The sequence below is a fragment of the Pempheris klunzingeri genome, chromosome 24 (assembly GCF_042242105.1).
Source record: "Pempheris klunzingeri isolate RE-2024b chromosome 24, fPemKlu1.hap1, whole genome shotgun sequence".
Classification (NCBI taxonomy): Eukaryota; Metazoa; Chordata; class Actinopteri; order Acropomatiformes; family Pempheridae; genus Pempheris; species Pempheris klunzingeri.
Window position 1 is genome coordinate 11326457 of NC_092035.1, and position 72089 is coordinate 11398545.

Consider the following 72089-nt stretch of genomic DNA (forward strand, 5'->3'; position numbering starts at 1 on the left):
GTGTGTGTGTGTGTGTATTTGTGTGTGTAAGATCAAGCTTGTGGTCTGAAGATGGAGGGGGAAGAGGGTTTGAGGATGAGGAAGAGTCGGATTAGTAGGGGGAGTACTGCGTGGTCTTTGGGGAGATTAAAGTCATCAGGTCACCAAATGCTTAAACTCAGATTATATTTATGAAAGAACAAATAATAATTCATGGCATGTGTTGGTCTTCACCTTTTTGAAATTTGGTCTTTGGAAGTCATGTTTGTCTGTCTGACTCTAAAATCAGTTCCCAGAGAATTCACCACAACATCGTGCTGTTGCTCAGGTTTGCACAACACATCACTGAATGTTAAGTCACACGTGTGTGTGGACTTTATTTTATATCATTATATATATGAGACAATGGCTGGTAACCAAATGCATCATGGGAAACTTTTAGAATATCTTCCTAATGCGCCACCTGTGGAAGTCAAAATCAGCGGCCCTTGTTCTGTGTGAAAATGAGTTAACTCCAATCTTGAATATCTTAGCGTATGAAATCCCCGCTTTGTGTTCCAATTCTCTTAATTTCAGAGGACACCTATTTAATTTGAGTTATGCAGACAGTCTGAGAGGGTTCAGAGGTTCGCGGCAAGTAGCACAGGTTTGACAGTTTATTGTGTTCAGACAGATTTATCGTTGTGTTCAGTGTTGTGTTAGTGTACATTGTGATAGAGGGCTTTTTTAGTTGTTTATTAATTTAATTTAACTGACAACAATTTGATCCAACATTTAATTTCACTCTCCTTTCCTTTGTTGTTCTGCAGTAATCTGCAGTGATCCTTAAAGCCGTACCAATGTACTCTTTCAAACATTTTCATAACATTTCATTATCGTCATATGTTTGCCTCTATTATCCTTATTCAGAGGCTTAGATTCTGCCTTTTGTCTGCTGCTCGCTCTCACTTTTGCTCTCAATCTCATATGGACTTGTGCAAGAAAAGGCAGGGGGCAGTAAAAGAGCATTACACAGTAATATGCAGCACCATGCCCTGCTGTATTATACAGTGTGATGCCCTGGCAATGTAAGAGGCTTTGAATAGAAAAACCCTGGAGCGTATTGTTATGGATAAACAATGTCTAATTGATTAGTGTGTGTTTTCAATTCAGTTGGCAGTGAATATCCTGCGCTTTCCTACTTTTTCTATCTGATTCTCGAACAAACCTGAAGCCAAGTGATAGAAAATAGATCCAGTATGATGGAAAGCACTGAATATTTCTATAATAAAGGGCCAGACTTGTGTGAATATCTTTTATCTTTAAGTGCTGACACCATACAAGCCACCACCACCGTACAACAGGTGTTTCCATCAAACAGTCTATTAGAAAATGAAAGTTATGCTATGAAGCCATTTTTGTCACATTGGATCCAAACCAGAGGCAACTGGTTTTATTGTCGACAGTGAAAAGTTAACTGAATAAATAAAAGATGTTAAATTTCTGTTTGTCAATAAAAGTGTGTGTGTGTGTGTGTGTGTGTGTGTGTGTGTGTGTGTGTGTGTGTGTGTGTGTGTGTGTGTGTGTGTGTGTGTGTGTGTGGCAGGCAGGCGGACATAACTATCATTTTCATTAGTTGATTAATAATTTTTTCTTCCTGGTTTGTCTTGTGATAGGAAATAGAATATTTTTAGGGGTTTGACTGACACACAACAAGATAATCAACACCTGGTGCCTCAGAAATGTTAAAAAAAAAAAAAGACCAAACAACTTCAGCCAATAAATCAAGAAAATATAATGATTTGATTCTGAAAATAACCGCCAGGCGCTGCCCTGTTTTTCACTTGGATATGAATTACTCATTATTGCTTACCTTATTTCCTGCTCTTCCTACAGCCGAAGCCTTCAGTGCACGGAGCTAGAGATGGGGGAAAGTCCTCGGTGTCTCGTAACGTTCGCAGTAACTGTAAAAAGAATTGGTCCTGGAGGATGTTTGTGTATTATAAACGCACGAGATTCCCGGCATGTCTCATACTGATTTACCATGGCACATGCCAATCTGAGAGCTTAACCTTGTTTTAACCCCAATAAAACTCTTTGCTGTTCTCCTTCAGCCCCATTGTTTCACCTCAGACCTGCTTAGCTGCCAACTGACAGCTGTCCACAAGTGTCATTGTGTGTGTGTGTGTGTCTGGGTGTGTATGCACGTTTTATTTTCCATGTTCTGTTCACCCGGTCCACCAGCTGACCCGCCAGTGAACCTTGACCGCTCACTGTTCAAAGAAACCGCACAAGCTTATTTGTAGTCTGCTTGTGTGTTGGACAGATGAGCACGGGAGGCCTGAGATTCCTCCCCTCTGCCACTTCTCTTTCATGCCAGTTATCAGGCACTGTTCATATTTCTCTTCATTTCGGTCCCCCTCCTTTTTTCTGTTTGTCTGTCTCAATCCCCCACCTTTCCTCCACACTTACAAACCAGCATGTTTTCCTTTTTCTATGTGCCGCAACTCTACTCTCTCTTTTCTGTCTTCTTGCAAGCATTTCCTCGCCGACACTGCCCAGTGTGTCATTTAGTTATTTATAGTGTGTGTGTGTGTGTTTCTGAAGAGGGCTCTTCTAGGAGCCCTATCCATGTCTTGATAAATGAAATTCCTTGGCCCTCTGCGGGGTCTTAACAATAGGACACACACAATCACTGAGCTTAAGAGACTCGGAACATTTAAACACACACCTGCTCCACATGTTTGGTCTTTGTCTTCAGTCACAGGTGCATTTTATCCACAAGCAGTCTAAAGATTTCTTTTCATCTCCGCTAAAGGTTGCTCACAGTCAAAATGACAACATGCAGAGATTTAGAACGGAGAACAGGAGTTTTCAGCCCCTGTGCTGTTAAAGATATGTTATAGAAATACTGAGAAAACAACAGTTCATCCTTTGAGTCCTGACTAGAATTATATTATCTAAAGGCTGATTTATTTAGTATTTACTGCTGGTTATTTGGTCCATGTTGTACCTGTTGTGTGTGTGTGTGTGTGTGCTACCTGGCAGCTAACATCGCTATCCCGCTCTGCTTGTTTGGTGACTTACTTTGTCAAATTTGGCATCGAAGTGATTCGACTCAAACTACTGACATTAAAATAACTTTTGCTAAATGGGAGCTATTTTACAACAAAGCTTTGCCTTTGATTGGATTTTTTGTCCATTATAATATTGTTTTATCATCCCCCCCCCATCACATTAATTTCTTCCGATGTGACGCTCTCTCAGGTCCACCGTTGAATAGTTGCACTGAACAGGATTTAGTGACTTGCTCAAGGACACTTTAGTGGGCTGGATATTAATTTTTAGTCATTTTATACAAGGCCAGATTTTGCGGTCTTTTTGACGGGATCAGACATTTAAGAAAACTAATAAAACTGCCTCTCATTGAGATGGTTGTGTGTCTCTTTAAGTGCTCAAGCACTCTGAAAGTTTAGCCAGTACTCAGACCTTTGTGTACTATTGTTTTTCAACATGTATGGCAGAATGAATACGTGCCAAATCAGACTCATGAACAAAGATCATCACTGGAAGTTACCTTTAACTTACCTTTATCTTTCTTGGATAACAAAACGAGGGAGAGGGGTGAGGAAAATGTATCAAAGATGAGAGACAGAGAAAGGAGGAAACATAAAAACGTGTGAGTCGGGGGATGTCAGGAGAGGTGGGTGATGTGGATTAAAATGGAACGGCCCCAGGCTTCACTCCATTTTTGTCTGGTTAAAGGACAAAGTGAGAGGGGGAAGTTAGTCCTTGTGTGTGTGTGTGTGTGTGTGTGTGTGTGTGCACAGATGAGAGTGTATTATCTGTCCTCATGTGTGTCTGCGTGTCAGTTGATGGAACCCCTGGTATTCTTGAAAGGCTCTTATCGACAGACTCAATGCCCTTATTGGACAGGAGGCACGTGGCTGACACACTCCCTCAAGTGTGTGTGTCCAAAGCAAATGCTGAGAGTGTGTGTATCTATAAGCATGCATTAGTGTGTGTGTGTCTGTGTGTGTGAGCCCCCTGTATCTGCCCTATGTGAGCCTGTATTGATTTCTCCTCTCTCCGCTGGTTGAATTTTACCATCGCAGGGTGTCCAGCCACTGCCCTCAGGATGTCTGATAGCGCAACAGAGAAGAAAAACATCCTCTGATGAATAAAACTTTAAAAGCTTTGATTTTAGCGGTTAATGCATGGGTTACCAAACTTTTGTGATGCCAAATAATTTTCTAAAATCTACATCAGTGCCTTTGATTGCATCTTTGTAGTGGTCTCCCGCTAAAAGATCTTTAACTGGCAAGTCATTTAGCAGCTACTCTCACTGCTTTGGTGTTGTCTTTGACAATATGACATTGTTTTAATGACTTTACACACCCACGGAGCAAAGCTTATCAGGTAGCATTAATTGAAAAGCGCCAACTGCAACAAAAGATGCAGGTGTCCTCGAATTTTCAATAAATTAATTCCTGTTAGCAAAGAGAATCGGGAGGCTTTGAATAAATCTACTTCTCATCTTTTTTTTTTTTCCAACTGGCTTGAACTATTGTGAATGAAGTTAAATCATTAAGAGAAAAGGAGGCGTGTAAATATGACTTCAAAACTGTGGCGATTTTTCTTTTCGCCCAAACTGAATCTCTCTCATACTTCAAACACACTGTCCGACAAAACTGAGGCTTTCTGTGGAGCCATTCTGACCCTAAAGAAAACCTAACGGATCAAAGTTAAAGGTTCAAAGTTTTAATTTTTATCAATTGGCCCATCTCAGGCAAAAAGCAAACCTCATGTTGGCCAATTAGGATTCATCCTCTGGGGACCTTGAATGCCTGTTACCAAATTTCATCCACTACTTACTGACACTTTTCATTAATAACTAAAAATGTCAGCTAATGTCAGTCCAATAGTTCAGACACTGTTGTGGATATAAACTTGTTTGTTCTGAAATCTCAGGGTTATGTTGTTACATTTAACAGGAGCATCGAGTAAATGAAGAACAAGTCTTTTAATAGATCGGCCTGCAGAGTTACTGTATGTTACTGCAGAAGTCCTTATAATAATAAACTTGATTTATTCAGCCCCCTTCAGAAACAAAGTTACAAAATACTTAACATTACTTTGTATATTTCTTCCTAAGAAATATTAGAATAATACGGGAATAACATTAATGAAAGGCCTAAAAAAAAACTTCTTTTGATTTACTACATGTCACTAAAGGCTTGGGCGATAAATAGAGTTAATTTGATGAATCCATCTTTGCATGGTGACTACGTGGTCCAATAATCTTTTAGTAAATTTAACGGTCACATCAATAACAGGGACGCAGTGAAAAAAAAGACCCACTGATCTGATGCCTCCATTTGTGTTTGGTGACAAGGGATTATCTCTGGTGACAGGGTTTGGATTCTCCTTTGTTCAGACTGTCCCTACTGAACCTGGCAGGTAGCTAATGCTAGCTAGCAGCTGTGTGTAGACATCAGGCTGATATCATAGAGAAAGAAAGAATCGGAGCAGATGAAACTGTGGACTTTTCAGCTCTGTCTGTGCTGAAACTGATCAGTTAGGTCTATGCTCTGCTGAGTTGAGACATGACCTGTATTAAATATACATAACAGGTGGTTCAGGTATTTTTATTATTCTTACTCAACTCTTTTCCACATTTGATCCTAAAAAAATAAGATGTTTCAGTCATGTTTTGGTCTTCTTGCATCCTGCAAGGGAAAACATGGTTTAAATCATTGTGAATCAGCTGCAAGCTTAAAAAAAAAAGTCACCCCTCCCTGTGACACAGATTCTGCAAGCCTCATATTGTCCTGCGTGACCCTTTTTTTTTTTGTCATGCAGGAGGTTCTCATGTGTGACATACATATAGAGAAATCTTTTGCTGCCTCAACATTTAAAAAAGTGAAGGAGATACATTACCATCATTAACAAACTTGTATGCAGGTATGTAAACGCTCCCACAAGGAGGCCTGCTGAGGCGTTATCACTTACCTGAGGCACCTTTATGCTCCACTGCTGCTACATTTACTTATGGGATGTTGAGCCATTTGTCTCTATCACTTACAGTCTCTTTCTGTTCCTCTCTTCCGCCTTTGCCTCTTGACTCCTGTGTCTCGGTCTTTTACCCACACCGGCTTTCTCTCTTCTACTCTATCATTGCCTCCTTTATTCCTTCCTCCCCTCCTCACCCCTTTTCCTTCCCCTTTGTGTGATGAAAAAGTGCAGTCTTGGCGTTTCAGTCTCATATCAAATGCTCATATGCGTTAAGGGAGAGCGAGACAAAGATGCCAGCCAGTGTTACACTGTGTGTGTGTGTGTGTGTGTGTGTGTGTGTGTGTGTGTGTGTGTGTGTGTGTGTGTGTGTGTGTGTGTGCCAGGAGAACATTGCATTGAAGCACCAGTGAACATCTGGCCTATGTGCCAATGATTGGTTGGGGAAGTTCCTCAGGATATAACACTTGAAAATGTCTTGGCATGTTCACGACAACAGCAGTGCAGTTTGTGCAGCGAGTCTGTGTGTGTGTGTGTGTGTGTGTGTGTGTGTGTGTGTGTGTGTGTGTGTGTGTGTGTGTGTGTGTGTGTGACGACTAATTTGTGTGTGACCACGCATTGGTAAGTGATTATATTTGTGATGCGTGTCTGTAAGGGAGGATTGTATTAAATGTGTGAGAAAACTATTGTGTGAGTGCGTTTGAGATGATTGTATCTTATATTTGTGTGTGTGTGTGTGTGTGTGTGTGTGTGTGTGTGTGTGTGTGTGTGTGTGTGTGGTGTTTGTACAGCATTTGTGGGTAAAATTGTATCCTTGTGTGTATGTGTTGGGAGCTTTTACTTCCCACCATTAGCTCTGAACCCTTTTTTTGAGCAGGCGGCTGATTCTTCCCTTGATTACTATTTAGACTTCACTCGTTTACCGAGCGCCATCTCTCCTTTGTTTTATCTCTCCGTTTATACCTTCTGCTTGCTCGTTATTCCTCTTTCTCTGGAATAATTTTATTTACTTTGTCAGTGCTACTTAGGTTCAGAGAGAGGCCAGTAGAATTTTTTTTTTATTTTACTTGTCTTTTCTTGCTTTGTTCCATAACATCTTTTTTATTCTCCTTCACATTTTCATTCTTCTTCACAATCCCTTCTCTCCTTTGTGACTCTCACACCGTGATCACCTAATACTCTCTAATAGGCCACACATGCATGGTTTTGTACGCCGCTGATTGTACATGTGTCTGTCTTGTTCGCGTGTGCCTCTAAAGGAGTTGGTGGCCCTCATCAGTGATGTCCACCCAGTGGTGGCGACGGGCGGCGGGCCGTGGAAGATGCGGCAGGGCTGTTAAAAGTGTTGTTAAGAGAGCGGCTGGCAGCTGTTCCTGACAGGTTGGGGATGGAAGGACAGATGGTGTTTGATTAGCGAACAGACCGATGATGGAAGGAGGGATGGAGGGAGGAATGAGGGAGGTGGAAATGGATATCAGTTAGGAGGGAGGGGAAAAAGAAGATGGAGTGATTCTTTGACTTAAAGATGGATAGAGGGATGAGACCAGTATAAATCAATCGAGGGATGAATGCTTGTTAAAGTACGCATGTATCAAAGAATATATGAAGACAAGCATATGTTTTTGACAAATGAAAGTCTGTTTTTTTTTTACAGATGAGGGATTAATGGAAGGATATCTGGTCAACTGAATGGCTGACATATTACCCAGCAGTCAGAGGAATCAGATCATAAATACAGGGATGTAGGATCTATAAGAGAATGAATTAAGGGGAAAAGCTGATGGAGAGACGAAGGGATGAAGAGCGTGCTGGGAGGAGGAAGTGAAAATGCTGTCGGGGCAGCTGTTCCAAACAACAATTAACTTCATTCACCTGGGTGCCATCTTAAAGAACTGATGCAAATAAACCTGCCGTGCTGGCTGATTAAAGTCTGTTCAATAAGCTAACAGTGATCGTTGCAGCCAGCGATGGTCCGATTCAATCTGTCGTTTATTTGAATGATGTTTTAAAGTTAATCTGTAAAATGAGACATAATTAGAGCAGAATTTAGCTTTCCACCAGGTCAGTCTGGGGTCAGACGGTGCGCTGAAGTTCATCTTGAGCAGCTTGAGAACACAATGAAAACGATATTTAACAGTTATTACAAAGGTTTGAATTCAGCCTGTGCGCAGTCTTGACAAGAAATGCACCTGTTTCCTCTTGGACTCCGCAACTGCATTATATCTACTGAGATATTTACCGAACATCCTTGAGCTGAAATGTTGTTTTTCGTGCTTATGATTCTTTTTGCACATAACGTGAAAAGCATTTGCAGATGAAAGCCACAATTGCTTTGGTGTAAAAATGCGTCTTTGCAGGAAGGCGGCAGCCAAAAATAAACTAGATAGGCATGGAAGCTGCACCGAAATCCAAACATTTGCTTTTTAATTTTCTCTCCATCAACTAATGGAATGATCAACTAGTTGTTTCAGCTCTGCTAGACAGTGTGCAGAAGCTTTGTCTTTTCCTAGTAGTTTTGCTAAATAAGTCTGCCGTTATTGGACGTGAACGTAGAACAATAAATATATACGAGTATCGTGGAACGCTCCGCCAATGTCATGCTGGAAAATGCACGACCTCTCGCCAAAAATACAGAAGAAGAATTCACAAAAACAGGTAGACTTCAGATTTCAAACACAACTTTACAAACATCTGCATCTAAAAACTACGCCTGTGATAATAAAACGATGATGATGTAATCAGAGGGGAATTTCATCTTGCAGGTGAACAGACACATCCATCTCACCCAGATCACTACCAATTATGATTAATTATAAATGTACATGTGTTAGCTCACTCATATTGGTAAACTTCATATACTTTGTCACTGAAGCCTGCTAGCTTAGCCTCCTTCATTTCACACTTTTACACAATTCTAATCCTGAACTAATCCTAAAATGTTATGACGGTGTGAAGCTGAGCTGTTTTTTGTGGCTATTCTCATTGTTGAAAGCTACAGACATCAATGTGTGCCTCACGCCCCAGGCCATTGCATCTATCTACCAATATGGCAGTGGATGTGAATAAAGTGAGGGGGGAAAAAAAAAAGTGTCTCTTTCGCACACAAACACACACCACAGTCCACTTAAACAGCAGTTAACACAGAGAAGACAGTTACAGCTATTAGAATTATGTCGAGGAGAGATAATAAACTCTCTCCCTGTTCCATAATAATAGCAGCCATTACCCAAGATGTGTCACTGTCATTCCATCTCTGTAGACAGTAACTGTGTGTCTGTGTGTCCGTGCGAGTGTGTTTGTGCGCGTATGACGCGGTGATTGAGAATGAAACAATCAGCAGGCCAACACAAACACAGCTGTTTTATTGTTGCGCTGCTCAGATGTGCTTTCACAGGCAGACGGTGTGTGTGTGAGTGTGTGTGTGTGTGTGTGAGATCATATAGAGTAAAGAGTGACCCCACCTCCTGTTCAGCCCCCACTGTTGTAATGAAAAGCTCAGGCAGTATAAGCCAATGCACAGGACCCCCCTCATCTCTCTCCATCTGTATTTCTTTGTGTTTTGTTGTTCTTGAAGCTTAAATCTGCAACAGTTTTAGTTAATTTGTCACCATAATATTAATTTGCGTTGTTGAGGGCTGCTTACCGATAACGCCTCGGGGAAATGACTTAACGATCTCTCGCCTCTCTAGATGATCTCTCCTTTTGTTTTCTTCAAGCAGCTTCAAACTTTGGACTCATAGAGAAACAACATCTTCATTGAACCTGGACACCTTGCAGATCATTTGTGCCATGATCATTATTAGAGTTCTGAATGTATACATTATTGCACACAAATGCTTGAATGTCATCGTTGAAATTGTATAAGAAGAAGAGGTCCAGGTTCATACTTATTTTTGGGGTCAAAAACCTGACCAGGCCCTGCTCACTAACTCCAGCATCAGCTCTGATATCCATAGGGGAGCCACATTAGCCGAGCAACATGCTTACGCCAACTTCAACTTCAACTAATCCGCCAAATAAGCAGCAAAACAGCATTAAACTCAGTAAAACTTGTTCGGGTCATGTACAGCCAGAATCGATCCATCCTTGAACTTTACCGTTTACAGACCTCATTAAGAAAACAGTCCCAGTAACCTCATCGTTACACACACATAAACACACACAACGGTTGTGTTGCGCAGTCACTGTGAGGACATTTCCATCACAAGTAAGCAAATCTGTCGAGTCTTGACATCCTCAGACGGTTGGAGGACGTGAAGACGGCTTTTGCTTCAAACAGCAGAACAATTAGTGCGCTTTTCTTGTTCCTACGAGATCACCAGAGCGAGCATGAGTGAGATAACAGCAACAGCAGCAGCAGCAGCAGCAGACTGGAAGGTGGATTCAGGTTTTCCATGGGTGGGAGTGTTCAACAGGCCCTGCATGTGACCTCACAAGCAGGACCAAATCCAACGGGCATGTGTTTAGACACATTTACTGAAAGATGGAGCAGGAGGAAAGTAGAGGAGGTGGATGTATGATGACATATATATGATTAAAAAATATCAAAGAGCATTTTGCATAATATGTCCCCTTTAAACTTCGACACAGACGTGGATGTAGCCATGTTTAATACACACCTTGTTTTTGTTTTTTTTTCCTTTTATATTTTCTGGGTTTGTAAGAGAGACGGAGAAGGGAGGAAAAAAGAGGCACACTGAGTGCTGGCACTTTATCCCATGCTGGTGATGGTGGTTGGCATTGTGTGATGCCAGTTAGCGTTTGGCGCCAGCACACAGAGGGCATGGTGTGTGTTTGGGAGTGTTAGAGAAGTGGTGTGACAGGAGGACAGAAATAATACCTACGAGAAGGGAAACAAAGAGGAGAGGAGACAGCAGAGGTAAAAAGGGGAAGAGGAGAGAGTAATGTCAGTGATGAAGGGGTGAGACAGGATGAACAGAGGAGGGATAGAGGAGTGAGGAGGATGGTAGGGCAGCAAGGGCAGACAGGCCTTGTCCCTGTGCCTTTGTGTGTGTGTGTGTGTATGAGTGTGTGTCTGTACCTATGTCTTTTTGTGTGTGCGTCTGTCCCTGCGTCTTTGTACTGGCTAATCTAGGCGTCAGCAGCTTTTTGAGGCTTTTGTGCTGACAATAATCACACAGCGCTCCTCTTTTCAATTCATCAGCAACAACAACGAGGGATCACATGTCCCCTATACAGAATCCAGAGAGCGAGAGAGGGAAAAAAAAGAGGGTGAGGAAGAGAGAGGGAGACAGAGGGGAGGGCATGGACAGAGTTAAAGTGGCCATCGAGTTGCCTAGTTACCGCAAGGGTCGATGGCTATTTGGTGTGTGTGGGCAGGCACGTGTAAACGGTCACCGCCCTCTGAACCTCTGCTGACTGCAAACAGAACCGAGAAAAGTATTTTTTTTTTTTTTTTTTTTTTCAAAGAATAATTTATTTCATGTTGCAGTGTGATGGATAAACAATGAGTAAACCACTGGTCAAATCTGTAGCAAGCATTAATAATAATCATCATCATCGGAATAACATTAATAGGAATAATTATTTCCATTATAAATAATAACAATATCAGAGTAATTATTACATCTATACAAGCTACAAATATCAGCATTTTGTCATTTGTCTTTTTTTTTCTGCTGTTAAAACCTTAAATACTTCACACATGACCTGGCCGGTGCAGCTGCCCCTCTTGGCCTCCCAAAGCAACAAGAAAATTCTCCCAAATTGAGGTTTGGCTACTTGTGGTCAAGGTTTTGAGCATAAAAGTGGTATTAAGTTGGACATTTTGACATCTCTGAGTGGAGGAGGTATAATTCCAAGTACAGCTTGATTGTGCCACAGTTACTTATCAGTGTTTTTAAAAAGCGTTAAAACCCTCTGCGAAGTGTGTGTCGCCAAAGGTTGGCCTGTCCCAGAGCACCATGAAGAGTGATTCTTGAATTTGTATCGCGTGGGAATGATGTGCTGCTTCGACAGTGACCTACAAGCCGCATGAAACTGGAATGAACAGTTTGGTTCCTTGTAATCATTACAAAATGAAGCAAACACCATTTAAACAATGACTTACATACAGTACAGTAAATCCACTTAATCAGTGCTATACTTTTGAAAATTTCATAAATAAACCAATAGAAGATGAATCTTCTATTAGATTATCACAGATATATACATACTGGTGTATTTCACTGCTAGAAACTGTAGTACAGAAATTGCAAAAAGATGTTAATTAAGTGGGTCAGGCTGTAGTAGTTTGGTAAAATAAGTGCAGTGTATAAAAAAGCGGACTATCTCAAACTGAGGCTCGCGGATCAATCTGTAAAAATTGGAGTGGTAGTATCTAAATCAGAGACATTTTTAAAGAAGTGAAGTGTTACATTTTTTTTTTGTCTTCTGCTCTGGGCGCCTGAATGCATCACGAGCCAAGAGGGGCGGCCAGGGAAAGGTGGGACAGGGGAGAGCCACACAGTAAAAAAAACACCCAGTACGTCTCAGTACAGTAAGAAGAGGGAGAAGTAAAAAGAGGAGGAGAAAAGGAAGGGAAATAAACAACAGCTAAGTTTGTTTGTCTGGGTTCGGGTGAGGATTTTGGGAATGCTACTGTGCTTTCCTATTCAAGAGGTGTGTGTGTGTGTGTGTGTGTGTGTGTGTGTGTATCTATGTGAGTGACTGAGGGTTCGTAGAAGAGAGGCTGTAAGTTTATACAAAGGAGAAAAAATACAGAAACATCACTTTTTGTCCAAAATGTCCATGTAACTTAAAAACATCCACAATAAAAAGATTCTTATATATTATCTTCTTTACTTTTCAGTTCGCTCCGGGTCCCAAGCAACGGGCTGAAGATTGATCCATCTTCTTCCTCGTCCTTTGATCCTCCAGAGGGGGATGAAGAGCAAACTCGGACGAGAGGCGGAGGAGGAAGAGGAGGCGGGGCTTTCGGCTAGGAGGAGCTTTTCTGTAAGTGCGAGGAGGTCCAATTTCACGGTTTTGCCTTTTATTTATAAAAGTCTCAACATAATTTATTAATTTGAGTATCGTCGGCCCCATGATTCGGAGCCCTCGTAGAAGTCGCTGAAGAGAAATTAATTTTTTGTTTATAAAACATTTTGAGGGTGGTTTTGTCTTTAAAAGATGGGCTGACCCAAAAACAACCACCAGCAGCCTCCCAGTAGAACCACTTCAAGTCTCTGCATCGTGTTGTGGACGTCAAACACCTTCAAACGCTTTTCACTGAAGACCTCAGCCTAGTCTAACTGCTCCTTTGGAGGCGTTTTCTTACAGTCTTCTCATGGTCCTTGGAGGTTTGTCTTGCTCGCCGCGTTTCCTCTCTCACTTTAGTCAGTCATGGAGGAGCTCTTGTAGACAGTTGGGGGATTTGAAGACCTCGGGAACCTCGCTGTCCAGTTTGCAGATCACCTTGTAGATGGCCTTCTTCCAGGACGGGTCTGCGTCCTTTCCGGCCACGATGGCGTTGAAGAACTCGCGAAGAGTGACCTGGGCCACCTCCAGAAATCGTTCAGGAACCTGAAGGAGAAAGAGGAAAAGGAGGGAAAGAGTTAGAAGGAAGAATCATGAGTGACGTGCCTGCTTTAATTATTTGAACTTCGCTTCCAGCGCCTTCTCCTTTCTTATCCTACAGATAAATGCACAGTCCAGTATTCATAACCATACAAAGCTAAAAATACAGAACTACGTTACTTCTGTCTGTGAAAACCTCTGTGCAGACTGGTCAGGTTCTTTAACACCAAACTGGGAAAACCCTTTTGTTTTTGTAATGTGGCACTGCTTATAACAGGAAATGGACTTCCCCAAACTGTTGCCACAAACTTGACCGCAAAACTGTCTAGTAGTACGACTAATGTACAGTAGCATTAAGATGTCACCCTCTGAATGGAATTAAGCGGCCAAACCCGAACAATGAAGCTCTGCATCGTCTATGGACGGGGGGGGGGGGTGAGAGAGAGTTTGCTTTTAGAAAAGTGATTCTGTGAGAAAAGGATCAAAAAATAGGTGTGCATGTGTTTCAGGTGTCCATATATCACTATTCCTGTACCAAGTTCTTCTTCCCCTAAATGTACTTCTCCTTTCTTAACAGCCCCCAGCTGTGTGTGTGTGTGTGTGTGTGTGTGTGTGTGTGTGTGTGTGTGTGGGGGGGGGGGGGGGGTTTGGTGTCCAAGTTCCCTGCATGCACGTGCTGACACTGAATGAAAGATCACACTCAGTCCTTGACAATGGCAGGTGAACAGTTGTCTGTGATCTGTCACAGTCTGCGAGTGTGTGCTTGTTCGAGTGTGTGTGTGTGCGTGTGTGTGTGTGTGTGTGTGTGTGTGGCGGAGTTTAAACGAAGGGATTGCAGGGATCTAGTTGTCCTTTCCACATGCAAGCGTAAATATACTGTCATCATAAGGCTTTGAGTGTGTGTGTGTGTGTGTGCGCACATGTGTGTGTGTGTGTAGGGGGGGGGTTTAATGCTGTGTGTGTGTGTGCTCATAGCAGTGTTTGACAGCAGAACAATGGCACACATGCACACACACACACAAACACACATTTTTCATTCTTTTTTTCTGCCCTTTCTCCCGGGGGCAAGATCATACAAAGACACTAAACAACCTGACTAGGATTCTCTCCCCCCCCTCTTTTTTTTTTTTTCTTCTTCTTTGTCTCTTTTTCTTGCATGCAGATGCACAGACACACACACACACACACACACACATGCGAGGTTGACTCTTCCAGATGAAGTACATGCTCTTATACACCCCAACAAACTCGCGCGCACACACAGAGGACGACAGAGTGCCGTCTGGGTGTAACCCCGTCACGCGTGGCAGGACATGCCAAGGTTAGCCGCCACCAGAACGGATGAATCACCCCCCCCACACACACACACACACACCTACACACACTTGCCCATGCACACACACACAGATACACACTTGCCCATGCGCGCGCGCACACACGCACCCTAAATGATTCCCTGGACTCTCATATACTCTGTCTACCCTCACCTACCCTCTCGCTCTTTTTAGCTGGCCCCTTGAGACCACAGTTATTTCAATGAGGCCCTCTGTCACTGTCTTGCTATAGACACTACTGTACACACACACACACAGGCACACACTCTTTTTAATTCACACACACCAAAGTTTAAACTTCACAGCCGATATGATGCAGACATGGTAGATTTTACACATTTGTTTGCCTTGAAGGAAAAGTTTTGGCCGTCACTCCTCTCAGTTATGGTCACATCGTCCAGCAGGGTAAGAAACAAGTGTTGAGACTGTCAGAATGGTTGTAAACATGCCAACAGTTTGCTGGATCATATAAATCACTTTATTTGGACATGACACTTTCAACATATTGGTGATAATCCCTCATCACACAGGAAATGTTTGCACGACTACAGCAAGCACACGAGGTCAAAGCTGAACCAGCGAGTCCATAAACTGCGATGAATGTTCACAACAAACAGTTTTTTTTTATGACGTTTTGTTTGCGACTGCCCTCAGAATTTAAAGATCGTCTGACTGCTGCTGCGTCTGAGATACAATCTCAGAGGACAGTTTTATTAGAGAGAGGAATGATGGCCGGACCTTCAGCAAAAAAGTCCTCAGTTGTATGAATTCTCCCTTTTGACAAAAAAAAAAAATCTTTAAAACTCAGCAGGTACCAAAAACATTCTGTAATTTTAAAAGGTGAAAACTTCTTGTTTTACCCCTGCAACAACATACAGAAAGAAAGTCAAAGTCAAGCTGCTGTTTTTAATAGTTGCTGTGAAACTGCCCACTGGGACAAATATAAGTTTAAACCTGAGTTTGATCTTGAAGATGAATGCGCCTTTGAGGCATCCTCCTCCTGCTGGATTACATCCCTTCATCCTTTACTTGTTCGAATTCGCTCTTATCTTAAGACAAGCCCGGGCTTTTTAACACCTTCCCAGAACTCTTTTTCTTACTCATTCCTTTTCTTGCTGATGTGAATATTCTTGATCGTTGACTTCTCTTTAAATTGAATTTTGTTCTAGTGACTTTCATAAATGATGTACATCAGTGAATCATGGAAAATCCCCTTGACGCTGCTTCATTTTCCTTTTCCTGTGCGCTTGTTTGTCTGTTTGCGATTGATATCTCACTTGCAAAGAGGTGTGGGGGGAAAAAAACAAAAAGTGCCATGCACAGTAGGACAGTAAGAGATTCAGTGACCTTGACCTCAAAGGGCCCTGGCCTGAGTGCTTTTGTGTTGCAGCGCTGGCTTTGCCTTGTTCAGCACGATGATTAGTGTGTTTTTAAAATGTTTCAGGATGACGTGCGTCATCGTTGCAGCGGCGAGAGGACTCAAAGTGCTGAAACGAGACTACGACGGGGGAGAGAAAAGGACATCGCTGGTCCGCAAAGAGGTAGGAAAACACGAGCGGAGAGAATGAAATGAAGTGGGGAGGATATTGTGTGTCAGGTTGGGTGTCGGCTCAACTGGACAAACACACATACAGACACACACTTGGGTCCAGATGCCCAGATTTGTCTGGCCATCGTAAATCAGTCCAATAAAGAGATCTAAATTAGGCCATCATCAATACAGATGGGTCTGTTTCCCCTTGTGTGTGTGCGTGTGTGTGTGTGTGTGTGATGTACTCCTGGCTTGGATCTTGATATGGCGTCTCGTTGCCAGGAGAGAGAGAGCGAGCGAGGAATGGGGAAAGTGGGAAAGAGAAAGAAAGATAAAGAATAAGAAAGACACTTGGTTCCCAGTAAACATAATTCGCATGATTGCTCCGGTTTGGTGGGTAAATATTGGATGAAGGGAGGCTCAATTACTCTCTCTTCACACACACACACACACACAGATGCACACACACACACCGAGGGACAAGAGCCTGTAAATCTCTAAATCGCTGCCCAACAAAGAGGCCTTCTGGGACGCCCTCCCTCCCTCCCTCTCCCTCCCTTTTCCCCATCTCTCTCCTTTCTCTCATCCTCGCATGCTCTGTCTTCTTCGTCCTCCTCGCCGGTCCCTCATCTCTTCTTGGAAATGTAGACACGAGGAATCACAAGCCTACTGATAGTTTATTAAACTTCACACACGCGGCCTCATCACACTGATTTTAAGAAGTAGCAGTGAGAAGTTGTAAACGTGCCAGAAACCTTCAACTGGTTTTGCTTTTCCTGATGTTTTTACTGACTGCAGTCATTCTCCATTGTGTTTCAAGCTATTGACGTTTGCATATGAAAATGTATCAGTCTTTGCCTTTTTCGCTTCATCAGTATCTGTATCTCTGTCTCATTTACATATATAGCAATGTGAAGCCTTTCTTTAAGTTTTATTATGGGTGGAAAGCTATGGACTCTTTTTTTCAGATACAAAGCCACATTAGTGCTCTTGCAAGCTTTGACGGTTTCACTTTGAACAACAAATCAAATGGTTTTGCTAATTAGTGTAATATATTAAACCGCATTTAACGTAAATATCTGCAGCAGTTTTACGAATGCAGCATTGACTGTTTTCCTGGAAAAAACAATCTGGTGTGTTCTCCGTTTTTAGTCACAACAACAGCAGCAGCTTGTTTGCAGTAAATAGAGGAAGGACGACATCGTCAGCGTGAGAAGTAAAAACACAAAAGAGCGCCACCTGCAGAAACCCAAACCATCACTAGAGAACCTGGAGTGCAGAAACAGCACAGCGATGAGCACTTAGCAACAGTGACGTCTGCGTTTGCTAATTTAGTCATTTTTTACAGTGCAGACCACAAGCACAAAAGGGCAGTGTTGCACTAAAAATTATTTTTAGAGTAAAGGAGAGCCCTTTATAAGTAGGTTACTTCTTTATGGATACACTGCCCCATTTTAACACATCCAAAACAGGGAAAAACTTAAGTTACACACTCATGTGGACCATCAACACTGACATCATTGTCACCCAGAAAATGCTTTCATTTTCCGTGACGACTTATCATCGAGTCCCCTCACTTCATCTGAGACAGTGGGGCACGGCAGCACAGGAAGCTTTCAGCGAGCTGGCGAAATAAAAGTGAGCGAACTCTAGAAATATCTTCAAAATAAAACACGACAAAATAATACAAATCAGTGAAGTAGTGTCAAGGTAACGGCACACAATCCTTAAAGCAGGATGTTTATTTATTGGAACTACCAAAACCGTCCTGTTGTGAATTTAGGACTCAGAAACTGATGAGAATGAGATGTTTTCTGCTGTGAGGGAACCAAAGCCACTGATCAGTATTGGTGATGAGTGGCATGTTTTACTCATCCTCTCCTCTCCCCCTTCTTTCCTTCCTTTGCACCCTCTGACCTTGCTCTTCCTTCACTGCTACTAGCCTTCTCTTCTTCTGCCCATTTTCTATCCAACACATTTGCTCACAGTTTTCCTCTCCTGTCCCTGTTTATCCCCACCTCCCTCCTTCCTCTCTCCCTGCCTCCCCTCCTCTCCTCTCCTCTCCTCTCTCTCTCTCTTGTGAATATAAGCCACTCCTCTTTCTCCGTCTCCCTCTCTCCCTCTCTATCTCCTAAAGGATTAATGCCTTTTCTCTCTTCACATTGTCACCATGAGACTGATCGAGACGCCTGAGCTGTGTGTGTGTGTGTGTGTGTGTGTGTGTGTGTCCTCAGTTGACTCTACCTATTCACCTCCCCATACGTCTTTCCACCTGCCGTTCCACCTATCTCCCTGTTTCCTCTCCATCCTCACGTGCCGTCTTACACAAAAGGAAACACCCACAAGAACACACACACACACACACACACACCAGCCTGTTAAGAAATCACCATATGTATGAATCTCAAGGTGAACAAACAGAACGAGACAGTATTTGCACGTGTGTGTGTTGTTCCTTTCCTCTTCTATTATGCTTGAGGTCTTTTTACCCTCCTCCATTAACGCAGGAGACGTTGACAATGTTTACTCAAGTGTGTGTGTGTGTGTGTGTGTGTACACGTGTTCTCCGGTCTAGTGTGTTGTAAAGTGTTTTTATGAGTTCAGGTTTGTGCGTTACCTGATCTTTGTTGTTTCTGCTCATTTGTGCCCTTCAAACCATCTTTCTAGTGTTGCTGCAAGTTGTTCCTCAATTTCAGATGACCCCCCCCCCCACACACACACACACACACACCGACACTCGCCATTTTGTTGCCATTCATCCTCTTTGTGGCCTTGAGGTCCACTTTGCTGTTGGTCAGTAGAGTATTTTTCTATCATCAAGACAATACTGGAACTCTTTCATGTGCTGCTCCTTCTGTGGACTGAGCAAATGCTCTGTGTGTGTGTGTGTGTGTGTGTGTGTGACTGAGTGGACATATCATTTTTGTGCCAACACACAAGCATCTGCTTCCTTTTTCCTTCTCTTTTCTCTCACTCTCCCTCTCTTTCCCTGCTATCAGGCCTGGCTTTAGTCACAACAGCCTGGCAGGAAAACATGAAGACACACACTAACACACATCCAGATTAGGGACTCTTCTCCTTCTTCGTCTTTATCTTTCTACAGGAACTTATCAAGGGAAATCATACACACACTCATAAATAACACATGTATAATTTTTAGGTTTTCCTTCTATACTGTAAATATAGACATGATTGTCTGAAATTACTCTGATGTACTCAGCAGCCATGGTGGACAAACGCCTCATATTGGTCTTTCATCTCTTCTTTGCATCCCTATTTGTCCTGTTTGAATCTTTATTTAGTCTTTATTTCTACATACATTTACGCAAACGATTCATCCATTCAATGGACACTCCTATTTTGTTTTGGTTTGAGATGCCAAATATACACACCCCTCCTGCATGCACACGTGAGTGTCAGCCTCTGTTCCTCTCCGGCTGCCACACACACACTTGCTGACCGTCTATAACTGTCCTCCTCAAGGTTAATTTTAGTGTGACAGACTTCTTCTGAATCTTAAACATTTAGGAGCATCTGATCAACACACAGGCTGCTTCTGTTGTCACGGTCGGGGGGGGCAGCACCGCAGACATAGCAGTAGCTGCAAACGCAATTCACACCAGTAGGAAAATAGGACTTGACACCTGACTTGGTGCTTGAGAACAAAAAGTTTTAACACAGCTCTGCAAAGAAAACGTTGAAATGCTGCATCAGTTTGTCACGATTCAGAAACGTGAATGACTTCCAAAGTGGCTCGTGAGCGTGGCTCGTTCAACGATGCTCTCATTCAGGGGAGGGAGAGAGGGACTCGTTTCTTTTCGTGTCATTTCTCTAGCCAGGGAATTCAGTTTGGTTCCTCCATGTTCCTGCTGCACATAAATAGCACAGACAACAACCTGCCGTTTGACACAGTCACCCATATTTGCACCAGGCAGATAGCAGCCAATCCATAGCGAAGCTGGACGGACAGCGTGGAGAGACCACAAAAAAACAAACCAATCTTATAAATGTTGGTTAAACTACTGCTTGATGGTAAATATATTATTCTCATTCTCATCCTCGTCGCTCTATTGTGGCCAAGGGCTCGAAATTCCTTTTCCAGCTGCCATTTAAAGTGTGAAATTAAAGGTGAAAGTGGAGACTGGGGGTTCCTCCAGGACATCAGCAATATGTTTCCTTTCTCTGCTGCTCTTTTGTCAATCAGTCACTGATCTCACTGTCACCAGGACAATGGCAATAAAGTTTCTCTTTGTTCAGACTGCATGTGACCGAGAGGAAGGGTCTGCGTCCTGAGATTGCGTCTGTGTGTGTGTGTGTGTGTCCGTTCTCGCTATCTAATGTGTGTGTTTATCTTCTTTTTGTGTGCAACCATCGCGTGTGTCTTCGTATCTCGGCGCACTGCAGTTTGCATGTGTCAGTTCGTACACGTGCTGTGCTTCCTTGGATTGGTGTGTGTTTTGTGCTTCCTTGTGTGTGTGTGTGTGTGTGTGTGTGTGCGCGTGTGCAAGTGTGTGTCACCCATAGCGGACAATAGCCTGGGTCATCTGACTGAGAGGCTGCAGACCACTAGTATCACATGACGGAGGCTGAAGGCCACGTCTTTGTTACCAGGCCTATTGTTAACGCTAAGGAGACAGCTGGGGAAGGGAATCACTGCATGCACAACGCACACACACACACACACACACACATACAGGAAGACCATACACAGGCAGCCATGCATGCGCACACACACACACACACACACACATGCACAGCCTCCTCGTGACTCCAATCAGGCTCAGTGACAAAGATGATGCCTTCTTCTTCTCAACTGGAATAAGACACACACACACACACACACACACACACACACACACACACTGCAAGCAGATAGCTATAATTATAGTGACAGAAAGTGGCAGGTGGCATTGTCTGTACCATACCGCTCTCTGTCAAGCAGCAACGGAGAGAAAGAGACAGTGAGGAAGACTCGGTTACTTAGTGCCCATACTTGCTGAATGACATTGAGTGACAGCAACAAAGAGTGTGTGTTCACATAGATTATCGGCTTGCGTGTGCGTGCCTTCAACCTTCCTAAAATATTACTGTACAACTAGTTAACGTCAGGAAATTGTTTTGGTTTTGTTTTTTCCCTACAGTATCTGCTCCTAAACAAAAGTCTTGGTTGTTTTGACTCTCAACATTTCAGCAAACTCCCGATCACTTCTTGATCTTAACCAAGAGTTTCAGTCGCCTGCAGCTCGCATTACGTTGCAGGATGCAAATCCTAGTCTCCAGAGTCAAAATCTTAAACTGTGTTTGCCCATCCACCTACTTTGAACCCCTCAGAAATGTGTTTGGCAAAGCAGCTACTCGTGACCGTAATTTATAGGAGATGTTGAGTTGCACATAACTAATATCACATAACTAAAGTTATTAGCTCTACGCTGGTTGTCAATGGAAATCCACAAATCTGAACTGAATCTTGATACTTGAATTATTTGTGTTTCGAGTTTTGATTTTTCTTGATAGCCTGAAATTTCCTTTAAGATGTTTCGGCACCCTCTTTTAATAATTTTCAAGTGGGTGCGGGGGCATTAACTACTTGAAAATAGTCCAATTAAAGCTATTAAAAGTGGGTGCCTGTAGTAGTAAAATACTTCCAATAAAACAACAGCACATGAACCCTAGTGTGTAAGATGTAGTAATTGCCCAAAGCTCCACACTCCGAATGAGGGAGAGATCAGAGTTGGAGAAAGAGGGAGGGGACAAAAAGAAAGGAGGACAGGTATAGTCTTTGAAGTGTGTGTGTGTGTGTCTGTGCGTGTGTGTGTGTGTGTGTGTGTGTGCCTTCTGGGTAGGTTACAAATAGAAGACAAAAAAAAAAGAGATGAGGACAAAAGAAAGACAGAGGAGACACAAGGAAAACTGAATTCTAAACGTATTGCTAATGAACTGGGACAGATTAATCTCTAATCGTTTGGTGGGTGTTGATTCATTAATAACAAACTGGTCCTTCCTTGACCCATTCTGCGCCCTCCACCATGTTTCATGAACACTGTGCCTGTATTTTTTCCATAATCTTGCTGACAGCCCAAAGCATGACCTCCCCGGCAGAGGTAATAAAACCAAAACCCAAAATCCAGGCATGTATTTAAAGCTGTAGAAATGTTTCTATGAGAAGAGAGACTGATAGAAAACCCACTTTGAGAATTGATCCCTGAGAGGTGAGCCCTTGCCCTGTTTTCAATGGACTCGTATGAAGATGAGGAGGAAGCGGAAAAGATGAGTGAATAGATGAATAAGGAGAAACAAAGGATGACAAAGAATCTAAAACGGCGGAGAAAGACATGAGAAGTTTAGTCTTTCATGAAGTGCACAGCTTATGAAACCAGATATCCCTGAAATGTGAGTGTGTGACCACTCTGTGGCCTCCAGGTGTGTGTGTGTGTGTGTGTGTGTGTGTGTGTGTGTCGTTCAAAGTCAAAGGGCAGATTTTTGGTCCCAACCGCACCCACCCTTCAAGGGAGGGGTATCTCTTCTCTTTCAGATGAACACAAATGACTATCTGTGTGTATGTATGTGCGAACATATGTGTGTGTGTGTGTGTGTGAATGTGTGAGGCGCAGCTGTGCCGCCGCTCGGTGCAGACGGAGCCAACGAGGATCCTTGAACTAGAAAGATGAGAATGTCCTCTAGAAGGCTTCATAAAAACGTCTCATTGTCCCTCTGCAGCCGACACACACACACACACACACACACACACACACACCAAAATATGACAACTTCATCCCTCTTTATGCTCTCTTCAGTTTCACGTTCAGTCAGTGTGTGCATGTGTGCACAAGTCACCAAAGCATAGGTGGGCTTCAAATATTGCACCAAAACTCGCTAACTAACTCGCAACTCGCCCAATTCTGCTGGCAGACTTAACCAACAACTCGTCAATCTGTTCTCAGTATAAAAAAAGGTAAAAGAGGAAATGTTTCTCTTCCTCTTGGCAGAAGGTAGAAGCTGACACCTTTCCCTGAGTGTCCTGGCAAAGAAAATCTCTCTCTGTCTCTTTTTGTTTTCCCTCTTTTTTTTTTTTTGAAGATGAGACTGTTCCCCGTTTCCTTTCCCTTTCTCCAGCCTCCTTCCTTTCTTTGCCTTCCTCATTAGTTAGTGGGCAGAGCTGCAATTAGGACAAAATTGTTTCAGAGACGGAGGAGGGGGAGGGGGAAGGGGAAGGAGGAGAGAGGAGACAGTAAGCATAGAGAGAGAGAGAGAGAGAAACAGAGAGGTAAACAAGAAAGAGGAGTTGAAAGAATGTGGCTGGAGAGGGGAGGAGGAGGTAATTAATGAAGCTGCTATAATTACTGGGGCCTGTTTACGCCAACTTTGGAAGACAGTAACACACACACACACACACACACACACAAACTTCCGACAAATTACACCTTTCCACAGCAGTAATCTACAATGACTATTTAAAATGCGGGCCATGTACGTTGACTAATGACACAAGCTTTTTTCAACCCATCAAACCTAAGAACACATTGTTGACTAAGACAAAGTTCTTTTTAAACCAGAAAAACACTACAAATGCAAATTATTTAACCTCGCAGGCCCTTCTTTCAGTGGCTAATTTGACAAAAAGCAGATTTATGTGGAAGAAATGAAAAGCTTGTTGCGGCATAAAGATGAAAAGTGGAAATAATGATTCAAGAGAGACAAGATGCAGAAGTCAGGAGGAGTAAAGGGTGGGATGGAGGAGAAAAAGGAAAGGAGGGGAAAAGAGTGGAGGACTGGCAAAGAAAAGGGCAATAAGAGAGAAGGGAAAAAGGCAGCAGGGGAAAGAGGACAAAGCTAAATGAAAGGGGGATAAAAGAGAAGAAGAGGATAAGCAGAGGAGGTGACGGAGAGAACATATCGACAGAGGACAGATTCAGCAGGAAGGGTGGAAGGAAGGAGAGGGAGCAAGGAAAGAGCAAAAAGAGGAGGAAGGAGGGGAGGAGGGGGTGGAGGGTGTGATGGGGGACAAACCAAGGTGGAACTCTGATGATGCTAAATTTGGCAAAAGGAGAAGACTTCTGTGTGTGTGTATGTCGGGAGACTTGCTGATTCGGCCGTGGTTCCAGTTTCACGCCTCTGAGTTTGACAGAGAGAGCGAGAGAGAGAGAGAGAGAGAGAGGGTCCCTAGCCAGTAATGTTCCCTCAGGGCGGACGGACGAAAGGATGGCGGGATGGAAGGAGGGAGGTGAAGGGAGGGAAGGAGGCAGGCAGGGTAGGGGACAAAGTACAGGAAGAAAATGTATACCTACCATTGCTTTATTGCACAAAGGACGCACATGTTGTTTTACTGAGTCCTTATCAACCTCATCTACTGATTACAGTTCTACCTTATAGGAATATACAGATCTAGCCCTTTAACTACATAGCTCGACCATTTTCAACACATGATCAGTGGTTTTTATATTGATTTTCTACCTGTTATGCAGCTATTACTTTCCAAAGACATTACTTTGCAAAGACTTAAAGGTCGGGGTCTTCATGAGTCTGGGTCCTGGTACGGTCCTCTTTAATTGCTGTGGGTCTCAGGTCTGTGCATGAGTAAGTCTAATATCTGTATGGATCCAATCCATTTTGCCAAATGTGTTTATGACTATTGCTGCTTGTTAATCAGTGCTGCTGGTGTTCTTGATCTGTTTGGATCTGTTCAGGACAACCACATTTTGTCTCGGCATCCTAGAGTCTAAGTTGAACCAGGTCTGATCAAGTCAGACCAAGTCTTTTAATTTTTGAACGCTTACTTCCGAATGCTGAAGTTTGATTTGAAACCTGTAACATGTTGGACCCTTGTATCCCACTACTAGTCAATCTATTTATCAGTTTGGGCTTTAGACTGACATTTAATTTACTATTTATTTAAGCAACTAAGTGAAATAATGTTTCGTTGTCGCCCTCCATGAAGGTTATCTATTTAGCGGTCAAGTGCCAGGCACTGTTTGGAGAACTGCAGGCTGATGGTGGATACCTATAAATAAAGTTATTGACAGTCGCACTGTATTTTTTGGAAAATGATACCTACAAGTCAAACAGTAACCACGCCAATCCTTGATTTTCATCAAATGCACCATCAAGGAAGAGTCACTGCTTGCAAATGCGTTACTACAATATTCAAACTATGACGAAAAAAAATACAGCCAACGAAATGTTTGCCTATCTCAGGTTCTGGTTTCAAGTGTCTTCAAGTTGATTTTCATATTTCCATTGAAATGAACAGAAACTAATGAACAAAGAGGCGGGAAAATCAATTATGAAACGTGCACGTTCTAAAAAAGTCTAATTAATATGTGGTTGAAAGGCTTGAAATATGCAGAGCCACAGTGATGGTTCTGAAACTCCTGACCCCAGAATGAACCTTACCCTGTAGTCCCTAAAATAACCCCACTGACAACCAGCTAAAATAGCACAAATCATTTGCATGTGTGTGTCTGTTTCCTGGACAGGTTCTTTACATACACACCTGTGAAAAACTACCTGACTCTTGTTATGCAAAGCATGCAAAGCATTTGCTCTTCATTCCTCCAAAACAGAATACATAGATACCTTACAGTCTGTGTGTGTGTGTGTGTGTGTGTTGTGTCTGCAAATCTTACTCTTTATGCCTTTAAGCTCCAACTAAGCTTCAACATTTCTCTCCCTAAGCAAAAAAGAAGTGTGTGTGTGTGTGTGTTTGTGCGTGTCAGCAGCGAGGTGTGCGCTAATGGACATCTAAATGCCGCTGATGTTACGTTGAATAGTTTAAGGGCCCTCAGGTCCCCTTAGACCAATATTGGGAGAGAAAAAGTGAGGGAGAGAATGTGACTTCTGCAAATCGCTTTGACAAGGACACCCGCGCCTCGAGCAGCGTCCTCTTTCGCCTCATCGAACACACACACACACACACACACAAACACACACACACACACACACATACTGCGACATCTACACCTCAGCAGAATTGTGAGGTGACTGTTGCGCTCTTAACAGCTGACTTGGTAGAGGACGTTCGTGTGAAGGTGTGTGAGTTGTGCTGAATCCGGTTTTAAAAGTGAACTGAGAAACCGTTTGTGAGGAGTATTAACCTTCTTAGATAATTTCTAAAATAATGTGCATGTTTTGGAGAAAAAAAATCCAAATCCATCACACATTGACTAAATAGAAGGCAAACTAATACTTTGTCCCAAAGTCCAGCAAGTTTTACAGATAGTAGAGCAAAAGGGAATGAAACTTTTTTTCTAAAAGCCAAATTTTCTCAGAACAAAAAAAAGGCCTTTTACTGTGGAAAATAAAATATTTCAAAAGGTTTTGAAAGGATTTAGGGTCATTTACACAGACTATCACTCAAAAAACACAGCTTTGGGAGAGTTTGCAATAATAACTGGACATTTCAAAAGACAAACAATATCTGCAAACTCCAAACTGACCATTATCTGCTTTGATATTAACCAAACTCACAAGCATACTGTAACACATGCGCACATGTAAAAAGCCCCCCCCTGCAGAACAGCTTACCTCAAAGTCATTGGCCTTGTTGTAGTGCATGTTGAGCGCTCTGAAGAGCTCGGCGTCGCGGCCCACGGCCAGCTCCTCTGCAGCAGTCACACCCTCGTTGATGGACTGCCGGGCGAACTTCTCCATCTGGATGTAGTAGAACTCCCTGAAGTTGCTGAACCACTTGATCAGCTGGGAGGTGATGCAGCGATTGAACTGTAGCAGAAGCCAGAGAATGAAAAGAAAAGTTCCATTAGATGAATACATTGCGCTTTAAAAAGTTGAGCCTCTAAAACATAAATCTAACAAGAGAAGTAATGTTGATGAAGTAACTGATTCATTATCATTGTGACTTAACACTACTACTACTACTGTGGCTACTAGTACTACTACTATTACTAATGATAATAATTATACTGTGTTATTGTTATTAGAACTCCCAAAGTGAAAAATCTCTCTCTCTTTCTCTGCTGCTGGAGAAGCTTTCTGGCATCTTAATGTTTAGTCCATTAAATAGAAAATTGGCTTTGTAATTATTTTGTTTTGTGTGTGCATGTTTCCTGTGCAGCCCTCCATCATATGCTGCCTGTGGCATTCAGTCATCAAAACACAGTGAACCCCTGCGCTACACCGATTATCACAGGGTTTCAATGATTTACGAGGGCTGTTCCAGATTTTAGATATATCTTAAAAGGCTGTAACAGGTTTTATTTTAATGTTGACTTAGAGTATATTTAGTGCTGAATGGTGCTTCCTGTTTGATGGTGCTGCAGATTTCTAATAGCACAGCCTAATGTTTGCTTTGCTGCTTATTTGCATGGTGGTATGTCATCAAATTTGACTTGAACCGAGCCTCTGTGTGAGTGCTTTCTTTGGATTATGGCACAACATCTACCTATGAATTGACTAATTTGTTTACAGAGTGCATATTTTACAATACATGTGTGTATATGCACTCCAATTAACTTTAACTAACACACACACACACTTAAAATCTCTAAAATATTTCAGCCTCATTAGCCACCAAAACACTGTTTACACCTTGAGGCTACTTTTGAAAAAAAAAAACAGCCCCTAGAAACCTTCCTAATCAAACAAGAATGACCCAAATATTATCTTATTGTTATGCCATCATGAGCTTTCGGACAGAGCCAAACCAACATTAAACAACTCTCTTCAAACACCGCTCCTGTCCTGCAGGCCTCAACAGTACACTGCAAAAAATGTCTGCCAAAAAGGACATTTAAAGCCAACACAGTTTGTTTTTCCAAAATGTTATTCTGAAAAATGGAAAAAAATGAACTTTCACTTGTTTGAACATATATCCCGGCAATAAGTGAATAAATGAAACATGTATTGTACAAACATAATTAATGGAAGGCAAGTTTAGTCCCTGCTCTTTGCTTTGGAAACAAAAGACACAAATCTCACTCTAAAAAAGATTTTGAATCGTGTCTTTTGTATTTGATCATCTTGTATGCGCTGGATTAATGAGAACGAGAGGAGACATGAAGGAGGGGATGACAGGAGAGCAGTGTTTGACATAATCTGATCGGTTTGTACTTTGTTGGATTGGGCCACGTGTTAATGAAATTAAAGCGTTTAATGTATATGTACAAGCATGTGATCGCTGCAGGCTGTCAGGAAATAATCTGTAGGCTGTCATTATAGTCTGTGTAACATCCCGAATGTAAGAACGCTGTATTTATGTGTGTGTGATGTCTACTTGCCCTTTTGCATTTTTATCTCGTCCTATTAGGAAAAACGAAACACGCAGAAAAAAAAAAAACACAGCGACAGCCCAGTGAAAGTGCATGAGTGTGTTTGTGTGTGTGTGTGTGTGTGTGTGTGTTCGATGGAGGGGAAAAACGGCTTTGATACGGAGATTAAGCTCAGTATTGTTACAAGACATTGTCTCGCAGGAACAAGGGATGAGCGAGAGAGATAGGGGGAAAGAGAGAGAGAGAGAGAGAGATGAATGGAGGGAGGTGGCATGGAAAAAGGAATGCAGTGAGAGAGAGAGACGGAGCAGAGGATGACAGAGAGGGAAAGAGATATTTTTTCAGGAGCTGTCAGAGGGGGTGACATAATGGAGCATAATTGGGAGGGTTAGTGTGTGTGTGTGTGTGTGTGTCTGAGCAACAGAAGGAAAGGGAGTTGGTTTTACAAAGCATAATGACGGGAGGGGAAAGTGTCCATGTGTGCGGTGGGGGGGGGGTGTTTTCGCCCTCAAAACAGTTGCACGAAATGAATGTGATAACTCGGCTATTAACACACAAAGACGCAGGGATACACACACATAAGACGACGTCATCTGTCCATCTACCATCCCAAACAGAGCAGCCGTCACATCACAACCTCTGACATGCAATCAGCACATGTGCATAAAATAATACGCCATACAAGTATTTTTTACATTGTTAAAGTTTCCTAAGCCTAGTCCGGTAGCAAAGAGGGGAATAATAATAATAATTAAGATTCTACTATTGCCCACCAGTGTGCAAAGTGAGCTGTAGCCCTTTTTTACGAAGAGTTCTCATAATATCACAATAAAGACGACTCGTCATTAAGCCGGCTTTGATTTTTTTTTTTACGCTGCACCAAACAACAAATTCTCGCCAGTGTGTGATTTCATGTAACACAACAGCATTAATGCAGCACAGGCAGTTTAAAAGGGGACTGATGTCTCGCAAGTAAAGGTTAGAAATCTGACCGCAGGAATCTAGTTCATGGATGTGTCATGAGAACTGAGAGGCTCAGCATATACACGTAAAAAAACGCCTTTTCTTGGTGTGCTTCTGCATTTCACGGCCCACCACACATTCCTGGATCTGAAAAGATTCGAAAATCGACTGCTTTGTCAATTTTGAAGTCCTTTTTTTAATCAAAAACGTCAAATTAAGATTATTGATTCCAGCTTCTCAAATGTGGTTTTCGCACTACAGATGTCACCTCGGACTTCTGATTTGCCTGATTCACCACTTTTACATTTTAAAAATGAACAGTTCTTGTGTCCTGATGGCGGTCTATGGGGAAGATGCTTTTTGCTGCAATACCATGGTCGCCCACATGTATCTGGCCACCCTCTGTAGACGGGCAGGTGAACTATAGCAGTCAACGTTATTATACAACCCCGTCTGTCTTTGAGGTGTTTCTCGGGGCCTTATGGGTCTAATTGACGCTTTACTATATTTGTCAAAGACTCAAATTGCAACAGGAAACTTCAAAACTATTAGAAATGATCTAGAGTGGGTACAACACCAGCTCCCCTCAATAGACAAGAACAACAAAAACATTTTTCTGGTTCTCTGTGAAATTTTCAGGAAAAACCAGAGCTGCTGCACAAGCTCACATTTGAGTTCAGGTGCAGCCTAAAAACTGCTAACTGATATCTGAGGAATAACTTCATATGTAGACAGGACACACACGCACACCCAGCCGTCACACCACCTGCCTTCCCAGCCACCCACCCACTGTCCCGTCCAGCTCATCACAATCGGCACGAACCAAAAAAAAAAACAAAGAGAGGCAAGAGACAAAAGACAGAAAGAGAATGGAGGGAGGGGAGGGGAGGGGAGGGGGGGGGCAAAATGCTGAGCTTGAGGAATGCCATTTTCTGTTTACAACGAAAAGGGGGAAAAGAGAGTGTCAGAGAAAGTGTCATGGTGCCTCACCCCCTCTCTCCTTCCCTTGGTGTTGGCGGGTGTTGTCCCCCCAGGCCATGTTGGAAGGGCAAACACACACATCCTTTAAGAATCTGCCCACTTCAACCAGATTGGTCGTAGCTCGGCACATTTTATAGAGGACAGTGTGAATGTGCACGATCGACATAAATGTACGAGCTGTAACTCTGAAGGTTTCCTGTGGATCCTGGAAGAATAGCTGTTGCAGTAACTTTCAAATCATGTTTGGGGGGCATTTCTGCTTTACTAGACAGTTTGTGTGTGAAGTTTATGAAAACATTTCACACTTACTGTACCCCATAGAATGTAGTTCATATAGGTTTTTGGTTTTGTCTGTTGTTACCAGAAGAAGTCTTGCTTACTTTTCAATGTTGTACCGCCAAACGCACGACACAGAAATGGAACCCAACTATCGTCTTCAGATTTGGATGCTGAATGTGAATTAATGATTAGAATTGCATTTTTAATTTAGCATTCTTCTGTTGTTGACATGAGAACATTTTGTGCCTCCGCAGCTTTCATGCTTCATAACAGACATTATCAAACATGGGGCAGATATAAATGTTTTGCCATCTAGATGATTCAAACACGGTAACACTGAAGTTCAGTTATACCGGTGTCTGTGGACGGGCTGTTGCTGGTTCATATCCTCGTGTTGCCAAATTGGCTGTGTAGCTCTAATTGACAAGACGGGTGAGAGGCGGGTTGGACGCTAATTGATTCCTGCTGAGACGGCGGCATCCAGATGTCATTTCAGCCTCTCAAGGCAAAGAGTCTTCAGGGCTCTCGCTGATAAATGTGTTGCTGCTTTGTGCTCAGTGCGCGTGGGCATGTGTATGCAGAAACCCTCCGCTGGCAGGGAACTTGTGAGTGAGAGTGAGTGTGTGCGAGTCGGAAGGAGCTCCTCGAGCCAGCGAGCATCTAATTAATCCAAACTCCTCCAGTCTTAACGAGGCCTTAATTACTCACTGACTCTCTGAAGACGCGACGGCAGCGATCTCAGCATCTCGCGCTAACATGTATGATTGTCTGGTCAGAAGGCAAGAGCTTTCACTCCGCAATTATCCCATGTGTGTGTGTGTGTATGTGCGTGCTTTCTCATCTGTGCCTAAAACAGTTGTCAGCTCAACCCACTTCCCACACCGAGCAAGGCGGCCATTGTGTGTAAGAGGCTCATCTTTAAGAACCAGTTTCCCATAGACAAAGTCCATTCAAGTCCAATTAGGGGAAGCCATTCAGGGCCCTAATTCCCTTACAGTGAATCTGCCTGATCCTCCTAACACATGCTACTTATTGTTCCCTGGGAAGGAGGGGGGGGGGGGGAGGAGGAGGGAGGGGTAGGAGTAAGAGAGAGGGTGAGAGAAAGGAAAAGAGAAAGAGACATTGACCCGGATTTTGGAAATATGGTAATGATGAGGGTAATGAATGCAATGGGACAATGAAACAGGACACACACACACAGACAGACAGCAACAGGGTGCTCTCTCTCTCTCTCTCTCTCTCTCACTCAGTTCTCCACACACACACACACACACACACACACACACCACCAAAGCATTGAAAAGAACAGCCTCCCTCATCACAAATAGGATTATCCATGATTCATTTTTTTATTAAGCAAAATAATATCTGCAGAGTTCCTCCCACAGATAGATACGCTAGATTAACTAGGATTACGTCTCAATTAAAACTAAATTTGACTATAAACCATCATTTGCATAAAGTGAACAACAGGAAACCATCATTTTCTTTAAGTATAAGACTGTAGATGTATTCTTCTTATTGTCAACAAATGAATAGCTCAGCACTAGCATTGTCTGTTTCCATAGACATGATATAATGTGCTTTATTCCTCTGTTGCTTCATTACCATGAACACACACTCACTGTAGTTCATCTAGAGTCAGTCCCACACACACACACCCCTGCTCCTTTAAATAATCACAGATGTGCCGTAAATGTGTATTCTTCTACATCTGAAAATAGTCTCCCCCAGAAATGCACTGTTTATTCTAGTTTAATTAACGAATTGCTGAAAACTGTATTCAAATATCTTGAGTGTTTCCTGTTCACTCTTCTCACTCGATGTCAGAGCCGCTTTAAGTTGCTGCTAATTTGTATCGGCAAATCAACCGGGACTGGAATCTTGATTGGGATTTGATGTGGGATAGAAGAAAAAAGTGCCAAACTAACTGAAGCTGTATATCTGGTTTTCTTTGTCTGGAGAATAAAACCCTCATGTTTAGCTGCCACACAATATGCTGTCCGCCCTTAAACACTACAACAACAGTAGACAATAAATTCCACAAGAAAACTGTGCTCATTCCGATAAATCCCACTGTTTGTAGCTCTGACTTCAGTTACCGATTGAGCCTGTAATACTGTCCATCTGCTGAGCGAAGTTGCAGGCCAGAGCACTGCAATGCCTCCTAATCTAAATCCATCTTTGTCGAGATGAAGAGATTAATTGAATATCAGTTTGAGGATAAACCCACAGATTGGTGACTAGATTAAATTTAAAAGCTAATATCAATCTCCAAAAGATAAACTCACAATACGCTGAGCCTCATTAGTCCTCATTTATTCATTTCCCAAATTAAACCCCAAAGCCACAGTTTATGTGGGCACATAAATATTAAGCGTATTTGCTCAGATAATTGAAACTATGACTTAGACACGATAAGTAAGCTGATTATGGAAAATTAGAAATGTCAGCACATAACAGTTTGAAATGGTTTTCTTTTCCCCAAACTGAAGGTTGATACATTTGAGTGACTTTGATGCTGCACGGTCATGTTAAATCTCCTACTAACTCATTAGCTCACATAGCTCATCACTAGTCAATCTTTCTGTCCGGACATTCGGTCTCTTCTGCCCAGAGGTGTCAGCGTGTAACCTGTGTCAGCTGTGTGTGTATTATAATGTATTTAACCTGAAGATGACGCAGTGATTAATGCCATTAACACATTCTTGGTAGCCTCTGGGGTTCAGATACATTTTTTTGTTGTTTTATCTCAATACAACAGTTGACATGATTTTGTTGTTGTTGATCTGCAAAACTATTATTCATATAAATGACAATTTCAGTCAACTAAACGGGACATTTCTGAGAGATTAACAAGTTTTATAGCTTGTTAGTTTCTTAAATAATTGGTTGGCACTCAGTAACACTAAAGAGGTTTAACTGGGTACTATGATTTTATTACTTAATGGACTCCCAGTTAATGACAAATCAGCCTCACGCTCACACAAACTGTGACCAGGTAGGCTTAGCAACCTTGTGTTTGCCTAGCAACCTGGTGTCCCAGCGACCCTTGTTGCCATGGCAGCTGATGAGGATGTGACACTGCCACACAAGGAAGTGGTCACCGCAGATATGAGCCAAAGGGCAGCTGGTGTGTGTGTGTGTGTGTGTGTGTGTTTTGGGCTGCTCATTTGAATACAGCGTCCTGAATCCGTAGAGGAGCCGTATGCTCCTTTGCAAAACAGCCTGTAAACACAAAACAATCAGCGCCTTTGTTTTAAAGCTGTTGTTCTGTTGTCATCTCTTTCATTTGTTTGTCCTCCCCTCCCCTCGCTCCCTCTGTCATTTTCTCAAAACCCCCCCAACACGCAAACACACAACACACACAAGCACAGTTTCCATTATCTCCTTTTTCCCCTCTGATTTCCTTCTTTTGCCATTCACTCTGTTCAGTTTTCCGTCTAATCTTACTTCCTTTCTTACCTGTTTTTCTTTCTTCCTACCTGTGCATTCTGTCATCTCGCAAATGAGAGTCTTTTCTGGGTTTAAAGAAAAGTTCAACTTCTCATTTTATGGATATTGTATTAGTGAGAGTTAGTGAGAGTGAAAGCATTGTTGTACAGTATGTGTGTGTGTGTTGTGGGTGAAAGGGAGATAAAGGTTGAGATTGGGGTGGGTGTGTGTGTGTGTGTGTGTGTGTGTGTGTGTGTGAGAGTGAGAGAGAGGGAAAGTGGGCGTCAGCTAACCCCCCCCCCCGCTCCAACCCCAGGCCGATTAAGGCCAGAAACTCTAATTATGCTACAAAGACGTGACAGACTGGAGCACCCATCTGCGCTATAGGGTATCAAACACACACACACACACACACACACACACACACACACACACACACACACACACAATCAGAGTAACGGAATAAGACATAAAAACAACGAAACTGAATATTATCAGACAACAAAACGCACAAGAATCCCAAACAGATGAATGTGAGACTGTGGTGCAAGCTGGAGAGAGAAATGAGTTCAGGAAACAATCATGAATAAAAAGCCAACTGTAACCAAATCTAAAAACCAAATGCTTCTCGTAAGGACTCCTACCTGTTTACAACAGCTCATCTCCCCCATCTGTCGCTGAAAAACACACTGTTTTGATTTTTGAGATCTGATTCTAAGGATGCTGTTGAATTCCCATTGTTTTAAACCCATGCTTGGCCTGATAGAGACTGCAACGCTTCTCATATCACTTATCTGTTCAAGTCCAGGGCATGTGCCACTTGTTCCTCCTCTCCTTCCTAACATGCACATTGTTGATTTTTATCTCAGCAAGGCCAAATTGTATTTGCAATGCAAACTTGACCTTTTCAATTAATAGTTTTGAACAGCCAAGAGCGACTTGAGCAAAATCTTAAACTTATACACCCAGATATGTCTATTCACGTGCCTCGGCATGATCAAATGAATGTAGCTTCAGCTTGTAAGTAAGATCCAAAGTGGATAAAAATCAGAGCGGAACAAGATGACTTCTCTCCTGTCGTTTCATTTTTTTGCAGCTTAAAACATTTGTATTTGATGTGCATTTGTACATGTGAGTGTGTGTGCCTGAATAGAGTACATCAAGTTTAAGCTGAGTCTTTCATTATTTTAAACCCTTGCTAAAAACTTCTTTATCTCTTACAATCCCTAGCGAAATTAATACATTCTGCTCAGGACGAAAAACAAAAAATATCAGTAAAATCAGAAGGAAAGGAGACTTTAGTATGAATAAATAGGAGAACACACGGAGAGACTGGCAAAGTCTTACCTTGACGTCGGAGAAGAACATTTTGAGCATGTTGGAGGAAGGATAGCGGGTGTAAAAGAACATCAGCTTGGCCTTCTTCAGGTGGTTGGGAGACAAGCCCTCCTGAATCTGAATTAGAACATGTTAAGGAAAGCAACTGTCTCACTCAGAGCCTTTAGAGAAACACAGTAGAGGGAAGTTTTAGCAGCAACTCATCTTTCCACGTACTCTCAAGCAATGCATGTTATAACGGCTTGAACTGGTGATATTTTAGGTATTTTAGAATGAGATAGTCCTCACTGGTGAGGAACCATAGTGCCACCAAACCTCCAACTGTCTCACAGCCTAAATATACCCCTGCTGTTAGTAGGAATCCCACCGCATCCATTTTAGAAACATGCCATCCTGCATGCACTTTGGTCGCACTTGTTAGCATTTTGCATACAAGTGCAACCCAGTGCATTACCATTAAGTCTAAAGGGGAATAACTCTTTGTTTGTTTGATCGGGATTTGGTCAATTATATCCAGTAACATTTGAAAACTCTAGAAGAGGCTCATCAGTAATTGTTTTCATGCTGTTCAGTTCTCCTGCGTGCATCCTTTCAACCAGGCCCGGCCAGGCGTGAAAGCTCTATGCCACAAAAATGTGGAGGCCTGAGAAAGTCTCAAAAGCTGTTTCATGTATGTGCCTGGTGAGCAGCTCTTACTGGAACAAACGGGCGGCCATCTTGGAAAACGGTATCTAGTTTTATCCATGTTCTCAAAGCTGGAAAGAATATGCCTGCAAAATGGACAGATGGATGGATAGAAAACTGTCTAAACTATGCTCCCTTCCCTTGATATTCATGAATTATTTAAAAAAAGCAATCAACTGTAGCCACTGCAAATGTTAGAGTGAAGATTTGTGGAACCACAGAGTGATTAGTGCCAGAGACAGAGGGATGGAGGGATACTTTAAAAAATTGCAAATGTTTTAGAGAAGCGCATTGGCATCATGTCAGAAAGAGGAGAGACCACTCCAGTAGGAGTCAGGAGGGTGGCAGCGCTACCGTTTAACACAACCAACGACAGAAAATTCAGAGATACAATAAGAGAAAAGCAGCTCTCTGATAGGCGTGCCATTTTACAACCAAAGCAAACACGAGCACCTGCTGGCTTTGGATCAAATCCCACATTCACTCCTACATCTCTGCATTCTGCAGCCCCAGTGTCTATCCCACTGTCTCAACATGGAAAGTAATAATTGTGGAGGCCCTGGTTGCAGGGGCACAGTGTGTGTGTGTGTGTGTGTGTGTGTGTGTGTGTGTGTGTGTGTGACAACAGCTGTGCCCCACCACGCTGCCATTTCCCCACCACATTAACAGCCCTATAATCTATCAGAGAAGATGAGGCAATCAATGGAACCCCCTACAAGGTCAATTAGCACACAGACAAACACACACACATACACATACAGAAACCCCAGGGGCCCTATAGGGCTGGAGAGAGGAACAGGGACAGAGGGAGAGAGTAGCATCAGCAATCAGGAAAAGAGGGAGAGAAAGGAAGTGAATAAAGGAAAAGAGAGAGGAGCAGCTTCAGGACAGGAAGCAGAGAAGAAATTTAAAATTTTAGTTTGGCCTTTTCACTAGACTATCTCACTATATATTGTTAGTGAAGTGTGCCGTTTTGTCTACTTTCTACTGACAAAAAGGAAACTTTGAAAGAAAAGTAGCCAAGATTCGAACTGATAGCGACACAAAAAGTAATCCGACTACATCTTACAGATGACGGTGTTCACTCAGCCTCAGTGACTGAAGCGAGAGGTGAATCTTGTTGTCATGCATCATTCATTTAGCAGCAGCTACATCAGGTCGCCGGACAACAACACCATTGCCTAGTTAACATTCATACCAACCTGTCACTATCTGTGTGTGTGTGTGTGTGTGTGTGTGTGATCATATATTGTGTTAAGTTTTTGCAGTCTGAGGCAATATAATGGGAAAAAAAGCAAAAGGCATGATTGTGTGTGTTACAGCAGCTAAAGCGAGTCAGCGAATAAACAATACATCTGTTCTCTTTCTAGACTCCTCTTCCTCCTTATTTCCTATTGGTGTGTGTGTTTTCAACCACATGCACATCTGTGAGTGTGTCTGTGTGTGTGTGTGTGTGTGTGTGTGTATTGAGCAGGGCTCACTGTATCAGCTGTAACTTGACCTTGCTGCCAGGTGTGTGTGTTTGTGTGTGTGTGTGTGTGTGTGTGTCTGTGGGGGAGGAGGAGGAGGAGAAGTGAGGGAGGGGGGATAAATTCATAAATGAATGGGGGACATCTGCTCAGCCCTGTACAAAGGATTAAAGATACACAGACCTGAGAGAGAGAACGTGTGACTGTGTGTGGGTGTGTGAGCACCTTTTTAAGTGAACTAGGATCGATGCAAAACACCTTAACCTAACTGCCACAAGCCTTAAATCCACCAACAATGCCATCGCCGTTTTATCCCCACTTTGAAAATCCAAACTACCAGCAGAGAAAGAAACAAAACAAGAGTGAGTTCAAACAGAAATTGCACACACTTCTTGTTTTGAAAGGGATCACTTTTCAGATTGAGGCAAGACCAGCAGCAATTTTTCTTTTTTGGGGGGAAATAGCAATGAAGTTTGGTATATTTTTAAGAGCTGAAGCTACACTTTCTTGAGCAAGACATGGCTGATACCTAGAAGGCTTTGGAGTGTTTGGATTGTAAAATTTCATGTACAATAGCACCTACAGGAAATGAGGTAAATGTCTGAGTCCGTTTGGCTGGTGTGTTTGAATGTGGTCAGCACATTTACACAATAAATATATGTTTGTTTCATAGTACAACTTTTTTCTTAAATCATGACGTAAATAAAAAGCTTCCACATAATTCAAAATATCATTAGCACTTGAATCAGATGACAGTCAGGGGTGCATCTAACAATCTGTCGATTACCTTTTCAGTTACCCGAGTGATAATGCAGTCTATAAAATGCTGTAAAATAATAAATTAAAAGCCTGTCGCAGTCTTAGAGTGATTTGTTCCATCCATTTAGAGAGATTAAAAACAGAGAAAAGCATCAGATCCCTTCATTGGAGATTGAACTCAATAGATTATCAAACTTGTTGCAAATTAACAGAGTAGCAGTATCATTCTAATTTGTTCAGAAGTTATCACATAATAATATTGATGAATAAATTGACTGAATTTATGGTGGATATATTTTAATAAAAGTGAATTAACTCATTTTGAAGGATGGCTGTTATTAAAATGAAATATCCTGTAATAAAACAATTTAAGATTTTTTATAACTACAAAATAAAAAGGGGGAGGGTTGAAGGGTGGTCTGTATCTTTGAAATACTAATGTCCAATTTCAAAGACTTCTTTTTCTTCCAAACGAATTGAAAAGCATTTTGGAATGAAACGGCTCAGCAGCATCAAGAGACGTGTCAAATATTTCTTTTTTTAATTAAAGCAACATCTAAATTGGCTTTGAAGACGACACTGTGATCACATCCCCATCACAGCTGCAAGGAGTTCCTATTTGCCAGGTTCAAAGTCTTATTTTTCTTTTTACTTTGTTCTTCAAGCGTGTGTGTGTGTGTGTGTGTGTGTGTGTGTGTGTGCCCATTTGTATGCATGTGTGGGTGAGCATGCGTGGCTGGGAGAAGCCCTCTTCATATGAAAGGTTAGGAACGAAAAGATAAACAGCTACCTGCAAACACCTGTCCACATGCACACGCCATGAAAGGGAGTGTGTCCTTATAAGTGCACATGTGTGGTGTGTGTGTGTGTGTGTGTGTGTGTGTGTAACGCACACACAGCTGCCGAGCAACTGTGAGCGAAGGCCAACAAATTAAAACGAGTAGGAGAGATCGACAACCAGAGAGAAGGGAGGCAATTGGCTTAAAACTGCAAAGAGGAGACCAATGTGTACATTTTAGTTATTACGCTTCTTACCATGTGTGACCCCAGCCCCCACCACCAACACACACACACACACACACACACACACACACACACACACACACACATTCAGAAAGCTTCCATCAATAAAGCCAAGCGTTCACCTGTTCCTCTCCCGTGCTCTTTGAAATATGATTAGCTTTGAGCTCCTATGTACAAGGTCTTACCTCACACCCACACACACATAAACACACATGCACACACACACACACACACACACACAGACACAGACACAGAGACACACAGACGCAGTGAAATATGATTTGCTTTGAGCGTTTATGTACAAAGTCCTTGTGATGAAAGAGAACCTAACCAGCACAAGAGTGTCTCAGACTGTGTGTGTGTGTGTGTGTGTGTGTGTGTGTGTGTGTGTGTGTGTGTGTGTGTGTGTGTGTGTGTGTGTGTGTGTGTGTGTGTGTGTGTGTGTGTGTGTGTGTGTGTGTGTGTGTGTGTGTGTGTGTGTGTGTGTGTGTGTGTGTGTGTGTGTGTGTGTGTGTTGAAGAGGGAGCTCTCTAGCCTTTCTCAGCACCTTTAAACACCACAACCTGCTGCACAGACTTAAAAGAGCTTGAGAGAGCAGCATGCGACCTGTTTAATCTTCCTCCTCTTGCAAGACCCATCGCGCCCTGTTTCATCTTCCCCACTCAGTGAGGAAACAAGAGGGTTAGACCAGGAACCAATTAATGCAGATTAATTGATATTAAAGACTTTCCTTGACTACTGCCTGCTGCTGCCTGTAAGTGGTCTCAGTGTGTTTGACAGTATTAAAAATGTGACTCTTGTGGAGCAGGGAAGCAATATCATTATTGATTTAGACTCTTTCCAAATGCATAAATAAGTAGTTACTCACGGTTAGTATAAATTAGGTTAAATATTGCAAGACGTGCATTGACAGATGTCAATCAAACTGGCAATTAAACTTAACAAGAGAGATGTAAATACTTTCATATGTTAGTGTGTTAATTCACAGGATACTAAAAACCAGCTTAGAATGAAAAAGTAATATCAAAGTTAGACACAGCTTAAGCCAAATTGTAAGTCTTGGACCCAAACCTAACCTTGACTAAAAACTGGACGTGATGAGGACACCCTTCATTCTGAAGATTTGAAGCACTTGCCAATGCAAAACACACACACACACACACACACACACACACACAGATACAAAACATCACAATACCAAGGATACAGTGCTGCCTGAGTAGGGCGATATGTCAGCCATGTCTTGCAGGTCCCCACACTCAGACTTGATGAGGGACAAGGACAGACCCTCCGGCCCATGTTGGCTTGGTGAGTTCTGCCTGTGGTGGTGGTGGTGGTGGTGGCTGAGATGGCCCCCACCAAGGGATGCCATCTTGGTTCTGAGGCTGACAGTTTCCCGGGTCATGTCCATGCAATCGGGAGAGGACCTATGGTGGTCCTTGGGCCCTGGAGGGTAGCCGGCTCCGCCCCCGTGCGACCCCAGGGGGCTCTGAAAGGGATAACCCATAAGGGGTAGAGGGAACGGGTGGCGAAATGATGGAGGACTAAACCCGAGTGAGGCGGTGAGGGGAGAAGGGTGGAGCGAGGGATGGTGAGGAGGAGGAGGAAGAGTGGGGTTGGCGTGCTCTCCTCCACTTCCTCCGCTGCTCTTGCGCACCACCAGCGGCAGTGCTTCTGTTTGGTCATTGGGCGTTGGCACACCACTCAATCTGCCACTCAAACCACTGAAGGAGTCCAGCGGGCTCGGGACGATTACATCGCCAAAGCAGTGCAGCCTCTGGCTGGAGGAGTGGTAGTTCGGGGTGGGACTGCCGTCGCCGTTCAGACTGAGAGCCATGGTGCCACCGCCAAAGCGTGAGTCCGGGGTGAGGGAAGGGAGGGGACCAAAGGGTGGAGGACAGGAAGAGGATGAATTGGAGGAAGAGGAGGGTGCAGCTGGTGTGCTGCTGTGGCAGCCATGATGGTGGCTAACCGCCTGCTTGGGCGAAGAGAAGCCCTTGACGACGGTGTCAACGACTTGCGATACAGCACAGTTCAGCTCCTGCTTCAGTGTCTCTGCTAACTGCCTTCCTCCTCTTCCTCCTCCTCCTCCTGCTGCGCCTCCTCTCCTCTTCATCACCCTTTCTCCACTCCTCTCCTCCTCCTCCCTGCCGTCCACGTCCTCCTCTATTTCTCCGTCAATCAGGGCCTGTTCTCGGAGGAGGGCTCGGGCCCGGTCTAGGAACAGGCCAGGGTCCAGCTCAGACAGGTCATCATGGCTGCGCCGCCCTCGGTCTCTGTGCCTCTCCTCCAGGCCATCAGATCGGATACTGTCCTCTGACAGGTTACCGTCCTCCTCTCTTTCTCTACCTCGGTCAGCCTCTCCGCTTTCACCGTTCTCCTCTTCTTCTTCTGTCTCTGAGTCGTATATCTGGTAGAACTTCTCCTGGAGTTGACGCAGCTGTTTCTGAACGGAGGATAGAAAATGTTAACGAAGACGTCTTCTAAACCTGAAGGTCACCTGTTACTATACATATACAGACGAGGACATGATTATAGTACAGTATGCCTTTTCTTAAAGCAAGCTGTTTGTCACACCAATTTTATTCTACTTTTCTGTGAATCTATGCCACTGAAACACTAAACACTAATTTTCAGCTCTTGCTTCTCTCTAGGCACAGTGTTGAGGAATAAGATAGCATTAACATATTTCTTGAATCTGTGCCACTTTAAAAAGTTGGCCTTCCTTCAGACCCTGACATCCAGGGTTCTTCATGCTGCCCTTAACGTCATCTGCCACCAACCTGCATGTCCTCCAGCTGTAGTTTAAGTTGCCGTCTCTCTTCCTGTCTCTGCTCCTGCCTGGAACACACCAGCTGGGTGAAGCTGTGTTGCTGCTGTGGCAGGCGCTGCTTTCTCTTATTCTCCCTGTAAACCTCGCCAACGCTGACCACACCACCCCGTGAACCTGGTGAGCTCAGGAGGGAAGAAGGGCCGTCGCTGCGGCTGTGGTTGTGGCTGCTGGTGTTGTGGCTGTTGCCGTCTCCTCTGTGGTCATTACTGCTGTTGCTGTTGTTGCTGCTGTTCTCATTCTCGCGGTTGTTTTCTTGGTTGTGGTCACCGGCGTTGGGTCGGACCAGTGGTGAGTGGCTCATGCCGCGGATTATGTTTTCCACACGGGCGCGCTTGGCGCGAAGATGCTCGTCAGACAGCCTGTCCAAGTCAAAGGAAGAGAGTGAAACGGGCTGAGAGGGAGCGTGGGAGTTGAGACTTGAAGGAGGCAGTGGCCGGCCGAAGGAAGAGGAGGAAGATGGAGGAGGAAGAGGAGGCCCAGGAGAGAGGCAGTCAGACGGGCTGTCCCGGTCGTGAGAGGAGTTGCTGCAGGCGTCCTCAGCCTGGATCTCTGAGCCTCCACTGGACAGAGCTCCACTCCCCTGTGATGGAGGACAGCAGGACTTAATTAATGAACACTTAACAATTAAAGGAAGGATTTAATGGATCAAAGGGTGAGGATTAGAGTTTGTTTGATTGGAAGGGTAGAATGCAGACGCAAGGTTGATTTAATAAAATGGCGACTAAGACAACTGAAATTGGTTAATTGAGTCATTTACTTAATAGTTCAGCTGCAGGTCTGTGTTTTTGTATACCTGGAAGCCTGAGTCACTCCCTCCATTCTTTCCCATGTTGTTCTTCAGTAGCTGTGAGATGATGGTAGCGCCTGGGAAAGGCATTATGGCATCTTCATATGAGTTGGCCCTTTTCAGCAACTTCCTCAAAACATTTGACTTCTCTCCATCTCCATTGGTGCCCCCATGGCCGTGACTGACCAAAGAGCAGTCTCCGTCCTGATCGATGCCGTGTGATTGGTTCATGCTGTCGAGCAGGGTCTCCCTGGCGCGGCTGAATATCGCGCTACCCACAGTCCTTTTCACCCCAATGTCGACACGTCTGCGCTTGGTCTGTCTGGTTAGGAGGGTGGTGCTGTCATGATCAGGCATCACGCAGGGGAGCTAAATGGACATGACCAGGGGTCCTCACAGACACACGCAGGATGAAAGGAGTTTCCTGGGCAACGACAAACAGAAAAAAATTATAGCATCGCTATAATTAGAAGTGGCATTTCTCTAAACTCGACAGATTAAGTTTAATGAAAATAATGACATGTTTATCATTTAGCAATAAAGTGGTAATTTAGAGGTATTGCTGGTAGCTATATTTAGACACTTTAGAGACTTTGATATATGTGGTTCGTAAAGAAAGTAAGAGATTTTGAATTGTGATATACTACCGATTAAATTAAAAAGTATTCAAATCAGTTTACTCAGTCTTAAGTGCTTTGTGTTTTTAAGGAATAATGTCAGAGCTTTTTTCAGAGGACAAATTCTCCACAGATTAAAGATGACTTTTGAACAGAGGAGACTAACTGACAGATATAAATATCACTTGTCAACCATCACAAATCTTTCAAATAACTCAAACAAATATGCCTGACCAAAACAAATGGATTAGCCACTTTCACACACTGAGGCAAATTACTTGCAGTGCATTTCTTGACCAAAAGCCAAGGGAGGAAAAAAACACAGTCTTTAAAATAGTTCAAGGAGATATTCCCACAGAGAAGTAACACCTGCCTGTGATAACCAAAATCATTTTCCATTTCCTCATAGTCCCCTGACACGCAACCTTGATTTCTGCGTCTTGTGAGGAGCTGTTAAGAATTGACAGGTTCTCTCTTATTGTCGGAGGAATTTCACTCCCCTCTCGAGGAAACGCTGCTATTTTTTCGTCTATTTTTTTTTACTTCTTCACATGATTTGAAAAGAAATAGGCACTTTCCTTACAATTTTAAAAGAATAGAATTTAATGTTCATGAGCTTTGGGTATTTCATTTCGACAAGGAAAGATAAATTCTGATAAATACTTGGACTTTGGGTTTTTTTTTTTAAGTTCTCCACATTACATTACATTTTCAAAGCTAAGTTTCTCTTTCTGTCACGAGTGAATATATCTTATCGATCACACATGAGGTGTGGAGGGGAACATCTATGGTGGCGGGGAAAGCACTGCACAAAGGTTAAATTTCTCCCTTGATGCTCTTGAAATGTCTAGAACTATTGTAGGGGTGGGAAATGTTGAAGAGCTCACTATCCAACACTACCACCTCTAACCAGATTACATTGATGCTTCAAATCTTCACAAAGTGCAGCTGATTTCTTAAAGGAACAAAAGTCTCAGGCCAAAGCTGAATTTACTGCGCAGGTGATTTACTGGTGACTTTTTAATATCGCTTTCATCATTAATTTAGGGATCTAATCAAATAGATGAACACAATTTTTTTTTTTTTTTTTTAAAACATCTAAAAATCGGCCATCTAAAAAATGAGTCATGGCCATTTTACAAACACGTGAATGTCTGCTGGCACCTGTGCCTTCACACATGCATGCAATGCAGGCAGCGTTTTCCATGTTAGATGTTTGCATCTATTTTGCAAGTGATTTCAGGGTCAAGTCTAGGGAAATATTTCACAAATTAAAGCTGCTGTGCCTGTGTTCACAGGAGCTGAGCAGCTGTAATCGCAGTGAAATGTGTTAAAAAACGCCCAACTGTAGCACGACAAGTCTGATTTTTTAAGGGAAGTCGGGGGAAAACGTGAACGTGCTCAAACACACATACAGGCTGAATCAGGGACACAAATTAGATGCATTTGCGATAGCCAACAACAGCCGACAAAGCAGACACTGTTGTGTTCCTGCGGGGGCCATTACCAGATGAAATACTTTCCAAGCAGGGGAGAAGGGTTAGTTTGAATGTGACTCTGAGTTTCAGTGTTGTGGACGAGAGGTGTTCAGAAAAACACTCAGCCCCTCAGCACAGTGCTCGGCAGTGACCCAGATACACACACACACACACACATACAGTGCGTGCATACACACATTGCTCTCTGTTTGCATTATTAGTTCCTCACACACACACACATAAAGGGGAGGCAGAGAGAGTGGCAGACAAACAGTTTAGGTTAAGGAGTCCAAAGAGCTTGAAAAGTTGGTTATTTCGAAATTTGTGTCAAAATTTATGGAGGAGTCGGAGTAGAAACAACAAAATGTTCCTGCCTGCTTTAATAAAACACACAAGAGGAAAACCCCTTCGTCTTTGTTGTAAACACACTGACGGATTTTATCCCACAAAAGTCTAGCTTAGATTCAGAAAACCCTTTTGCATTAATGTGAAAAAGGTGCCTGCAAGGTGAGCACTGAAAGGAGATGTGAGAGTGTGTGTGTGGTTTTCGTACTGAAACAGAAACTTGTCTTTTAATCTGAATTTTAAGAGCCGGAATAACATCCTCTGTAATTGAGAAGTGAAATGGGAAGTATGACGATTAACTGCAAAAGGGCACATTTTCATTTTGAAGGAATGAGGTGGCTGTTGGCTGAATTAATTTCTCACAAACCCCACTTTAACCATCTTGTTACTTCCAGACTGAAGACGTTTTAGTCTTATGCAACTGCTTAAAATTACGAACATAGAAAATTGACCTTTTTTTTAATAGATGCAGGTGATAATTACACACATTCCACTTCCTTCTGCCTGTTAAAGCGGAACCAGATAATGTGGTTATTGTTGGTAGCCGAAGTGTGAAGTGGATCATTACTTCTCTCTGTATCTGAGCGCACTGAGCGCAGAGCACCGCTGTCCAGAGCCTGGCAGACAACACCAGCTCTTACTTTTACGCGCGGCGTTATGGACGGCAAATATTATGTGAGGTGTTTGTCGTCTGTTTGTCCACGAATCAGGACACGACAGCGGGAGAAGCCCACTGGCACCACATCTCCATCTTAACATACCGTTGATTCTTTTCTCACAAAGCTTGTAAAAGTTTTCTTGAGCTGCGCCAAAGGAAAGAGATGAGTCCACTTGTTCCTAAAGCACTTTGCTCTTGTTTTAGCGACAGGAGCCTGTTTGGAAACAAGGCTGATGGCTTGATTACTTGACAACAGACTATTGTCTCTTATCCAGTGTCAGAGATCTTCATTTGCTTTAATTAGAGAATCAGAATATAAGAAACGGGGATGACTCGTTTATCATGAACCGATTAAAAAACAAACTACCACCGATCCAGCGGCAGGTGCGTAAATCCACGCGAGCTGAACTAAGTAAAGCCACAAAGTGGCGGGGAAAGTAAAGCAGCGATCAAAACCTCTTTTTCATTTTACAGACTTCAGTCAGAGATTTGACTTCACGCCGCTTCGCCGGCAGACATCACGAGCAGCCCGAGAGTGACGCGCTCCAAGTCAGCCCGAGCAAATAGTCAGGAGGAAATAGTCCAAAACTCAACGGAACCATCTGGATCCGTGATGTGAGACCAGGATGGACAGTCCACGAACTACCGTGGAAGTTTAGTTACAGAGAACACGGTGCGGTTGGACACACGCACACACACACACACGCACACATCCAATAAATAATCTAAGGCCACGAGTGATAGAAATAATGGCACTAAACACTAAGTCTTTCTACTTACTTGTCTGTCGAGCGTTTCTCCAAGTCGGTCCGTCGAAGAAAGGGCGAGCACAAGAGACAGATCCGCGCTCGCCGTTAAGATCAATGCCGTAATTTACTACGGCGAAGTGGAGACGTATGCAGGGCGTGCGCGCGCGCAGGCGTGAGTGTGTGTGTGTGTGTGTGCGGGAGGGAGCGAGAGAGACAGAGAAAGAGAGAGACTCATGGAGAAAGTGTGTGTGAGAAAGCGAGAGAGAGGGGGGGGGGGAGAGAGAGAGCTCTGCTCCTGTGCGCCGCTCTCCTCCCGGGATGGGAAGTGTTTAGTATCGAGCGCACCCGGTCCGTCCGGCACTCTCGGCTCGTCGTGAATCCCGTTTTCTCCCTCTGACCGACGGCAAGACTCTCAATAAGAAACAAGAAGAGACGCACATGAAGGATACGTGAAGACGCTGCGTCACCGGCCCCGGAGTGAGGTAACGACTCCACCTGACCAATAAGGAAGAGGAACCGGGCACGCTGGATTTTATTTATAAGGAGCCCTCAGAAAAACAGCGAGCAGCCAGAGCGGAGAGGGAGGAGAGAGGAGCAGAGGATGGTGCGGAGGGTAAACTGACAGTCAGCTTTACCAGCCTTTCTCATTTGCGGAGAAGCTGCAAAAAGTCTTTCGACTCAAATTTCTAGCTTCACTTAAACTGGATTTTAAGGGCATCAGTTGTCCCATAATCTGTTTTAGCACGTTTTTTTTCACCGTTTATTAGTTTTTATTTTTTTATTGATGACAAAACAGACGCCATGCATTAGTTTGTGCTCCAAACACACCACTAATACAGTTCAAATCAGTCAATTTATCTACTTCTCGACCTGTGCCACTCAATAAAAATAACTTTAAAACGTCAGCTGTGATTGAAGAGCCTCTGTCAGACACTGAATTCCTTGTTTGCATGTTTTTAATCTGCCACAACAATAAGTCCATACACACGTGCACTGCATGCCCTCAGCTCGACCATTATTCTATTTTTTTAAATAAACGCAGGCTTTAAGTTTATCAGTTTCTTTTCACTCCTCTTCTCTGGTACCCCGTGGAAGTCAGAAACTATAAAAAAGAAGCGCCTTCTGTGCCTTTATGCAGCTGGAATTGTGCGCGCGTAATTGGAAACAATTGTGCGCCTCTGCAGGGAGCTCCCTGCCAGTCAAAGAAAGTTGCCCAAACGCAGAAAAATACTAATAAATGCTACTTGTGCTGGGGGAAAAGCCCCTCTTGTCCTGAGATTAGAGGTCAGGACACCCTGGAGCTGAGAGGGAGTCTGTGTTTTGCTCACGGACACTTCAGCAGAGCGGAGGTTTGCTGCGGGCTGGAGGAGTCTCTCCGTTTCCACCAATCCACACCGCTGTCCGTCCCCTCTACTGCACCGAGAGCTGTAAATGAAACACAATCACAGGAATATGCACACAATATCTCCACGTTACGGCAAATTCTAGAAGACAACATGAGGCCTTTTTAAGAAACAGGCGGCTTCAATATTCAGCAGTGAATCCTCATCACATTTTGATTTATTACTTTAAAAATCAGCTTCTCTTGTCGCAGTTTCTATGAAATACTAAGAGCTTTTAATCACAGCTAGGCCCAAGGAAATACAATTAAAAGCAAAGGTTTGGAGTTATGTGTTTGTTGCGTTGTTGCCGAGTTAACGCGCACATTCCTCCAGTATCACAGTCTGATGACTCCGATTCACCGCTTTCCGTTTTTGAGTGCGCAAGTCGAAAAAAGACTGAATGGTCGCACAGATCTGATCCTGCAGGACGCATCATGTCTCAATCCGCAGGCACCCAACGGATGAGGAAAATCCAAAACACACAGACTTTCTCTGTGCGTTCAGACTATTCCCATCAGCCTTGAAATATCATTTTCGCTTTCTACATTTTTTTCTAAGTTCAGACGACGCAGTCTAAAACAGGTGGAACGTCGTCTTTATGGAATTAAACAGTCCACGTTAAACAGCTTTTAAGGCAAAAGTTTGAGGGAGATTACTTCTTGAGAGAAAAAGCAAAGAAATATGTAAGATGAAGTGTATGCTGTAAATATTTTTGGTCTGATTAAAAAAAAAAAAAAAACTGCTTTCAGATAAACTAGATTAGAGACTAATTGGATAAAAGTAAATGTGTAGATTTGTGCAGAGGAATGTCGGTGCACTCCGAATGAAGCACACATTCCTGCTGTAAATAAAAGCGCATCTGTAATTCAAAGTTATTGAGAAGAAACAATTTTCTTGTGAGCACCGTATTCCTCCTAATTCAACCGAGGTCATTCCAGATGAATACGGAGTTTCTCCATTATTATTCAATATTAAATATCATCGGACCTTCAATATCAAACGAGCAGCATCGGAGCTGTGCGTCGCAGTGCCACTTATCCGGCACATCTCTTTAACTTAATTACGCACGGGTATAATCGGCATTTACACGAAGCTATCCAACAATGTGAAGTCCTCCGCAGCCATGCCGTGCGGACAAGACACGGATTAAAACCCAGAAATGTCCAATAAATATTTTCCCCGAGGAGACAGATGTGTGCTCCGTGCTACACAGGTTGTCACTGCATGCAGAGGCGAACAGGCCCAGTTTTTCTAATGATCCCTCGCCAATTATTTGGCACAGACATGGCAACCTCACCACAATGAAACACACAAACTTTTTTCCCCTCTCAACGACGCTCTGTAAAAGCTGTGACCTATTTGAGCGGCGGCGCCCTGGGTGATGCCATTTTGTAGTTTGGTAACTGCGTGTGTATCTGCGTGCAACTGCAGCGGGGCGCACAGCTGGATGAGGAGAAAATGCGCACGTTTACACACAATAAAAAAACACTGCTTCTACGAGATGAATATTGCTTGTGGAAAAAAAAATATATCTGGAAAACAGTCCCAGTTTCCTGACTGTGAGGCCAAAATAGGAGGGGGTGGCGTTGTGCGTGCATATGGATGTCGGGAAGAATCAGCTTACCTCTGTTGAGAGAGAAGAGGAGGAGGCAATGGGGAATTTGGCTTATGAGACAGTTTTGCTGCGGGAAAATGTATGAAAAAAAAATCAAATAATGACAATTTGCAGGAAAAAAAAAAAGCCAGAAGGAGGAGGGCAGTTGCTAAATCTAAAACGAAAATAAGAGGATGTGATGGTGCTGCTACTAGACAGCCACACAATCACCAGGTGAAAAAGCCTCCAAAGAAAGTGTAGATGATACTTGTCTCATGGACAAGTACTGGAAATATTTGGAGCTGTTGTTTTCCGAAAATAATTCTATTAATGTTTAACTCATTGACCTCCATGTATTTACTTGCCTGATGTGGCGATGACCCCCACAAGTGTTTGTGTGTGTTAGGGAGCGAGCATGTTACTCAATAAATTAGACTCATGCACGCACACACACACACACACACACACACGCAGCCAGTGTGCTTGCATTTGTGTAACAGAGACAGACAGGAAGGTGGAAACTGTGTGAGAAAGAGACAGTCCGGGGTCACTCGTGTGTTTCTGTGGGTGTTTCGGTCATGGCTAGTCACCCTGAACTGTCTCCACAGCTTATTCAGTGCAGCTGAACCCCCGACATCCCAGAGTTACTTCACAACCCAAACACCAACAGTGAGGTTTTTAATCAACCACCCGCCGCTAATATTATAGGATTTAACCAAAGAGCCAAACTAACAAGGTAAACAAGTCCTGGTCAAACAGCACAATACACTTCAGGTTGAGCTGAGACTCAGTCATAGTGACAGAGAACAATAGAAATGAATGTTGTTTAGAGGTGCACCTTATAGTAGTTGCACACAACAAGTGACTAAATCAGACTTTTGTATTGTACATGAGACAAAGTCTGAGAAGATCAGAAACCTCTATCATCCACAAAATAGGAACCAGTTTTATCTTGTAAGTCTTAAACCGTTTTATTCCAGTTCCACTTTTTCTGTTTCAACCGTAGACCGCAGAAGACGTGCTCACAGCATCAGCTTTGCAGCTCTTAAGGCTTGTCTTGGTGCAGATGGTTAGGGTTAATTTGGCTTAATGCCTCACTGCTGTCCCTGTCAGAAAATCTAAATTATGGCAAAGGAGGAGGACGTCTGCATGAAGCCGAGGTTGGGGGAGCGAGTGGCAGTCACCATGGCTGATTAACTTCTATAAATGTAATTTAACATTTAAATCAGACCCAAGACACATAATAAGAATGAAATGGAGATATGAAATATGCTCAGAGGGATATAGATAACTTGGCATATCAACAGGAAACTTAAGGCGCGTTGGAGCTTTTGTTGGAGCCACCGTCAAGTGGCCATTAGTGATCCTACATCTTGAGGGACTTGCTGCTTCAGCTAACGCTGTTAAAAACAGCATATTCCCTTTTCTTCCTGATAATGCCTCAGTGTCACCAAAAGTTCACTTTGCTAAAAGGTTGGCATGTCACACAAGGACTTCTTCCATGTGGATAGCACACACACACACACACACACACACACACACACACACACACACACATTGAGATGTGTCTTTTTGCAAGAGCAAGTAAAATCTCTGTGGACCATCATCATGCTGAAAAAAGAGACAAAAAGGGAATAATGAAAATAGAAAGGCAGAAAGAGGGAATAATGACAGGCCTGCTACTGATGGAGGTCCGGAGGTAGAGACAGATGGATGCAGAGGTTTCTCTGTATGTCTTTTTCTCCATCGCCCTCCCCTCCCTCTTTCCTCCTTTTCTCTCTTTCTCTCTTCCCCCCTTTCTATTTTTCTCCTCTTTCTCTTTTTCATCTACTCTCTTTCCATCAAGATGCCATTATTCAGGACATTAGCGAAGAAGAGCTAAAAGCTCTCACTGTCGAGGAGGGTCCCAGGGTCCTTTCTGAGAGCTGTGACGCAAACACACACACACACACACACACGCACGGATGCACACACACTTTGACTACAAAAGTACCATATAGTATATAATGAAGAGGCAAGAGGTGGTAAAAAGGTCTTATTGCAGACATTACCAGGTATCTAGGCTCCTCTTCTCTCCTATGTGGCCAAAAACATGGACATTAGCTGACACAAAGAAAAATGAACAGTGCTCGATAGAGCAACACAGAGTGTGCCGCACTGGGCAGGCACCAAGTCCTCATGGGTTTTTTTTTTTATACTTTGTGAACTTTGATACGCATCATCTTCTCTCTTTGCGTGCTTTTCTCAGCTTTTCTTTCTCTCACCAATAAAGCCTTGAATAATGCGTAAAAAGATCCTGATGTTGCTGCATATTGTGTGAACAAATCAGATGAGGGAATTAAGTGTGTGATGCTCCTTTCTGTGACATGATGTGGACACACGATGTGTTCAACTGTGCTTCTTTTAATCGAGCGTAGAGTCTAAATGTGATCATAAACGTTAAGATTCCTTTAGTTGTGGATCACACCTAGACATGTTTTTGTGCCTCACCCGAATACCTGAATTGTGTCTCCACCTCATGCTGGAGAACGAGTTTTCTTTCAAAAATAAGGTTTGAAAGTGGTCTTCAGAGCAGTTGTAATTTTAAAATCTAGTTTTAAACTCACTGGTCCAATAATTCTGCCCCTATAGATTGAATAGATAGAGAACAATGCCTGCCAACTATCCCAAACTAACCAAAACAAGCCTGTGTGAAAGTCCTCCATCAAAATGTCTCCGTCAGCTTCACTAGGACAGGTGGGCCCTTGGCATAAAATATCACTAATTACAGTCAGCACATGTACACTTTACCAATGCTAGTGTGCTTTAATGGATCACATGACTTTTCATTTATGGTTGGTCCATTAAAACATCATGACAAACCTATTTTGTCACTTTGCTCCAGTCACATTATGAGTTTATTTGGCCATCTCTGAGACTCACCCCAATACAATAGTGGAGCATTGACATTTTTTTTTTTTTTTTTTATTCAGCTGCATCATTTGTTTCCATAAAGTGTTTCCCATGACTCAGAATAATCAACAGAACACACCGTCAACAGTTGCCAGCGGTTGTTTCTTTGGTAGAAAGTATTGGAAACACAGTGAGATGGTTGGATGCTGCTTTTTTTTATAGCTTACTTGAAGTGACCTATTCAAGACATTGTAAAACCAAAATGATCCCACAACAAATTATGTTCACATCAAAGTATTTTGCGTCATTCTGTCAGCTGAATTAAAGGAGGTATAACAGCAGTGATGGTAGTAATAGTAACACTTGTATTTGCTGTAGTAGAAGTGGTTTCATTTGTCATATTACTACTGTTACAAATAATTCCATCAGCACTTTCTCCTCTTTGAATCACCAAAAACAGTCACTTGTTGCCATTGCAACATTCATCCAGTCCAATCCTGTCATTTACAACTGAACATGATGCTTCTTGCCCAATAACTCACAGTCCTCTGAAAGTTAATTTCTACCATTAATTTCCAAACTTTTTCTAATTATTCCATTTCCTTAGCTCAGGGACTTGGAGGATTTTCATAATTCATGGCCCTCCTTTTCCCCTTTCTTTTTTTTTTCCCATCACAATTACTGGAGTACAAAACCATCAAAATTATTCATCTGCTCCCTTTTTTCAATTTACCATTCTTTCTTTCAGTTCCCGTAATTCATGTGTGTTTTTCTTTCTTTTTATCAGTCCTATGGAGCTCTACACTGCTCATGTATTTATTCATGCTTTTCTGCCTCTGATGGGCGACATGGACGGAGCTGAATAGAGGCAGTGTGTATGTGTGTATGACTGTGTGTGTAGCTTCGCTGTAGACCTCCTCCATTGTGCTGATTCTAAGAGAAGGTCTTAATCTAGCCACTGCCATTACCGCTGCTGAGACCTCCAGCCTCCATCTCCCCTCTTGCCCTGATGTTGTGCCCAGCCACGGAGGCCCTTCAGTGGGCCGGCTGGCAAGCCAGATCAGGGTCTTGGGTCTGGGGCTTGGCCTGGATCCCTGGTCTTCATCCTCTAGCACCGACGCCCCCTGCAACCCCACAATGAAGCCTCCGTCCTGGCCTGACTTGGCCCCGAAGCCACCTTCCTGGCTTGGGGCCTGCATGGATGGAGAGGGGGGAAGAAAGCCTGTAGCTGGGTGTGCAGTGGAGTGAGGAGAGGTGGAGAGGCTAACAATGCTATCAGAGAGCTGGCGTCCGTCTCTCATACACCCCGACACAAACACATACTGCTGTGTTTGTCTTTATTTATCACAGCTCTTCACACATACACGGCAACAAAGGAAGAAAAGCAGTGAGCAGAATAGAGAGGGTCAGAAACAGACAGGGAAAGAGGAGAAAAGTGGCAGAGAAAAAGAGAGAAACAGAGCTGAAGGGCTGCTTAAAAAGATGGATGCGGGAGAACAAATTGTAAGGGCAAAGATGGAGAGAAGAGTTGGAAAAATCTAAAGAAATATAAAGAGTGATCAACACAGAAAGAGAATTAAAGAAGGTATAACAGAGATGGAGACGTGAGGAGAAATAGAGGGACGCAAAGTGAATAAAAGAGGGTTTAGACAGCAGTGTTTTCCACCAGTCTGTTGGCCGAAGCCTCTGTGACATTGTCAGGCCTTCTGGATCCCCATGGAAACAAAAATCAACATGTTTGCTTGAAATGCTTTCATTAACGCCTTGTAGCCGAGCCAAACAAAAGCCCGACAAGGGACGAGGAGATGCCGAATAAAAATCCCAACACAAATAATGCATACAAACAAAGGATAAAAAGACAAAAAAAAAGCAAAAACAAACTTGGTAAAAGCAGTTCTGTGGGTTTTTTTCTTTCTCTTTTTTTTTTAACAGCCACTCAGTGACCCGTGTCGTTTTGTACACAATGTGACAGGCAGACATCGCAGGGCAGACGTTTTTGAGTAGCCATCACTTTGGGGATCAAACTATGCTCAGTGTAATAATGTTGCCATATTTGCATGGGGTATTATAATGATAGCCTTTGGCACATTAGAATAAGCTTTGGACAAGGAAAGTAGCTTACACAAACAGTTCGAGTTTGTTGACTTGTTTCATTTAATAAAAAAAATCACAAAGATAAAAATGAATTAACCTTTGAGCGCATTTTATCTGATGCATAGTGTTGTTTACAACCAACTTTTAATAATACAGTCAATAAAACCCAATTGAAAGCTTAATATTTAACACAAATAATAATGCATAATTAACATTTTTCAGGCTTTTCTTGTAATAATATTGTAAATGCAATATAGTGGTGGTCTGAAAACCGCCTGAAAGAGCCTTTTTAAGTATTGTCTCCCTCTCCACGACACTGAGTATAATCAAGCAAAGAGAAAGTAGGACATCTGTGTGTGTGTGTGTGTGTGTGTGTGTGTGTGTGAGAGAGAGAGAGCCGGGCTGAGCAGCTCTAGCATAACGACAATCAATTAAAGCCTCCTCTTCTTCTCTCCTTTAATTGAAATTGAATTACAGAGTTTTACCTCCCGCCCCGTTAACTGAGCACGTAAGGAAATGCCTGGGGCTCATCTAAAGCTGAGCCGTGCTCCCATTTAACCAACAAAAAAGTTTAAGGTAAAAGCACGGCAAGTAATAAGGTTGTTAGGGTATTAAACACACACACACACACACACACACACACACACCAAGAGGCATGCGTGCACATGTGCATCTGCACACACATGAGCTAAAGTAACAGGGTAATTAAATGGTGAAGCTCAGTCTAGCTGAAGTAAACATGTCTAGAAGGAACGTATTTAAGATCGTGACTCTAACGATCACATAATTGGCAACATCACCACAGTATTTATTTATTTCACTGCAAAGAAAATGATTTCTATATTTAATGTTTCAACGCAATATTGTTGACACCTTTATTTTTATATAGTTACATCCTGAATATTGTGATGTCATTTCTGTATTGATATCGTAACATTACATTTAAACTACAAAAGCAAAATATCTATTTGGGAAATATTGCTGAAATTCTGCCTAACCAGTTTACTGCATCTATAATACCTCATTTTGATTGTTAACAAGATTTTGTTGTTAACAATCAATTGTCATCTGAACATTTCCTCTGGTTTGCTGATTGGTCTGCTGACAGTTTATCTAACTGGACCGAATTAGTTCTCAATGCTTCGGCTCTGAACAAGGCTAAAAATGCAGTCATTGGTGCCAATGCTGATGGTTTCAGTCACGCAGCATCCCTGTTGCATAATATTGCCTGATTTATTGCTACATGCCAGGTAGTGAATTGGTACTCTGTACCAGCAGATAGGTAATATAATCTGTATACATCACTTCATTTCATTTTTTATTTGTTCTTCTTCATGATAATACACAACTCTGTCTTGCACATTCCAGGAGCTAAAAGGAGCAGAGATAAGAAAAATGTTATTTTGCCTGTTGTTACTTAAAACAGGAACAATAGAAATAGATGGTCTGTCAGTTACTGACCAATAACCAATTCTAGTAACATGAGAAAAAGAAGAATCAAGAGCCACACAGTAATTCACCATCACCATCTAAGGAAACGGATTACCTGACAACTTCATAAGTCTAATTATCCTTTTTTTAAACAACCCTTTAAATCGTTCTGTAGAGAATTTAGCTGAAATATTGCTAAATAAGTGAAGAGTGCAGAATTCTCACTGCCTTGTAATTTAACACATACTTTGCTTGGCTCAAAACAGAAATATTCTCAGACATGTTTGTTTTTGCTGTATGAGATTTCCTTGTCATTTCAAGACTCCTTCAGTATAAACTCCATCAAACAATTTCATCTCTTTCATCTTCATTAGTTTTTGTTCAACTTTAAGGATCATTTTTATTATATTTTCATTAAACCATCCACAATCTACAACCAAGACAAGCTCCAATATCTTTTACTACATAATTCACTATGTAATATACCATTGATATACAAAATAAAAAGTCGAGGCCCCAGAACGAAGCCTTGTGGAATTCCATATTCAATCCTGACACACTAGATATATTACCAGCAAACTGTATGTATTGTCTGTTATCTAAATACAGTAGCTGCTTAACCAGTGCAGAACTACTCCTTTCACACATAAGTGTGTAATTTAGAAATTAAAATGGTATGATCTATTGTATGAAATGTTTTTTTGTTTTTTTAAATCAATAAATACCCTTATTGTGTATTTCTTACTTTCTATTGATGTTTCTGATGCTTTTTATTACAGTTTTTCAAGCACTTTGGAAAATTGTGGAAGCAAGGACGCTGGTCTGTAGTTAGTAAAGCTGTATTTATCTCCCATTTTAAAAAGTGGAATAACCTTTGCTATTTTCATTCTGTCTAGAAGGATACCTGTCTGTATTTAGAGATACAAAAGCGCATCGTTTCATCCCTAAATAAAGACTTGCATACAAGTTGCAGTCTGGCTTTTTGGGATAGTTCTGTATCTTCTTTAAAACATAAGTTCATTGATTGCCTTGATCATAACACCAATGATATTGGTCCCCTAGGATGATTTCCCATGAAGTTCAACATGTTGGCATGCAAGGCAAATTTTAGTTTTTTGTATTGGGGTTCTTAGAGATGTCTCCAAAGCATCCAAAACAACCAGTGACATAAACATTTTCACATTCAGCCTTTTAAATAGAAAAAGTTTCTTATAATCAATTTGTTGTCATCATTTGTCTTTTTATCCAAATTAATCTCTTTCATCCTCTGTGTTTTTCTTTGATTTTGTCAGTGTCTCTTGTTCCATCAGGCCTGTTTAAAATCACTGTCCAAAGTCTCACTCTGGCAATGCTTTTGCAGGTGTGTCTCTGAGGTATGAAGCATGCCACTGGGATTTCAGTGGATAATATCGCTTGTTCTGCGACAATGACGGACACAGAGGAAGGAAGGATGGATGCAGAGAGGGATGAATAGATGGATACGTCCATGCAACAGATAGTCATATGCAGGATGTTAGGGACATAGGTAGTCAGTAATCTAAGGAAAAGTTGAATTAAGTAAGATGATATGGATGTAAAAGAAGGGGAAAAAAACAACAAGTCTCAAGTCAGAAATAACCGGGTGTGAATAGGAAAAGGGAAGAAAGAGTAAGACCAAGAACAAATGGTTGATGAAGAGATAAAAACTAAGGGTTGGGATCAGGAATAAAAAGAGAGAATGCAAACAAATGAAAGATAGAGACCTGTGACCGGCTGTGATTTCCCAGTAAGAGTTAGCTCTTCATCGGCTGGTGAATCCAGCCCTTTAGGAGAACAAAGCCACTCGTTTATCGTCCATTTTTCATCTCTCCTTTTTTTTTTTCTACATGCAAGAGAGCTCCCTCCCTATTTTTTCCCTTTCTCTCTGACGCAGTGGGATAACCCTCACCCTCACAACCTCACACCTCCCCTACGGCTTCACAGTGGCACAAATACACGTATAACACACACACACAGACACAGACGCAGTCTTTGCCAGACACTGATGGACATGCGACACACATACACACACTTATTTGTGAATTACAGCTCTGCAACGTTCTTATGACAGTCACTTTATGTTGATTCACTTCTGTGGTCATTTTTGTAGAAAAGTGTGTCCTGATGTTTCCAGTCAGTCATCAGCTCACATCAACATTTTCTCTCTGGCTAGAATAATTTTGAGAGATTTTTAGACTGAAGTTTTGTGCATACCAGCCCCCCCCCCCCCCCAACACACACCCCTCCTGCCTAGACCTCCGTCCACCCCTCTCCCCAGTGCAGGTCAAGAGGCGGTGTGCTGACTCCGCCACCTGCTGTCTGATAGCACATAAACAAACCAAACACTTATTTCCTCCTGAGCTGTACCCCGCAATCACAGCACCAGTAAAACCTCACACTCCATTTACTTTGAGCGCAGGTGACTGCCTGGGCACCGTGTGTGTGTGTGCGAGTGTGTGTGTGTGTGTGGGGGGGGGGGGAGAGGAAAAGAGTTAGAGTGGAGAGATAGAGGACTTTGGGACTTTGAAGGAAGTGAAAGAAGATCAAATGCTAAAAAGAGAACAGAAAAAGTAGCAAAAATGGAAAAAAAAAATGAGTGAGTGAGAGACAGGAGAGAGATGAAACGATGAAAAGAAGTAAATGGTCAAAAGTATGTGGGCACCACCTGATTTGGAGCTTGTTAGGGCTAGAATCATATATTTTAGACAATAGTGTGCCTCTAACTTTTTTTCTAACAACAAAATATGGTTTGGAAGAACCTGATTTGCCGGCACCCCTGACCTTAACTCCAACCAACAACTCTGGGATGAACAGGAACAATCATTGCAAGCCCGGCCGCGTCGCTGAACATCAGTGGTCAGACTTACTAACGCTCTTGTGACTGAACGAAGGCAAAACCCTGCACACTGAACAATCACACATAAGTGCCATGTTTAGGTGCCTGCATACTTTAGTCCACACTGAGGAGAAAGAGAGTGGAAGGGAACGCATCCTGATATGGGAGATGGCGCTGTGTTATAGCATCATCCCAGAGATGGCTTGACCTGCTGCTCACCCCTCCATCTTGTTTGTGTACTGGTTTATTTGTTGGAAACAACAACAACAACAACAGCAGCAACCAGCCTCTGTAATTATTCCTTAGTGCTGCTTCACTCACTGTAATTATACACCCATACAGCGTGTGTGTGTGTGTGTGTGTGTGTGTCTCGCATGTACACGTGTGTGATGGTAGCTGTGAATGTGGAATACGTGTCTGGATCTGTGTATAGGGCTGTGTGTGTGTGTGTGTGTCAGATGAAGAGAGAGAGGGGGGATAAAGGGACAACAAGCTGAGGTCTTTGTTGCTAAATGACAGTGATTCACCATCAGGCCACCCATTTAGTTTAAGTGTGCTGCTCATTTGCCTGTTGTGTGTGTTGCTGTGTGTAGATACAGAAAGAGGGAGCGAGTGTGTGAAGTAAAGATGAGAGGATGTAACAGACATTGAGGAAGAGAGGGAGCAGGACAATGCAATGGAAAGTGTGTGTGTTGTGTTGTGTGTGTGTGTGTGCACTCGCCCCCTTTTTCTCCCCTCTCAGTGTCATCAAGAACTGGCAGTACACCAAACTGTGTGTGTTTTAGCGTGTGTGCATCTCTTTGCAAGTGTGCATAAATATGCGTGTGCATGCGTGTAGAAGCATCTGTATTTTTATTTTTTTTTGTATGTCTACGCATCTGTGTGTGAGCGTGCGTGTGTGTGCGTGTGTGTGTGTGTGCACGAGGGCCTTTGTAAGTGATAGTTAGCTTGCGCCCTCTCCTTGTCGCTCCTCTCATGCAGAAATATGCCGAATTTTTGGTTCGTCTGATTTTCAGTCTGGCATATAACCACTCTCATTGGGAATGTTTAAACTCAACCTCCGAGCTCTTTCAGGGAATGTTTTGGTGTTCTTCTGTAATTCTACTTGAATTGGAGGTTTATCTTGCAGCGTAACTCGAGGTATCTGAAATCAGCTCAAGTAGGAGGAGGATTATGATTATGATTTCTTAGCAAATTGTCAAAAAAGTTGACCAAATCCTAAAGGAGCACCATGCGAGTTCTTTCTTGTCGCTCCTCTTTCCTCAGGTAAATTCTGCTGAGGTGTTTTCTTGCCCCCTCCAGCTGAGTCTTATCCATTATTAATGCCAGAACATGGTCTCTAAGGATCTGCCATCCATTATTAATGCCTGACAATTTCTCCCTCTCTCTCCCAGGATCTCCTTCTGTCTCCTCCGCATCCTTCTCATCGTTCCTCCTTCGATCCATCCGTCCCAACTTCCACCCGCATGACCGTATGGAGAAAAGCTAATAACAGGTGTGTCTTCCTCCCTCTTCATGTTATCTCCTCCTCCTCCTCCTCCTCCTCCTGCTGTCCCATCTTCAATCTGTCTGATTTCTTCTGGGTCAACAGGGGTTTCTACAATGTGTTAAACGCGCTAAACGTGGGTGTGTGTGCCACCTGGGTAAGGTGGCAACCTGCTAAACGTGTGTGTTTGTATTAATGATGTATGAAGGCTCGTCTTACTCCTTGAGACAATTAACTTAGAAATACACAGGGAAACACACACACACACACACACCACCAACTCACACATCACCTTCCCTGTGTGTTTACTCACACCTGCCAATGGTAGTGCTTTTTTTTTTCGTCCGCATCTGTGCAACACACATTAAGAACTATAATTAATCACTTCTCAACTGTGGCACAGAAAGCAGCTGAAAGTTGTGAAAAAAAAAAGAACCACATTTTAAAAAAATATACCAGTAATAGTAAAAGTCTGTCATACTGAGATGTAATATGACAAAAGACACCTGTTTGTCAAACCCATCAGTTTTCTGCAGCTGTGGATCTCACAGTGGAGTCGGATTACCTATTTAAAACGTTCTGCACACAGAACACACTCAGTTGCTATGCAAATGGGTATCGAGCTGTTGGAGGACTTGTTCAAGCTTAGTGAACTACATTGTAGATGGGTCAGACCATCGCAGAAGGTTCTTGCTTGTACAGGCTGGTGTATTTAACAAAACATTAGCTGGGAATTAAATGAGTTACAAGAGAGATTAGACAGTCTGCTAAAAGCTAAATAGCAACACCGACACCTTAAATCAGCTAAACCTGCTGGTGAGCCTCACTAAGTACAGTGTGTGCAAAATCTGAGGATGAAATCAGAAGGAAAATGAAGTGCTGAGAAAAGTGACAGAGGATGTGTGTGTGCGAGAGAAAGTGTGTGTGTGTGTGTGTGGCAGGAACAGACGGTGCTGTGGCCTTTTGCTGGCACGTGAGTGTACTCAGGTGCAAGGATGTGTGTGTGTGTGTGTGTGTGTGTGTGATGACAGTTATTCTTTCCTCAGGTGCATCTAGGAGGGGAGTACTGGGTGTTGTCTTTTGGCAGGAGCTGTTTGTGTGTGTGTGTGTGTGTGTGTGTGTGTGTGTGTGTGTGTGTGTGTGCCCCTGGATCCCCTTCCAGAGAGACAAGAGTCTGTAATTACTGTTGTAGGAAAACTCTTGCCAGCCACTGAAGAACCAGACATACATTTTATAACAAACACTCGTTTACACACACACACACACACACACACTCACAATTATCTACCTGTGAAGTATAAACTTTCCTTTCCAATTATAGACTCTCCTTCTGCCTGTTAAACACAAGTGTAAGAAAACCTGGCCACTTGTTCTGATGCCTGTTTGTCCCCCTTTAATCATGCATATTACCATCTCATTGACATCTGTTTATTTCTTACTGTAATGTAATGAAAGGCACACAAATAGCTATCGGACAGCTTCACTGTTTACTGAGTGTTACTGAGGGCCTGGTCAAGGGGGGCATCACATCAGCAGGCATTAGAAATCCCCTCAACCACAGGTGTTTTCCTTGCACGCACTTTTATTTTCTGTCTCCATCACTGTGTCTCATTGTTAGTTTGGACGATTCAAGGCAGCCGGAGGAACACCGGGTTTAGCTGCTGCATCTCACTGGCTCGTTTTTTTGGCAGATTGACATGAGATTCAAGGAGACTACATGACTTTCTTATGATTTCAATATACAGGTAGCACCGGCATCAGATAGCAGGTGGAGGCAGGTGGGTTACAGTGAGGCAAAGCATCATGGGAGTTGAGTTAAAAAAAAAAAAAAAAAGCATTACCTTCGTTTTTTTCCATATGTTCTCATGTATGAAAAGACCCAAAATAAACACTATAAGCACTTGATCAGCAATATCCCTTTAAAATATTTTCATCCTTGTACATGGTGCACAGATAAACACAACATAACCCTTCAATTATTTAAAGCAAACAAATATACAACAAGGAACTAGACATCAATCACAGTGTACAACGTCCATGAAATAGATTACCAGGACAAATATCTTTCATAGACTGTATATAGTGTATTATTGAATCAGCATTTGAATAGGAGTGGTTCTTTCCCCAGCTTTAAGATCCGTTTCCGTAACCGTGACCACTGTAAGCAGTTTCCACTGTGCTCGCTCACTACCCCCCCCCCCCCCCCCCATACAGTTCTCTCATTCGCGTCAAGCCACCACTGCACATCTCTTGCTTCTTACCAGATTCTTGAAATAAAACACAGTTCTTGGGCTTTAATTAACACTAAATCTGATTTTGTATTCCTGTGAACTTCATAAATGCCACATATTCAAACAAATAACAATTAGGCTTAATTAAGATGATTAAAAATTCCCATCTAATCCGTCAACAGTCTGTGTTCATATCTTGTATGTGGGTTTCGCCTCTTCACGCTTGACAAATCAAGAAGATCACGGTATAATGACTGCATAACGAGTGTGTCCTTAAGATACACAGGCACACACCCCACACACACACTAATACAGTACATATTCACAAACAAACATGTCCTTAAGACAGACGAAGCTTATCAATAGCTGTTAATTAAATTCTTGTGTGTATTAATGAAAGACTTAGAGCGCACCGTAGACAGCAGTTCTAAGTGTGAGTGTGTTCTCCGCTTGTTTGTTTGCTTTAATGAAAAGATTTCACCTTGCAGATTGGTTGTGGGAGGTGTTTGTGTGTGTGTGCAAGTATGTGTCTAATGCCTGCATGTGTGTGTTTATTACCTCAAAGTAAATGATAAACGACGGATACATCTGACAAGAGGGAGAAAAATGTCAGAGTTGAGGGTGTGTGGTAGAGCAATGAAGGAGAATAAGAGGAGCTGAGGAGGAGAGAGAGAAGCTCATTTTAAAGGGTTGTCAGATGTGAATTACAAAAAAGAAAAAAATATTCATCTCCATATTCAGAAATTTCTGCTGCCACACTTTTACTTTGGAGTTTAATGAAATTTGATTTGATGTACTCAGTACTAAAAGATATGTTTAAAAAAAAACTCCGTTTCCTGTGTGTTCTGTGAGTAATGGTGAGTTAAATGAAACTCTGCTCCACTGCTTCGGTCCAAACTGAAGTATCTCACCAGCTTGGATGAATCGCAATACCTTTTGTGATTTGTTTGATTTGCATCCATCTCCAACATCAGGTCACATTTTGAATTTGTCTAATTCTTTGGTTTATAACCATTCCTGCAAAAAATAACACTAAGATTGTAACCCTGAGAAACACTGTACCTGCTAAACATCAGCCTTGTTAACATGATGCTATACCACAGGAACATTTAGCTCAAAGCACCGCTGTACATTAGTCACAGCCTCACAGAGCAGCTAGCATGACTGCAGACTCTTTGTCTTGACCGATTCTGTGAGCGTCAAACACACAATGCTAGTTATCACCATTACATTGACCCAGCAGCAAAAACCTCTCATCTCACTAATGAATATCTCTCAAACCCACTGGAATTAAACCAACTGCCTGCTTGACTAGATATTACTAGAGCGATGCAAGAAAGTGTGTTTTTTTTTTTTTTTTTTTTTTTACTTAAGGTGACCCGACCTTGGAATAAAGCATATATAAATATGCTTAATTCTTCTTCGTCTTTCTTTGAGCGCGTAGTCAAGATTGAAACAGGAAGATCAGTTAAATGTGAGGTCTTTGAAAAGAGCCTCTAATGAAACATTCTGCTTCTTAATAAAGACCATGACCCTTCATTTCACGTATGCTCCCGTCTCTCAAAAATATGCAAATCAATTGAAAGCGACTATTGATATCTATTTTAGTTGTCCATTTGTCACAAAGTACCAGTGCCATACCTTTCAGACAGCAAAAGCCGGAGTAACCTAAGTAACTTGTCCATATCTTTGATTGAACAACACTTAAAATTAAATTTCTGCTTTAGTGCGTAATAAAATACTATTAATGCATTTTTTTTTTTGTCGCGGTGTTTGTTCACCTGTCAGGAGTAGAATAGAAATGATGTAAAGAGAAGCAGTGACGGGTCAGATACAAATGTGGCAACTCTTTCATCAAATCCCCTCATCCCTTCCTCTCTTCCCTCATCCTGTCTTATCCCTTCGTATCTCTCCTTTCCCTGCCCAACGCCATCTGTTCATCTTTAGCTGAGAAGGAGCTCACTTTCCTCTCTGGCTCTCTGCTACTCTCTCCTTTAAACTCATTCTCTGACATTGGCCCCGTGCCCTTGGCTATAATTTATTAGAAAGTGAGAGCTTTCCTTTAAATCCTCATCCTTAATGGCCTCGAAAAGCGCTTCAACATAACTGACATGACAGTCTGACCGTTAGTCGAACATTGTGCTCATTATAGAGGCTATTGACTTAAGATTTTTAAATTCACAGTGTGATTTTTAATATGCAACACATCATCTAAAGAAACACAAGTACATAAAGCAAGTTGAGAATTATCCTCAGATCTGTCACTTCTTACCCGTCTGCTTCCATCTCTCTTGTCGTACCCTTTGCTCCTCCAGATTAACACTCTCCTCCTCCCTTCTTCTTCCCCCCTCTAATATCCCCTGCTTTCCCTTCCAATTCCCATCCACCCTGCTCCATCTCAGGGGCATATGTCAAGAGGAAGCAAGCATCTGCTCCTTGAGAGGGATTTTGTGTCTGCCACTCTGCCATTCTGTGCCAGGAGTCCGTCAGTCGCACGGCGGCAGTATGGCCATGTACTGGCTGGCAAGGAAGTGGGACATGGACCCAGGAGGGAAGCTCTGCTTGATTTCATTTGGGTGTCTGTATCTTGGTGTGAGTTTCTCAGTAGATGTCGGCGTAGCAGAGCTTTATATGAGAGAATGGCAGAGCTGCATGTGGTGGTGAAAGGAATCCAGTATGAAGGACGATGAAAGAGAAGAAGTGAAAATGAAACAAGGAATAAAGACCGGAGGAACAAAAGCTGCATCTGCAAGTGTTTATTGATGGAGGGAGTGATTATTAACCAGCATTTAAAGATGAACCCTTAATCATGAAGGCCGTTTGAATCATCGTGTTGAAGAGCCAAGTGTGAAACAGGTGTTAAGACTTGAAATATTTAGGAGAAACTGGTAGTTCAAGTAGTTAAAGTTTCTGTTTTTGTCTCCTCTCAGATTCGTGAACAAATGAAGTAAGCATCCACATTTTAATTGCTCCAATTTATTTAACATCAACACATCATTACAAAAATGAACAGTAATATTCTGGGATACTGACCTTAAATAAGTGAGGTATTAAACCAGTTGACTTCATGTCTGGGATTTCATACATGAAGACCTTCATGTCAAAATGTTTCAGTTTATTATTAGAAGCTCTAACTGTACTTTTGTCCTCCAGACATCGTTGGAGGAGGCAACAGTTTGTGCTGTGGATCAGCTAATGTGCAGGGATTTCTCCATCTTTCAACAGTTGGGTCCTGACATGATGTCTCTTGTGGCTGTGCTTCTTTGTTGGAACTTTTTTGCGACTTTTCGGGGCACGGTTTCGGGGATGGGCACTAAATTTGGACCCTGATTTCTCTGCACAGCATGCATGTAAAGTTCACGGGGTCCTAAATAGTTTCCCTGGTTCTCTTAAGAATTCCTGTAGTGAAAAAAGTGCATATCTGCTTGTCAGTTTGTTGCTATGCCTCGATCCAGCCTCATCTTTCTACGAGTCTTGTAGCAGAAATGAGCCTTTTTACAAATATGTGTTCCACCCCTATGGAGTAATCAAAATGTCCGGTTGAGAGTTCATAGACGATGAGGATTTGCCTAAACTTGAATACTGTCTGTCAAAACAGAGAGTAAAATGAGTGTGGATGTGTACTGACCTTGACATGTGGTTCAGTGTGATCACCATAGCTAACTGTGAAACACAAGCACCTGCTGGACTGCCAATACATGGATGCACACCAAAAACCAAGAGGCAGCAGCACGCAGGCTTTGATACATATGCACATGTATACATTCTGTATAATCACACAGGTGCAGCAGCACGGGGACACAGTATGGTCCACTCCTGCTCCTGCTTCATGTGGACTATCTTTGTCATTCAACCCCGGCTGAATCCATGAGGGTCATCCAGTAAATAATTGTTGATGAGCTCCCATCAACAAGCATTTTATAAATGCAGCCAAGCTGTTTTTCATTTTTGTGTACATCTCCTGACAGTAGCCCTGGTCAAGACAAAAATGGTTTTTGAGAGGCTGACCTGAAGAAGGTTGTACGGCTGCGTTTGTGTTTTTCATGCTTTCATTCCCTTTGTCATCTCAATGCATTCTCCATCTATTGCTCATTGCTTTATGTGGGAAGAAGGTCTGCTTTTTTTGTATGTAGATGTCTGTCGTGCCTATGCGAGGTTTCTTAATAATGATTTACTTCTTTCTTTTGTGTACACGTGTCAACATTCAGTGGAACCTTTCACGATGATTTCACCCTCCACGTAAAGTAGTAAGCATGACTGTGTTTAGGTTAAGGAAATGTGTTTGCATTTCATATCAAGAACACCCCAGATGTGCATGGAAAATTCTCCACTTTTGTCCTGCTTATATTTGCTTTCATGTATGTAAGACTGTCCATCTTATATTTGATATCTACCTTTGCACTGTAGCAACCCTAATAACCCATAAGACCTCTTTTTACTCTCCAAACTGTATTTAAATCTCACAGTTTTAACTGAAAAATGTCCAGAAATTTGGAAAAGACCCAACTGGCTGGTAACTAGATTTTGTCTCTAAGATAGTGGTCATGTTTGCTGCTACTGGAAGAAGACTGTTCACTTCAGTTTACACTTAACAAGGTCCCCTTGTGCTTATGAATGTGTATAATTAAAAGCAAAAATGAGGGGGGGAGAAAATGCAAATAAGTGTGTGATTATGCACCTCAGTCTCTTAGCTATTAAATAACAACAAATGGTTAAACAACAGTGTCTTGACTGCAAATGGTGTTTTAAAAGTCAGATTTTTACCTTAGTTTTATGCATTCTTATGCTTTTTTATTATATTTTCATCTGCTTGTTATTTAACATAAACACAGATACATTTATAGGTTATATAGAAATAAAAAAAAACCCAAAATAATGAGCCCTAAGCATATTCAAATGACTCATACTGCCACACTCCTACACGCATGGCATGCACTTTTAAGACCTCTTCACTTTCCAATTTAGTACAAGAATAAACAACAGCGAGGGAGAAAGAAAAGAGTAAATGTGTCATTAATAAAAAAGAAAGACGAGCTAATTGTGGTGCATGCCCTGGAAAAATCAAAAATCCATTAGAGAGGGGGAAAAGGACACTGAGCACGGCTTTTTGAAAAACAGATGATGTCTCACAAAAGAAGAAAACCAAGAGCGCTTTTACCTGTAATTTGGTCCTATATCCACGATTTAAGATGGTCTTCATGTGCTCGTCCGCTTGTGTGTGTGTGTATGTTATTGTTGTACTCTGCTTAATGCATGCCAATGAGTCACACAAGAGGCAACTTTATCTAATCTCCATAAATGGCCATAGAGTTCAGGAAGGTCTCTCTCTCACACACACACACACACACACGTACCCATGAGAGCGAGCATAAGGAGACTGTAATTGAGAGAAATTAGAAGAAATGATGGAAAGGACTGGTCGAAGTAAAGAGGAATGAGAGACAGAATGGACTGTGGGGTGAAACAATTAGCTCTGTCATTTATTGTTTGCTCTGCTTTGCCAGCTCAGAAAGGTCAGAGCACTCCTTTAGTGGAGCGCCACAAAGAAGAAGTCATTTTGCTGCGTTGGTCTTACGTGCAACTTCTTGAAGATTTTCCTCTCAGTAATATAGCCAGGTGAGCTCAGTCGGGAGTTCGATTTTTGGAATTTACTCTGTGCATTACTCCCATCAAAGAAAAAAAAACACCACATCTCATAGTTGTGACTTTTAGTGTCTTCTCATTTTAACGAGATCTCTTGCAGTTATGAAAAATCTTTCCAGAATCAGTATGAAGTGAGCATTCGACCTGAAGCTTGAGGAGCACAAGAGAGGCGTCAAATGGGTCGTGATTAGTCGCTTCCTTGAATAAGAGCCAAACTTTATTTAGAAACCTGTTGACTTGTCATTTGGCTTGTAGTATTTACAGTAAATTATCTTGCATATCATGAAACCTTATTATTTAATGGTCTTTTGTGCTGGGGAAAAATGGGAGAGCACCAAAAGTGCAACAAAAGTAATCTAGAGTCGGGGGCTGTGTATGAAATCACACCCATATTTACCCAGTGCCATTTTATTTGAGTGTCTAAATTCTACGTTTTTTGGACACACACAGATAGATGCCAACGCTCTTGTTTCACAGCAGACACTTGTCATAGAAGGTGAACCAACAGGTGTTGGTAATAATAAACAATGGCTGCTTTATTCAAGTGTGCTAGTAAACCATGACAGTATAACACAATAGTAGGACCCTGAATTTGAATGAGCCAACAGTTTAATGCGCTTTTATTGTACTGTGTGAGGCAAAACGATAAAGTTATCAATGTAACAAACAGAAATATTGAGCTGGATGCTCCATGTATGTATTTATATTTATACTTAGGTTGCATCACTGTTTTTAACCATATTTGAGCATGATTTGTTCATCATTTCATTTATTCTCAATTCTCCCATCAGCCTCTTTAACACCAGCATCACTGGCTGATGTTAATACACTGTTTTTCCATCCATGTCATTCCATTCCTTCATTCCTTCATTCCTGTCCATACCTGTACATTTCCGAACCAAGTGTAAATATCCCATAGTGTAAATATTTATCATCACAGCCATATATTTATATTTATATTTATATTTATTTTTTGCTATTGCTATTTTTTCTTCTACTATTGCTTCTTTTCACTCTCCCTGTTCAATTGTTGCTGCTGTAACATGAAAATTTCCCCCTATGGGGGATCAAATAAAGAAAAAAAGTCTAAAAGTCTATTCATTGCTGTCGGACTGTTGAAAATTTCGACAAATATAACAAAGTAATTCTTCTAAAATAAGTTACATACCCTGCCTCTAATTTTCATTTAGTTCATTGTCTTTCTAGTGTGTGTGTGTGTGTGTGTGTGTGTGTGTGTGTGTGTGTGCAGGCACTCTTGGCATTGCTTTGATGCCGTCACAAAGATCTTTCCATTTTTCCTCTTATTGTAAGAGAGGTAATCCTGCCCCCCCCCCCCTCTCTCTATAAAGCCTTCACCACCATCCGTTTTTGATTCGGTCTCCATTTTTTATACTTTGTTTTTGATCCCTGCATGAAACCTGGTTAGAGGGGTCTCAGGGGTGGGTCATTACTTTGCATGTGTATGCGCGCTTAAATGTGCGTGTGTGATGTTGGCATTACCCGTCGTCTCTTTGAGGCCATCTGGAGTCGGCACATGTGGGAAAACCTAGGGTTAGCTCTGAATGTGAATGTGTCAGCGTGCGTGTGCGTCACTTTGACATGCCAACACATTTGTAATAGATAACATCACAGTTAATTTTAAATTCAACTCCGCTGAGTACAGTAGCTGAAAGAAAGAACGATCTTTTTATATATATCCATATCTTCTACAGAAGCAGGGCCACAAATACTCACATATGTAATGTTCTAGCAGATGGGGCCGGTGTATTCAGTAGTGTGTGTGTGCAAGCAGAAAACTCTTCTGCGATCTGTTAATTCCTGAGCTACTACTTAATAATGCTCCACTTATTCTCTTATCCTTACCCTCGCGTTGAGGATATGGTTCAAGTTTCACAGGTCAGGTCAGCAGCTGGGGAACTGTAGCTGTAGCATCCACTGTGGGTGAACAATACAAGCATCTAGTTTGATGAGAATGAATGGTAATATTGAAAATGTTAAAATTACCTTTATTATTCAAGAAACCATATTTAAGCACAACATATCTTAAAGTACAATTTCTGTGATTTTAACGTGTCTTTTATATAATTTATGCATCTCATTTTTGTAGAGTACAGGTGTAACAGAGGCTGCTACAGAGACTGTTGCATTATGGGTTGTTTGCAGCCTAATTGTTGCTTCTCCAGTCCATTTAGGTGTTTTAGAAGTAGTCGTCCCCAAAAGTGTTTTTAATGCTCACTTTCAGCCATGGAAGTTTTTAGTGAAGGCCCATGTAACATGTTCACTGTATAAATGGTCTGGTGTAGATTTTTCATTCTGCTTTAATGGAAGTTTATCATGTTTCTTTGAGGATGCGGACTTTCTTATGTTTAAAATGATATAATCCCAGGTTAAACAACAGGACGAGGGCAGGTTTGAAGTTTGAAAGAGACTTTTTTTTCAAATGCAGGTGTTAGAAAAGATGAGCTTGTCTTATATTTGTCAAGTTCATCTTATATTCAGCCCAATATGATAAATGAGAATAAAGTAACATGCATGTCAGGACTCAAATTCCACCAAATTGTTCTTTTCTGTGTGTCCAGATGACTTCTGTCTGATGAAGGTCATCTTCTGTGTTCCCCTAAAACTTTTTGTTTAAACAATAATTGTGTGTGTGTGTGTGTGTGTGTGTTTTAAATTACTAATGCAGACTGGAATCCCTGAAACGAGAGGAAGGGACTTACAATGCAGGTAGACGGAGACAGAGGAATTAATTCATAAAAGAGTGCTGTGGATAAAATGAGGAGAGTGTGATGAAGGGAGGGGGGCCACAACATGGTTGGAGGTTTATTTAGGTGTGAACCTGGCTGCGAAATGGGGTGAATAATAGATGCAAGGGAACAGAGGATAAAAAGTGGAGAGGAGGAAGGGAGGGATGGATGGATGACAGGGATGAAAATGTGCCCCACCTGTTCTCTTTCAACCCCTCTGTTCTCTACTAATCCAATTTTATAGCGTTCACATAGAAAGGCTTATTTACCCAACATTATTTGGCAGGGACTTCTATTTGTATTACATTTTTAAGCTTCCCTTTAAAGCACCTACAAAGGGGACATGAGAACTTTTGTGCTTTTGTACAAAGCTTTATTTAAATGTATATGTTCCACAGTCTACTGCAGGTGGTCACTGTTTGGACCTAAATGTCTGAAATAACTTAAGTTTGAAATTGTGAAGTTGAAACACACTGCGTTTCTACATTCTGACCCCAGAATTGGGGCAGAGGGTGGAGTCAGTAGTCTTAGGAAGTGCTGATATGGACCTGCACTTACCTGGATATCTTAAAAACCTAAAAACCTGCAAGCAAAGAATCGCATTGGCGCAAAGAGCCAAATATTTAGAGGTGAACATGCACACAAACAGGAACGAACAGAGACATAAACGCACACAACCTTCTGACCGTGATCAAGGGAACAATGTTCCGCTCTGCCCAGCAATCGGTCTCCCTCTTTCACCTTCTCTCGCCGCGTCTTTTAT

At 42.4% G+C, this 72089-nt stretch overlaps 1 protein-coding gene across 1 annotated transcript; it reads right to left on the reverse strand.

Moving 5' to 3' along the window:
• Positions 1 to 13153: 13153 nt before the first annotated feature.
• Positions 13154 to 47104, reverse strand: LOC139223882 (prospero homeobox protein 1-like). The gene is made up of 7 exons (XM_070855896.1): positions 47004 to 47104; positions 43132 to 43549; positions 42289 to 42918; positions 40713 to 41951; positions 35580 to 35687; positions 26875 to 27069; positions 13154 to 13494 (listed from the first exon to the last, which is right to left on the reverse strand). Exons 2-7 carry the CDS (start codon positions 43480 to 43482, stop codon positions 13309 to 13311), a joined length of 2709 nt encoding a protein of 902 aa, XP_070711997.1. The 5' UTR covers positions 43483 to 43549; positions 47004 to 47104; the 3' UTR covers positions 13154 to 13308.
• Between the last annotated feature and the right edge of the window lie 24985 nt (positions 47105 to 72089).

Bases quoted from the DNA above. Each gene is read 5' to 3' on its own strand.
- LOC139223882 (XM_070855896.1), bottom strand. From the start codon at position 43,482: ATGCCTGATCATGACAGCACCACCCTCCTAACCAGACAGACCAAGCGC. The intron at 35,688-40,712 runs GTATCCTTGGTA...GTTCTAATTCAG, and splicing joins CGCCCTACTCAGGCAGCACT to ATTCAGGAGGGCTTGTCTCC. The intron at 13,495-26,874 runs GTAAGCTGTTCT...TTTCTCCTTCAG, and splicing joins ACAAGGCCAATGACTTTGAG to GTTCCTGAACGATTTCTGGA.